Below are 50,773 nucleotides of genomic sequence, written 5' to 3' on the forward strand. Positions count from 1 at the left end.
ATCAGTTCTTTGTAGAAGATTTAGAATTTGCAAAGAAAGGAAGGGGATCTCACTACAAGGCTTTCTTTTCTTTCAAGAAAAAGAATTTATTCTAATAATTAAATGAAAATTCATATTTGTTTTTACTGCAAAAGGAATGCTGCATGATATTCATTTTTTGTATTTGGTCTAGTTTGTATGACTGTACAATTAGTGTATTCCCATTGTCCTAATTGACTACGTGTTTTCTTTAGCCTTTTTTTTTAAAAAAAATTGATACATTTATTTTCTCCTGTTACTTTATCTCCTTATGCTTGGATATGAAATAGTTAGAGTAATAAAGAATATTTATTTGTCCAATTGCTTATGTCTCTTTGGTGATGTTGTTAGGGAAGAATGTAGAAACTAGATTGACAGGTATATGAATGTCTTTGTTGTTGGTGATTGTGAATTAATTTTCTTTCTTTGAAATCAGACAAAGAGGAAGCATGTATAATTGTCAAGTCTTTGTTTTTTGTCCTTAACCTTTATTTCTGATCTTCAGGAACCAAAAATTGTCTAGATTTGTCAAAAGTTGGGTCTAGAGCCGTCCTCTCCAATTGACGAAAGTAGTAGAGGAAGTGCAGTGACTGGATTATGATTTCTTTCAAATGAGCTACCAAAAAACGGATAGATATTTCATTTATACTCTAATCCGGCTGCAATCCTTCATGATAAGAATACTATATCACCTTATATTTTGCTTTTAGACAGGGTATCTTAAATTTAATCTTTAGTCTTCTTGAAACTTTTGCAAATGACGTATGGTCTTCAGAATTACAGGCACAGCAATGCTGTATGTTAATGTAATACCTTTCTGTAGATACTAGATTGGTGCCTAATATCTCCTACATTTTTTTCCATGTGTTCCTTTCTTCAGAATCACAAAATGTTTTATGATAGTATAATTATTTACTGCAGACAATAGATAGAAAATTGGAAGCCTATATCTCCCATGAACCCGTATCTCAGAAATGGTGGGCAATGGCATAATGTTTTAACCTGTCATAGAACACCATGTGCATATGTTGGCTGTTCAATCTTTGCAGGTTTAAGCACAACATGAACAAGAAAAGGATTCAGGCAATTATGCTGTAGAATGGTCATTGACTCATTTTTATTAGTAGTCACTTCTTCCATTCCTAAAACAATCTGCCACATGATAATTTGATCTTTTTGTTATAATCTTGAAATGGGCATTCAGCTACAGATTTTAGATGAATCTATAAATTTTCTCTTCTTTCCTGAACGTTTTGCTTCTAGTGTTCATATGGATTAGTATATTTGGATTTGGGAAATTAGATTGCACATTTAGGCTTTTGCGTTTTCTCCTGTTTTTCCAATTCTGTGAAGAAGATGTCACGCCTTATCCTTTCGAAAATGAATTCTGTAAATTTATGATTTATGTTGATGATGAATCAATATTGGGAGAGACTATGGATGTGCATATTTTCCTTTATTGTGAGGACACGTACCAAATTTTAATAAAGGTGGTATCTTGTTGAAATTAAAAAAGAGTCGAATCACCAAATCATAGTAGGCTAATAGCTTAAAAAATAGCTTCTATGCTTAAAATAAATCATAAAATTATCAATTAGTTTGGTATTTGAAGAACACACTACGAAACAAAAATGGGTATTTGACTTGTTTCTCTTGAAGTTTTAAAATTTGATAAGTTTTTGCATAATCAACTGCTGAAGAAAGATATAAAAAGCTGATAGATTGTTAACGATTTTAAAATGCTATCGACTGAAGTTTCAGACGATGTCTTAAATGCAAATTTTAGATGAAATGCTATCTGAAGAACCCAAGACATTTATCTGCTTCACCCTTAAACAAAATAAGATAGATCATCTTTCAATCATCTCAAGATATAGTCTCCAGACCTCAAACAATTGTATCTTAGACACTATCGATGAGTTTGTGATGATAAAATATCTTTTGACAATTATTATCCTCATTTTATTCCTCATTTAAGATAGTACTCTAGCTAATTTGACAATTATTGATAAAGTTTTTCTGGCCATTGTGAATAGCAGATTATGCAACTTGGTCTATATGATTATAATTTTATAATAAAATGCACCATCACCATTGTAGTAATAATAATAATAATAATAATATGATTAGTATTAGTATTAGCAGCGAGGTTGTGGGTTAATGTGAACTAGCCTGCAACAAACTCGTTTTATGCGACCTTAATTAAGTCAGATTTAAAAGTCTAAATTTATTTAGGTGTTGAATTAAATGTCTCAAACCTTATATTTTGATAGGTATATTTAAGATAACTCATTTTGATTGCTTTAATTAATAAATAACAACATATTTATTACATCACCTGAGAATTTTACTTTACATTCATTTTAATGTTTTTAATATTTATAAATACCATTTCAGAAATCAATAATTCTATATGCAGATAGAAAATTTTGACAAAGTCATTGTACATTTCTTAAAATTGAAGAACGTTTGAATAAATCAAAGAAGTACATTTTTGTTGGTACCTCCCCATTTTATTTTTAGTTATTTTGCTGCATATATAAGGAACGTAACTCCTGTCTAATAAAAAAAAACGAATCTGCTAGAATTAGAGAGAATTAAGAATAAAATAATGGTGAACTAAAAAGCTATACATCATTAATAAATAAATGCATAATTTATAATGGACTAAATAATAAATATATTAAATTCATGAAAATTAAATAATAAATTAAAATAAAAACCCTAATTGTTATATCTTTATGTTTTTCATTAAATTAATTTGTTAGTCTTTAAACTATTTCATAATTTTTAAATAAACTTATATGTTTTAAAAGGTTGTAATTGAGTTATTAAACTTTTAAATTATTTTTAACTAGGTTTCTGAACAATTTTTCCGTCAAAGAATATTCTTAATCTCTATGACAAATTTTAAAAACTCAAAAACCTATTTAAAAATTTTAAAGATTTAAATCTAGCGACAAGATCTCTATATTATTTGAAAATTTTCAAAAGAAAAATATAGACTTTAAAGCTTATTATAAAGATCAGGAATATTCCATCTAACTTTGATGAAATCTTAGCCTAGAGGTTAAATTAAAAATAATTTTTAAATTCATGAATCAAATTACAAACTTTTAAAGTATAGAAGTTTATTTAAAAGTTCAAAATAATTTAGAAAATAATAAATTAATTTAACCTATTTTTTATATATAAATATTTATTTTTATATAATTTAAAATATTAATTTATTCATCTAGAAAAATTAAAATAAAAAATCATGTCATCAATGATTCAAGTCGAGTTTGTTTTTTATTTAGTTTCTCAACAAATTAAAATAATCTTAATAATACTTTTTGTTTAGGTAAGAGATGTATTTCATCAAAGGCAATTTTATTTGAGTAAAAAAAAATTAAGGCAAGGTTAGCTCTCTGAGTGAGTATTTTTTTCATACAGAAAACAAAATTATGATCAACTTAAACCAATCAATAAAACTAATCATATTTAATTAATTTTCAAAATTAACAAATAATTCTTAAATATTTAGATTAATCATTTTAATATTTGTTTCTTTATAATACATTTTACAATTCAACAACACAAACTGCGCAGTATGACTTGGTACATAACAAAACTATTTCCATTACTTTCGGAGTTATTATGAGAACAATAATCTCCATCAAATAACATCAAAGTTCTTCCTCATACAAGTGATTTTGGAGTTTACTTTCTGGTAAGAAATTAATGTTACGTTTCTTCAAACTATTTTCTCATTTTGCGTATAAATGTTAAATGCAGATCATGACCAACTATCCAAAGTTAAAGCTTACAATCCTAATAGGTTCTTTGAATATTGATTTTGTTGATACACAGTTACCATGGATCCCTTCAAAGGACAAGGAGGCATTCAGATGCTGCTAACTGCTGAACAAGAAGCCCAACATATTGTTTCTAATGCAAGAAATTGTAAGACCCCACTTTTTTCATTTAATTTTTTAATAGTCTTCTTGTTGTATATAAACTTATCAGTATTTTCCAATATGAATGAATGAATGTTGTATTCAACTTTTCAGTAAGGACCCAAAGGTTGAAGCAGGCTAAAGAAGAGGCAGAGAGGGAGGCAATTCAATACAGATCTCACATGGAAGATGAGTATCAAAAGTCAATTTCAGAGGTATAAAATGATGTCTGATATAGTCTTCAATTTAAATATGACATTTTCATTTAATTGACAATATATTTCTTTGCTTTGCTATTGTGCTGAATTTCCTTAGACCACTGGGAGCTCTGGATCTAATGTAAAAAGGCTTGAGGAGGAGACAGAGGCTAAGATTAAAAATTTGAAGAAATCAACTTCAAAGGTCTCAACAGAAGTTGTTGACATACTACTCAAGTATGTTACAAATATTAAAACATAATGGCCCAAGGTTAGTATGCTAATTCTTCTTTCAAGTATTTGATTTCACAGAGCTCATTGAGGGGTTGTTCATTTAACTTCCTTCCTATTAGCTCTTTCATTTTATCAAATCAACCATTACCCATAATTTTAAAATTAGTAAAAATGAAACTTTGTCACCTTGTCCTCGTTGATATACAGGTTGGGGTTTTGGTCAATAAATTAAATCTGGAAACAACAAACTTTAACCTTTTTTGGTTGTCTAAGAATCATAACCAAATTCAAGAAGGGTTGTAAGCTGGAAAATTCAGTAACCAATAATGCACAAACATTTCATGTGGATATGTTGAGAAATATTATTTAAGGACAGCGGTTTCTTTCACTTTTGTGTCCAACTTCTTGTAAGTTAAAAACAGAAATCTAGATAAAAATTCAGTGAAATGCAAATGAATTAGTCATAAATAATGACATGATGATCACACAATATCTTTTAGGGATGTCTTGTCTTTCTAATTACTCTCTATAATATTAACTGTATATATATCGTTTATGTTCTTATTGATTCAGTAAATGCTGAAGATGCCAACATAAGGAGTCATCATCACCTTCAATAAAATTAGCAGGCAAAGCTAGAAAGATTCTATGAAGATTATGTTGCATAAAGTCTTGGCTACAAAATTCCTGCCTTCAACGATTATCCCTTGTAGTAGAGTGAACAAAAGCATTTTTTTCCCATCTCATATTTAATATAACTATATTCTTTAGTAATATCTTTATTCTATTAAAAATGTTTTTAAGGAAATATAGACTTTTTTTGCCCTTGATGTGAATGAGTACTCTAATCAAGAAACAATCATCTTGAGTTTGAAGACTTACATTTGTTATAATACAAAGTACAAGACAATGTCTCTTCGTTCTATTGTAACGACAAAAACAATGTTCAAACAAAAAAAAGTGATAACCAACCCAAATAAGAAATTAATTGACAATAGCGTTGGTTCAATTGGAAAAATTAAAATGTATGAATAAAATGTTTTAGGTTGAATTCCACTAGTGGTCTTTCATTACTTGTCATATGTATGGTATATTAGATGAGTAAAAGTTCTTTTCATCATAGTTAACCACTTGTTAAAACAATAACGGGTATATAATTAATCATTTTTACATTTGTCAAATTTACTGGATGAATAAATATTTTCATGTAACCAATAAATTTAAAAGGAACTGATCATATATTTGTTGTTTGAATTCATACTTTATTATATAAATGCTTTTATATCATTACCTTTATTATTAAAACATTTATTATTGTTGATATATTTTTACTATACTTTTTTAATAAAAAATGATTTGTTGATTCATTAATTATTATCCATAAGACAATGATTATCAAAACTACTATATAAATTTGCTTGACAAATAAATTACATACTTATGAGAAGTCTTAAAATTTGATCTATACTAAAATATTTTAAAAGAGTATCATGTTATGATCATTTCAAGGTCACTCAAGTTGAATGTTTATCAATTCTATTATTTTGAGGAAAACGAACAACAAATACCAAATCATGGTAATATTAATCTTACAAACTTTATTCAGCCAATTTATTGAGGGGAGGAAAAAGCTTTAATTGATAAATATTTTCAGCTAACAGTACAAAGAGACAAAGAAACCACATCGTTTATCATTTAGATAATCTTTGAATTTGTTTGGATGTGGGGGGTTTGGTGGGAAAGGATGGGGGGATTGCTATTTAAAAATAAAATAAAATTGAGTTACATATTTGTATATAAATTTCATAAAGGCTGGTTGGAATGTTGCATGGTAATATTTCATTACATTAAAAAAATCGTTCAAATAACAAAATATTAATTCAAAATGAAAATTTGACCTTCCCTTTTTCTCCAAATTTCTTCATCTGAACATATTCATAAAGACTTTCTGTGGAAGTCCCCAAACCCAACATGTGTTCACATTTCTAATTCTTATGATCCTAACAGTTGTGTTCCAACTTTGTTCTTAGATTTTAATCTAATATACTAAAAAGTGAGAGTCATTTGCAGTCTTAGTTCATAGAAGTAATGTTTGAGTATTGGGACAGGTTTGCACATCTTGAAAGAAAAATGTGCTAGGGATGTTGTATGCAAATTTTATTAGGATAGTTTGACATTGTTGGAATTCAATTTTCCGTTGCTATTCCAATATAACTGAATTCAAAATTCCTTGTTAATTATTTTTACTAGTTTATGCTTTATACTGTGAAAGTGTTTCAGTATATTTATAATGACATATTGAAATTTGGAATATGTGTTTATTAAATTGTGATAACTTGTATTATGATTTTTGAGAATTTTGACTACGCATTCGTCTTCCTAGCAAATATTTCAATTGTTGTATTATAATGTTTTACTTTAAAATTTATTTATTTTTTATTTTCCACAAACATCTTCTAAAATTATTAAAAGTATAATAAGTAATATGTTATATAATATTATTAAAATGTATCTTATGATCAATAATTGTATAATCTATATAACAAATATCACCTAATGAGATAAGATTTGATAGTAGTAATATTAGTGGTAATTGTTGTATTTTTTTAGAAAAATTTTGAATAGGATATAACTCTACTTAAATTTTGTTTTATCAATACACTGATCTTCAATTTAATTATTTGTAAAAATAAATGATAAATCAATAATTGATGAGTTAAAAATAAAATAATTAAAGACTAAGTTAACACTATTTTTTTTATTGTTTAAGACTGCCTATATTTAAATATTGCATTGAGTATCTGATTAATTAAAAGTAAATTAAGTAACATTGAATGATAAATTAAGATTTCTTTTGTCACTTATTTACCTAATTAGTATAATTTTAAAAATAAATCTTTAAATTAATATTGTTTGAAAAAAATTTAATCTGATTTTTTTTTTTGCCACATTACTTATAATAATTGCACTATGTATGTGCAATACTCTAATGAAAAAAAAAATTTAAAATAAATAACTTAATAATGAGTATATTATGTGTCACAATTAAAGATAATTTTGTCTTTATTAAAATAAAATTAGTATTGTCTCCTACATAGATAAAATTACTTATAATCGTGACACACAATAAAAATATCAATAATTTTTTTTTTTTCCTTTCTCTTCTTCTTTGTCTCTTCAAAAAAATAAAATATAGCACAAGTGACGTAACAATAAAACTCTTAAATAAAAATTTAGTTTCTAAGTAACATTAATTTAAAAATTTATTTTTAAACATATATTAATTAGATTAAAAAAAAGCTACTTTTTGTTTTCTTACTTTTCTATAGGACCGTAAATACTACATTAGATACTCAATGTATCTAATACAATTGTATTCCTAAATACTTGTATTTAAAATTTTTAATTTAATTAAAAATAATCTCATCTGAATTGATCTTCTTAATTAATGGCATTGAAGTTACTTCTTAATATCTATACTGATTTTAATTGTTTATAATTTTAATGACCTAAATTATCTTTTATTAACTAGTTTTTTAATTACTCAATTTTATTCTTTACTACTTAATTTATCAAATTATATGTAATCCTATTTATAATAAATAAGCACCACTATTTTTTTTTTAGTCTAAAATATACTAAACAAATACTCATTCATATATACATTAATTGCTAAATATTTTATACTCCTATTTATTGTGAGATTAATATTAATAAAATATTTACTTATTAATCATATAAGTAAATTCATATATACATTAATTGCTAAATATTTTATACTCCTATTTATTGTAAGATTAATATTAATAAAATATTTACTTATTAATCATATAAGTAAACATATTCATTCATGTAAATTATCAATGTAACCATTTGTTACTAAGTTATTTGAAATACACTATAAATTTATAACTTATAATTATTTTTAATTAATCAAAATGAATTATTTATTTATTTCTAATTACATGTAAGACATTTTAAAAATAATAAAAACTATTTATTAAATGCATCATTATATTTATGTTACACTTTTTTTTGTCAAAAAATTATAGAAAAATATTAACCTCATGCCTAAAGATTGAAGATAAAACAATTAAAAGTGATAAACTTTTATTAGAAAGAAAATATTTATCACTTTAAAAATATAAAAGTGTAATAATAGTATATTTTTAATTAAAAAAATTACTATTTTCCTTTGCTTAAACTGAACAATAAGATTTAAAATTAACAAAACTAAAAACTATATTAAACGCGAAAAAATTAATGGCAAATTAATATAGTGTTAACTTCACTATCGATTAACTAGACTAAAAATCTATTAGAGTCAGAGAGAAATGATATCATAAATGTATTCCAGTGAGATTATATTTTTAGGTGGGAACTGAAGTGAACTGAACCTTTAACAAAGTCTCTAAAATAGCTCTAAATATAATTATACAGAATACTTTAGAATAATACAAAGGGGGGAAAAACAAATCAAGGCAAATAAAATTTATGTAAATCTGCCTATTTGGTGCAGCCTTGATATGAAAAGATTGATACAAAGGAGGGGTAAGAAATACATCTCAAAATAAGAACTGTTTACTAAGCAGTTCCAAAAGATGAAAAATAAGGAGAACCTGTCAACTTGCTTCACTTACATCACAGTCAGCGAGCAATGTTCTTATGGCACATTGAGCATTTGTGTACACTTACAAGTCCAAAATGATTTGAGAAAGAGGGCTGTGAACAACAGATGAACTAATCTACACTGTGTGCTCGATCTGGTGATACTCAAGATTGCGGAGAACGATTCTGGCAAAGATTTTAGCTTCAAGTGGAGCAGTTGCTGCTGCAGCCGCACCACGCAGTACTCTTGCTGCTCCTGCAGTCTGCAAGAGGCTTGCGTGGTGCACAGCATGTCGTCCACCAGGAATTGTAAACTGCAAGGAAGATCAATACACATAAGAATGTTATAATTCAAACCACATATAGATGAAAATTACGTATTTTGCTACTTTTACCTGGAGAAGAGCAAATGCTGCACAAGCCTTCAGTATAGACGATGGATTTCGTAGCATAGCAACAAATCTTCCAATTTCGGCACCACTGAGGAACAATTATTATAAAATATGGTTAAATATTCTAAACTGAATAAATCATGCTCGGACACTAGAAAAAGAAACAGAAAGAACAGAAGGTAGAACTATAGAGCACAAGATAACCTATTAAACTGAAAAAAGGAAAATAAAGAAACAAATAGAAATCATAACAAAACTGTCCAGTCTCTGGATCTGCAGTAACAAATCTATAATCAATGCATGAGACAAGTTATAAACACAATCCTATCTCAACATACCTAGCCGGCATTACACTGCAAGAGGCACTAGCCACAAAAAAATTTGACCTCCTTGTTTATGCGTAGTAATCATGCTTAAAGCAAGATTTATATAATAATTGTGTGAATACACATTTTGGAATTCCTTCCAGTCTTAATGGTTCATGAATTAGACATGTGGGAGACCTATCAGTCATACATAATGTATTCTGTTCACAGCATGATTGGTCAAAAATTATCCACTATATGCCCACAATAAATATAAAAGCTGAATGAATGGAGATGAAGGAAGAACAGCGTTAAAAACTAAAAACTGTATGCACTATTGCAACAGATAAAATTTTGATGCTGCAAACAAGAATATCAAAGGAGAAGGCAGCTGACAATGGCTTTGTATCATCAGAAAATAAGACTTTAGTATGAGGTAGTAAGTAACGAGTATAAGAAGGAAAAAGAAACCTGCATCTCAGATGTCCTGCTTCTTGAATGCGAGCACCTTCAGTAACTTGTGCTAATGCTGCAGGAGCCGATGATGCAGCAGCAGCCGCAAATGCTTGTGGATCAGAGAACATAAGGACAAAAGCTTCAATGTGTTTCAAAGCCATCCTTCTAGCTCCATCCAAGCTCACACTCTTAGAGACACTTTCAGACATGGTGCCTACTAAAGCAAATTCATCCATTCTGCAAAACACATCACATTGCTCAAATAATATGCATAAAGTCGTATTTTTTATCAAGTTTAATTGGTTTAACAATTTATACACAGTAAAGCCATTTTCATTTTCTAGACATATTCATTCTAATAATGGGAGCTGGGAGCAAAAACAGTAACTTCTCAGTTCTCAGAAGTCAGAACCATATTGATTCAATATTTGGGTAACTAATTGACTGTAAGTACCAAGTACAGAGGAAAAAGTTGACACTCGTGAAGGGAACTAAATAATCACCAATTAACCATGATGCACCTTCTAAGGTAATGTTAAGAAACTTGGGCCTAATTCACTCCAAAAAGCTTAGCTCAAAGGAGGACTGCCCTAACCTTTATAAAGAGTATTCTGGCTCTATTCCTAGTAAGTGAAAGACATCTTAACAGGCAAGATGTATAATTGAATGTTACTAGAGTCAAAATTAGCACTAGAGAAAAATTGACCTGACTATTTATTCATATACTAGCATTTCACCTGCATAATTGCATGAACACTTTGATAACAAGAGATTCAAATACTGTCAAAAAATAACAGTTCCCTACCAATATAAATGATCTCAATCCTTACCAGTCAATCTTCAGTTTTGGGGAATAGAGAGCATATCATCAACTCCAAATGAACATACTGTAAGAATAAGCTTGGAGATTGAATCTAATTCATGCCCAAAAGCTATCTGAGGAGGGAGAACTATCAAAGTTTTATAAGTACTTTCTTGGGAGATGCAGGACATATTAGCTCCCCCCCCCCCCCGCGCCTCTCTCTCTCTCCCCTCTGTCTCAACAGAGGACTGGACATCAACTCAACATCAAAATTAAATAGGCTCTGATGCCATAATAGAAATGGACATGACCTAATTCAATCCCAAAAGTTAGCTCAAGGGAGGAAAATTGTTCTAGTCTTAAGGAATATTTTGAACATATTCCAAGACGATGTAGACCATCTTAATAGCCTTCAATGAAAAGTAGAATCATATGAAGCAACTAGGTCCTCAACATTTGGTTCTCATAACAAAATGCAAGGTTCTCCACATCAATTCATACCTTGTCTCAGGCTTTCATGAATGAGGACCATACATGTCCATCATTGTTAAAGTGGAAAAAAAAAACAAAGAAATAGACTGACAGAAAAAATATCAACATTGTTTGCGTAACCTATATTTGACTATTCATACAATAGAGTTCATAAATCCATAATCAAACCCTGTTTTCTTGTCAAGACACAGGATATAGACCGCACAAAAAGTCATCAGTGGAACTTTAATCTATACAATAAATGACAACCAAATAAAAGAAGATGAGCATTGTAAGAAACAAAACAGAAAGGGTGATGGGGACACAGTAGGTTTAATCAAATTAATTACCTCCCGTCAAACATGTAAGCCAATGCCAATGCAGCCATGAACCGTGCCATTTTTGATACTGATGAAGAACAGAGATCTACAAGTGCAGATACTCCACCTTCCTCTACAATTCGTAGAGCATTACCAGGGTTGAAAGCAAGATTCCATAGTGCTCCTGCAGCAGTTTCATGAACATCCTGAAAGTGGAACATGGCTTGAATTAATTAGGATTTTACATGTATAAACAAATAAAGATGTTAAAACGACATACTGACAAAAATTATTTAAAACATTTCTGAGATGATAAATACTTATGGAGAAATTATGAAGGTGCCAGAACTCACATATACTGGAATACACATATTCAACAAGAGGCTAAATATGAAAGCTTAAACAAGACCAGACATTTATGGAAGCCCACAATGCATTAAAAAATGCACCAGCTACCAAGGAGATTGAGGCTTTTTGGCATAATGGTTATACTTATATATAGATGTATGAAACCAAAATTATTAGTTATTTTATTCTTTCTGTAACCAGATTCATGTGGTAATGGGTTCAGTACATATGGTGAGAATTTCCAAATCTACAATTATTTAGAGATGTAATATAAATCATTCATGTGTCTTCACCTAACAGCTTAAGCTTATGGAATTGTTGGTTTATGACAAGGTATTAGAAAACCAAACATCATATAGTCTAAAGTTTGATTCTTGTCACCCACATTCTTCTAATAAAAAATTGGATTGCCACACAGGATAGATTAGCCTGTGCATTATCCACACTCCAAACCTAGAGGACTCTTGCGTGAGGGTGTCTATTAGAGATGTAACATAAAAACTATTCATATGTCTTCACCTAACAACTTAAGCTTTTTGACATTGTTGATTCATGACACCATTAACTCAAGGTAAACTTTTCATCATAGCAGCTAGCAGCAAATATAGGCTATTCTATTGAACACCTGCTTGATCCATCCAGGCCCACTAAGGTATGATATGCATTCAATCAACCAGTTGATAAAGAATGTTGTGCACTATGAATTAATATGAAATACTATCAACAGCCCTAAAAGAGAAGAAGGCTTAAGGAACACACCAATGTAAGTGCAAACAGCTATTCCAAGGCAACTGAAAAGATTGTAAATAATAACAAGACCAGCAATGAACTAATTGATCCACCAAAATGGGATACTTTGTTTGGCATTGTTATGCAGTAGTCTAGTATTCATTAATAAACATATCCATAAACATTGAACATGAAGGGAATAAGTTACCTCTGCTTCTGATCGTGCCAGTGCAATCAGAGGTGCAACACCTCCTTCTCGTCCAATGGCAATGCTAAGTAAACAAAAACCAACATTAATGAATATTAGTACAATCTAGAGTGGAAAGTAAGGGAATTATGGCATGAGTACTTGTATGATCAAATTCAAATCCACATATCAGTCAAAGGAAAGTAAAACAAAATGTTAAAAATCTTACATTACAAGCAAGAATGATTTAGAAGACATCAATAAGGGTTAAAAAAAGCAAAGGGCATATTGAAGTATTGAACTAGATCTTATTAGAGAAACTGAACAATAGACCAGAACAGGTTTTCTAATCATTTTCCATTTTCAACGAAGTCATTTAGTTGGAAACTATCTATGATGCTGTTAAGAGGGTGAAAAGAAGCATAGCTGAAAACTGCAAGTAAACTCACTACGGACAACTGGATATATAATAATCTAATAATGAATACACAAGTCTAACTTCTCTAATTACAAGATATAAACTAACAAATATACAGTGATCTTGGCAACTACATTAAGTACCAAGACTAACAGCTTTATGGCGGGTTTTTGGCAGGGCCAGGGTGGGAGACCCCTAAACAGAACATTGAAATTCCATTCCAATATAGCAAATTATCAGTCTCCTTCCAATTAACACATATTCCATATGTACACCTTGTTTATAACCCTCTAATTTTTTTCCTTCATTCTTCAGATCTAGCTGAGTCATCATTTTCCCACATACCTACTATAAAAGGAAACAATTAGCTATATATAGCTTTGGCCAAGTAGTAAGTGCTCAATCCAACAAGTGGTATAAGAATCAAGGTCATGACATCAATTCCTAGAAAGACACAACTGTCAGAGGCAAGTTCTAGATGGGAGGGGGGTGGGTAACTTTGGGTAGTATTCTGCATTGACAAGGCCAAGTTTGGTGGAAGTCTGATTAATTATAGTATAATAAAAAGTGCAATTAAATAGAAAAAAGTTGCACCTTGATTATTGGTTATAACTTTTAGCCTACTGATTAGTGCTCTATCCAAGTCCGACAAACCTAATCTCCAGCCAGAATTTTCTTTCCTAAAGAGGTTAGTTAACTCGTACTTTCTTTCCCATCAGCAGTTGAATTACATTTCCATTTCAAACGATAAGTCAGCCTCAAATTGAAACTTTAATCAACTGAGTTTAGCACTTACAAGAGAAAATGTACCAATTGCAATTGCACAAGAGCCCAACATTCCAAAAGGACCCAGCAGAACAATCACCCTCCCCTCCTAGCAAATTAACTGAATAAAGACATTGTTTCCATGGTTACACATCCCCATTCATACAGTTGCGCCATGTAGTGCCACAACAGAATAATTATCACCACTAAAAAGCTTTGCAACACTGAGAAACTAAGCTTTTTCACTGCATATAGTATAGTCATGTCAAAATGTCCATGTTGTGCCCAGTTTCCGTGTTTCATAATGAAAGTAAGTTTGAAGATTTCAAAACATCAGGTTTATAAATTTAAGAAAAAGAGAGAGAGATTAGTCAGAAAGGAAGTAAATGAATATAGAAAGAGGACCCACAAAAAATCCTTTACTACCAAAAATAGGGGATAAAAAAAGAAAGGTAATATAAAAGCAAAAGATCAATACAATAAACTCACCTAAAAATTTGATAAATACTACAATCTGAATTCTGAAATTATGTAATCAATCAGTCATAAAAAGAAATAACATTTTCCAGTCAACAAATGGTCTACACCAATACTCCATACATGACAAGAGTTTTAAGTTTTAAGAATCAAGATTCAGAGACCAATATCATTGGGACAAATTATAAATGGAACTCTTAAAAGTACCTATTGGCTTCAGAGACTGACAATCCCCACAAAGCACCAGCAGCCCTCTCTTGAAGTCCAGCAGAGGCATTAGAACAAGATTGGGCAAGAGCAACCTATATAAACCACAATGTCAAAACATTAAAAAAAAAAAAAAGCAAAAATTTTCAGTATCCTACAAAATCAATGGAATGATAAAAGGATTTGTAAGATCCATAAAAAGATTGTATTTCTTCAGAAAAAAGAAAAAATAATTTTATTCATCTCAATATCTACTATGCATTAAATGTCAAATTAAACAGAAAAAGGTTGCGAAACATCAATCCATAATCTCTCCAAAAATATTATCATCCAAAAGCATGATTGCAATAGTCTATTAACATTTGTCAGAAATCATCTATAAGAAAGCATTTTAAAAAGCATTGTTTCACATTTATGATCAAAACTTGTTCCCTAAAAATTGATTAACTTCAATTTTCCTTCAACATATGGATAATCAAATTAAATTATGACACTCACAGATTCCCCATTCAAAAATTCAGATCACCAAGTAACCACATTGATCCAGAACTAATTCTGAAATCTGACATAAACTATAATTGGGTAAATTATGAAAAATCAAATCCCCTTTTCCAATGTTCTGGTAAATTCATTGCATTACCAGATAAAACTAAAAAAGGTTGTTTTTAAAAAGATACGTGCATCCCACATTGAGTATAATAGAAAGCTCGATATGGTACTTAAGCCATGAGACTCCCCCACTTAATGAACTAATCTTTTCAGTTGGACTCTCCTCATGCACTTATGTCATAACAAGAGCAGGTTTCTTCCTTTTTCCTTCCTGGATTTACAATACATTTCTTATACTCCCCTGTACCTTTTTCCTTTTATTTAACAATTTATTTTTTTATTTAAAAAAAGTTTGCTAAACAGGGTAAGAAACATACCAAGGCCTGAACTCCACCAGCTGCTGCAATGGCCTCTCGATTTCTATCGTCAAATGACAAATTCCAGAGTGCACCAGCAGCTTCTTGCCTGTAAAAATATGATTTGAAGTTAACTCAACATAGGAGTGATTGCAATTTTTGTCAAGGTAAAAGATCATATGTCAGAGAAGAAGCATTAAAGGTAAACCTATCATGAACCTACTATTCCAAAGCTAAGTTGTTAAGTAAAGGCATGAGTGAGTGGTTTTATATTTTGGGTTTTGCTAGGGCAATGGTTAAGAAATCAAAAATGGAAAGATTTTATTGGAAATTATGTTGGACTGCATTGGTAATCACAGGGGCAGGTGCATTAATAGCATTTGCCTTATATTTTTTAAAACATCTCTCACATACACCCTCAATCTCATGCAAGAGCCCTTCAGGACTGAAGCATGAATAATGCATACAAGCCTCCTTACCATGCACTTAATTTCAGTTTAATGAGGAGAATTGAGAGGCAAGGACTCAACTCCAGACCACTTGATCAGACACTTTTATACCATGTCATGATTCAATAATCCCTAAGGACTCATTTCGTAAACAGGATAGGGCAAGAGATCAATAAAAGATTAGGAAGAATATGTGCCTGAGAAGCTCTTATCCTATCTAATACTTGATGCAAACCAAATAATCCAGCTGATAGTGACTGTGACATAACTTGTATGCAAATAGCAAAACTACAGTACCTATAACCAGGTTGGATCGAATGTTCAGCATGGATCAGGTAAAAAATTTTCATACCCAATTCGTTCATGTCAAATCTCAGTTTAATAACATTTTTAAACATGCCTGACCCAAATCCACATTTTTCCTTTCTTAATTTTTTTTCCTATATTTTCAATGGCTGTTTTTAAAATAAATAAATAAATATTTTTTGTGAATCTAATGACCTGACCAGAAACAGCTCAGATTTGATCAAGTTTGTTTGTATTGGGATAAAATTTGTCAAACTCAACCTCACCTTATTTGATAGGTCCGAACCTATTAAGAATAATAATGAGATGTATTGAATCATATGGGACTCAAAACCTATTAAGAATGAAAGTGATTAGCAGCTTTGAAAATGAAGCCCACACTCAGACAGTCAATCCAACCCAATAGAGAGAGGAAAAGAGAGTTACCATTAGTGATAAAAAAATTACATTAGAAGTCAACATGTGTCACAATCCTAGACAGATTTATTATTGGTATAGACAAGTAATTGAAAAATTATAAAACAACAATCATATTTAGGAGAGGGGAGACAAAGGTCATGTAAAGATAAGTTCAGCCTACAGCCCTCATTTTTATAAGGTAAGCTACAAGGTGAAAGATGATTAAAATAAAACTTTCACAACACACTCTATCAACCATGTGATCGTTGGAGCTTCAAACAATCATTATCGGAGTCATTGTGAGCCATATTCAAACCAGAGCTAATTTTCATTATTCTTAATACCTTCCCAAAGGTTTTTCATTGTTGAAGTTAATTTTGTTGATTACAGCTTCCAAATGATGATTGTGGTGAATTTATAGAAGTAGTGGATTTTGGGTTTTGTTATGCATTTTCCATTCTATTTGTGTCTTCCTACTCCTGCCGTAAGTATCTCATGCTGTGCTTAAATCAATCTGTGACTGTGCATCCGTTCTTCCAGTAGTCTAGCCAGTTTCCAAGGGTAAATCTGGCCAACAATGTTGTTTTCCTCTATTCGTGCATCACTCCAGCCATCTATACCTGCCATGTTGCCTCAAGCAATGCCCATTTTCTTCAATCATATTGTGGTTCAAGTCATTGTTTGTTAAGCCCATACAAAAGTTACAAGTTTAAAGGTTAATATTTCTTTCATTTAAGTGAATTTATTTGTAGCAAGCTTAAGCAAGAAAGTTGAGAGTATACTTTATTAGTTCAGGTGTTAAGTCAGTGTTTTATATCACAATTATTCAGTATCTCATCAGCAAAACATATTTTCTGTGTTTCCTCTCTCTGTCTTTCTTCTATTCATCCAATCCCTAAATTTTTGACAAAGCAATATGTAAGTGTAAGAACACATAAAGAACCAGTTAAAGATTACCTGACACCCTCATGGGGAGAACGTGTAAGCTGAACAAGAGCCTCAAGGGCACCTGCTTCTTGTCCAACAGCAGCATTGTTACTGTTGCTATCTCCATGAGCAGCTAAATTAGCCAATGCACGAGCAGCCTAATGTTTGACAGTAGTTATGTTAATTATCCCACAATGGAAACAATATGCTTACATTCCTCAATGGAAAGGAAAGGTATTAAAAAAAGCACACAACTGAAGAATCAATTTAAGTTAAAAAAAAATGCACATGCATCTTTACTTAATGTAACCTTGAGACATAACAATCCGTAGGAAGCAATATAAAGCACACCTCTTAGCTAGGCTGGATCATCAATAGCATTGTCTATATTTGCAAAATCTCAACTATGACATGTAATGCGTCCCATATGTGGCACATGACCATTGACCAGAATAAGCCACAATGTACACTACATCTCCGTCAAAGCTTAAATGACATATTCAAATTATTCTTTTCCTTTCAATATATTTTAAAAAACTATTTACCTTCGTGAGGAGCAACCAAATGGTCCCAAAATTAGCATAAAAAGAACATACATACATTATCTTGAAAATCACATGTAGAAATAGCTGATTCATGGTTCTTGTTCCACTTTTCTGTCTACACTATCTATCCATTATAGGAAATACAGGATAGACAATATAAGTCCAAAAATTCAATAAAGGAATCAAGAAATGGGCTAAAATAATATATGCAAGTAAACCAGCTTTTAATGTGATAGCACATCAATGTCAAAGGGATTTAGGCATAGCTAACCATCCAATTTCCAAGTTAAGGACTAGCAGGTAAAAATTCAAATAACCCTATCAATCACAGTGTCTCACAGACCCCACCCCTGGGAACAAGCAAAAAGGAAATAACAATAATCAACCATGAATGCAAATTACACAATCATTAAAGCATTCTAAAACAACTACTATGAGTTCCAATATTCAATTGGCAGGTATTATCTACAAAGTGGCTTCAAAGATTTTAGTAACTAAATATATGATGATACACATAATAAATAGTAGTACTACCTGCTCTTGCACTCCCTCAAATTTGCAGTTACGAGCAAGCATCACCAGAGCATGTACACCTCCTGCCAGTGCAACCTCTGTACTACACTTGTCATCAGCTGCCAAATTAGCCAATGCACCTGCTGCACGTTCCTGAAAATAAAAACAAAGTAGTCAACCAACTGCTGCATGCATTGTAAAACAGCAACTTCCATTACTGGATATAAGAAGCAATATAATAAAGGGTATTTAACATGCTCATAAGCATAAAATCAGATAAACTTACTAAAACTCCATCTCCACTAGAGGACCACTTGAATATAAGATCCACTAAAGCTTGTATTCCCCCAGCTTCAGCAATGGCACCCTAAGAGGAAGCCTCTTGAGTTTTATCTTTAAACTTTAAGCATTAAATTTCAAAATTTAAAATAAGATACAAGATCCAACCTTGTGCTCTTCTCCAACAGAGAGATTCCACAATCCTCCAGCAGCTTCTTCAGCCACCAGCTTGTTCATTGACCTAGCCAAACCAGCAAGAATCTCAATCCCACCCTCTTCTGCAACAGCTTTGGCCACATTGGCATTGACGGACAAATTTGCAATGGCCTACAAATTTAGAAAATTTGGAGGATAGATACACATTGGTTTGTCAGATTTTCCTTTGGTCAGATTACTGAGTGTAACATTAAAAAGCATCCAATGGTGGGCACAATGGTTATGCATGCAATCGGCATTGGATATCAAGAGCAAACAACAACAACAACAACCAAGCCTTATCTCATTAGGTGAGGTTGACTACTATTGGATATCAAGAGCACCTTAACAAAATATAGAACCATTTTTTTACAACAGTACAAGTAAAAATGACTAGAAAAAACACAGTAGAATCCTATATACACAAATGGGAAGACAGGGTACCTTAGCCGCCTCAGACTGAAGCCCTTCCCTCCAAGATTTTGCTAGGCCAAGTAGCAGGCGAATGCCACCATCTCGCATAACTGCCTCAGCCCTTCCACAATCTATGCTAGCATTTTCATCATCAATTACAACAAAAGTTGCAAGACCTGTGGCTGCCCTCTCTTGAACATCCTCTTGAGAACTCTGCATTAGACTAAGCAAAAGCGCTCCACCTTGTTCAACCCAGAAATTATCAAGACCTTGTTGAGGACTCTCAGCGGAACGCAAAAGCGTATGGGATAGCATCCACTCAAGCCAGGGAATAATTTCATTAAGGTCCTTATCATTATTCTTGGAAGTCCTCCAGTCCAAAAACACATTCTTTCCTCTCTTTGTATTATCAAAAAATAAAGAAGCTAGTCCTTTAAAAATATCAGTAAAAAGGGAAATTAATAACTTGTTTTTATATTTACTAGCGGAGAAGCTAGTGTCTTCTTCAAGGATAGGACAATTCAAAGCAATTAAAACCCTCAAATGCTGTGATAAGGATAACAATCTGGAAACAGCAGATGGACCAATATCAGTTCTGGAAACATCTAATCCAAGCAGGTTTGGAAGCTTATGCCAAAGATGGGAAACCACATTCCACTTCGTACTTGATGTTCCTGCAACAGAAAGGAATCGAACCGATAACACGTTTCCCAATGCAAGCTCGTCAACATTCAGGCAGTCAATAAACCCAATATCAGTCAAATTTGGACAATGCTTAGCCAAGGCATTAATAGCATCAGCATTTACATCCCTGATGCCCGAGAGCCTAAGTTTATTTAATCTAGAACAGCAATGAGCTATGGCTTTAATAGCATCACTACTGATTCTCTCACAGAAATCTGGTCCAAGCTGAAGACTCTCAAGTAACTCATGCCGAGCCGCAATCACCGAAAGAGTTGCATCAGTAATTTTCCTGCAATAGTCGCCACTTATTTCTTGTAAGTTCCTTGCTCGAAGATGAATTATTGCATCAGCAGACTCTGCCCCACGAAACCTAAGCTTCTGAAGATGCACACACCTAGGAGCAAGTGATGATGCCATGCTGGCATCAAACCTGTGGGAACGAAGATCCAGAGCATTCCACAAACACGGGGAGCTACCAAGAAACCTCCATGTCCTACAAGTTGACGATAAGCTAGCTCGATCTCGATAACTCAGACAAGACAATAGCTGAATTACTGTATCATCAGGTAAGCTTCTCCAATCAACAACCCCTTGTTGTTCTGAATCCAAAACTTCGTCTTGAATTTCAGGGAAACTAGGCAGCACCACATTCCCTTTGCTTCTCCTTGCCACCTTCCTCCTCACTCTACGATTCATATCTCAACAAAATCACTGCAAAACCAACTCCAACACCTTCAAACTCAAAAACCCGAATCTCAAAACCACTGAAACAATTCACCAAGACAAGAACCTCAAATACACAAATCCAAAAACCATTGAAAAATAGAATACCACCCTCCAAAATACAAGCACCCTTCCACCCAAGAAAACCCTAGTCCACAACCAAACTTAACAAATTAAAACAAAAAAATAAACAGAGCTGAAAACCCACAACACAAAGCAACCCAACCCCAGATATGGAAAACCAGATAAAACCCAGAATTTATATTCAGGTAAAAACACAAAAAAAAAGAATTAAAAAATGCTTTTTTTTTCTCCTTTCATTCAAACCTGTGAACTCAATATATGAGGTCTCTGTTGGAAACACAAATCAGATGCATTTAAGAGAATTTGCAACGAAACCCACGAAAGAAAAAAGGAGTGAAGAATGAAGTTGGTTGAATGGGGTGTGGAGAAAGAGAATTGAGAAGGAAACCCAGACCCTGAAAAGGGTTGGGCTATGTAAAAGACCCAACAAGTTGAAGAGAAAGAAGAAGGTGATTGAGGAATGAGGGTTAGAATGAAAGGTTAGAAAGGAATGAATACAAAGAGAAAGAGAATTACAGCATTGGGGGAAAGACGAAGAATGATGGGATGGGAAGGAGAACAACGACGCTGTGAAACTACAGCTCATAAAATCAGCATCCTTTATATTAATTATTTCATTACGTAAATGTTTTAGACTTGAGAGCTTTATATATATTTATATATCATATGCTTCACCATTAATATAAGGTTAAATAGACCACATTAAAACAGGCACGTTGAATCTAATAAAAGAGGTTAGTCCCTTGCAAAGGATAGATTATAATTTGAATATTTATTAAAAATATATTTTTAATGTGTATTTAAATATATAAAATAAAAGTATAAATATATTATAATGTTTAATAAAAATATTATTATTTTTTTATTATATGCTTCAATACGCATTAAAAATATATATTTTTAATTAACTAACAGAGGTTGAGTCTAACGATAAAAATTAAATTTTTATAAAGCATATCAAACTATAGCCACTTATATTTAGTGTTTGATTATATCTTCGGCAAAATTACTTTATATGAAATATACATGTAAACAACTTTAAAAAAATGAGAGATATACTTTAAAAGTAAAGTATGAAATTATAACTATTGACTTAGAAAATGTGAAATATATTTAAGCATGTAGACATATATGTTATTAAATTAACCATTATAAAAACCTATTAAGACATATTTTTACGGATTTATATTTTTTAAGTAAAAGATATATAAAATAAAAAGATTGAAATTTATCTATAATCCATAATCAAATGTCGCTAATCAGTATTAATTAATCATTTAAAAATAAATAATTTGAGTAATATTTTTATAATTAACGTTCATTAATCAGAGATGAATCACAATTATTATTGATAAAAATATATTTATTAAGTAAAAAATAAATAATAACCTTTTACGGAATATTTATTTAGTTTATTATCAATTAAACAACAAATAGTAATTATTCACAATAAATATCAAACTAATCGATCACTTTAACAATTTTTACAGTCAAAATAATAATAATAATTCAAATTATAATTATTCCAACAATTTATATCAACACAAAGGTTAACAATATACTTTTATTACATCTTTTAAGTACGTCAGATATAATTGATTGAGATTTTAGAAAAATTAAAAAATTATGAACAATACTTTCTAAATAGAGATTTCAAAACATCACTTCATATTTTTTTTAAATAACTAATTTTAAAAATGTGTTAAAAATATATTATTAATTGATCAATTAGATGCAAATGATAACATTGACCATAAAATCTTAAATGTTGACAACTCAACTATGTGTTGATGATTTATTTGGTAACTACTCATTCGATATTAATTAGTGACCATTATATATTAATAATCATCGTTAGCAAAATAAAATCAAACCATTGACTACTCAAAAAATTGCTAACTATTCAAGTGATAATCATTTACAATAACTTGAAATCATCAAGAAATATAGTTTCCTCTTGATTTGCAAGCAACTTACTTGTGTGGAAAAGTCCCCATATATCAACAATCATAAACCTATGCTGATTAAAAAAAATCATAGACCTAGTTTTTGTGAAAAGTTTAAAAGTTCCTATACATGATTAGTCAATATATATCTATAAAGGCAAACTTATAAAGAACAATTCTCAAACCTTTATTTCATTCCATAGTTACCTAATTGTTAGTTCTCTTTAATATAGGTGCGCGGTACACAATCCATAACTATATAAAGTATATGGTACACTATAAGTATACTTAGTTGGAATGTTATTTGGACTTATAGTACACTATTTGGGTTTGTTTTATTAATATTTTGTTATCGATTATCCGACCCAGCATGAAGTGCAAGAGGCTAAAAACCTTTCAAACCTTGTGGTAAAGCTGTCTAACATAGTTAACCCCAATTCAAACAAGCATGCAAATTAAACCTCAAACCTAATTGGGTTAGTGGCAATCTGAAACTTAAATTCTTATTGCTTTAGTGTTTGAATTACATTTATTCTACTGAAAAACTTTCGAACCATAATTTCACTTTTTAAAAATATCTATACCTATTTATTCTTGGAGGCTAATAATATATAGTTTCTGTACTGATAAGAAAATTTTTAATTCTGTCAATTAATGCTTCCATTCTGCCTAAAGGTTACATGTGCGATACAAGATTTAACAATTCAAGTAATCTCACAAGGTTGAACAACAATTTTTGGTTTGACATGGATCAACCATCAAAATTCTGAATGCCAAGAGATTTTAGTGCACAGCGAGCAACTGAGCAAGCAGCCTTATAAAGAGTCCATTCAACTTCGAATCATTGCAATTCAAAAACTGATTTTCATTCATGCGCTGGTGAGACCACAACGTTTAGAAACCAAAATCACTACCTATAGTTGCCAAATCCAACTACCCAAGGCTACCACCTTAATTAGATAATTTTATGCAAAGAGACACACAATAAATAAGGTGTGTCATAGGTCACTGAAAAAACATAGTTGCACGGGAATATAACTCTTCACAAAGTCGATGGAACAAAACATACTTCGAATAATTTCTTGGATATAGTACATAACATTTTGTTTACATTATTATTGAATGTAAGTGATATAAGATTGCTTCTTGTTACAATAGAAAAAGACTTTGCAAACTAAAAGAGAATAAAAACAAAAGTTATCCCTAACTAAAAGGAGTCAATCATACTAATTCATCTACAGTCTACACCAACTTGTAGTAACAGTTGTTTTCAGAGAGGAGAACCTCATAGCCTTTGCCACACGGACACCTAAAAGCAAGGCTTAGGCACTTTTCTGCCCACTCTACGTTAACAGCTTCCTCACAATCTTCTCCTCCCAATTCATCCTGCCAAAAAGTATTCATTAAGCATAGCAAAACATCTATTAGCTCAAGTTGCAATAAAACCACATATCAGAAAATCATAACAAATGATTATTTTATAAGCATATATAATATCATTTTCTCTAAAATAATAATAATTTATTAATAATAATATATTAAATGCTTCAATTTTTAATAAAAATTAATATTTACTAATTTTGAAATATTTGATCTTTAGACATTCATTAAAAAATTGTTATCCAAGGAGTCAAAGTGAACATTTTCCCTTAAAAAAATGGTATAATGTATACATCAAAGATATACATACCTGAGATGGGACTTTGTCATCCTCTCGCACTGCACACTCTTCTCCCTCTTCTTCCTCTTTGATAACTTCATCCCACCACTGCCTCATCTCTTTCAAACGATCCTTCATCCTTCTGAGCCTCTACAAGCACACCCCACAAAAAAAGAAACAAACCCATCATTCCAAACGCAAAAAAGATTCAAACTTTACCAAGAACAACGCGCGGTTCAATCTGATACCATGTATTCAGGAGCGGTGGCAGTTTCTTCAGAGGCGGAAGAACGAGAGAAAGCTTTATCCGAAGAAGGAGACAGATCGGAAACGCTTCGCCGAAGGGTTGGAGGCAGCGGCGGCAAACCGGAACCCCTCGGCTGCGGCGGAGGAGGAGGAGGAGGAGTGTAGGGGTCGGAGACGCATCGGCGAAGAACGGGGAAAGAGGGTGTCTTGCTGACGAGGGAATTAAGGTTGAGGGGAATGGGAATGGCGGAGAAGCCATGGAGGATAAGGTCTTCTTGGTCGCAGAAGAGTTTCTTGGCGCTGGGTTGGCCGGAGGAAGAGGAGGACGGCGGTGATCGACGTTTCATAGAGTTGTTGACGGTGGTGCAGGGTGGGTGACGGTGGTGGGAGGGGTTGTTGAGGTGCATCATGGAGAAGAGGTCGGTGGGTTCGAGCACTGAATGATCATTGTGTTGTTGTTGTTCTTGATGATCATACATTGATGATGTTGTGTTTGGAATGATGGGTTGTTTCTGTTTCTGAGGGGTTGTTATTGTTGTTGGTGTTGGGGAATGATCGTTGTATTGGTGACTCTGAACATGTACTTCACCCATTCTTTCAGCTTTTCTTTGTTTTTCTTTTCCCCTCAGAAATTTGGGTTTGGAGATTGTGATTGTCAGTGCCAAAGTTGAAGGGAGAAAGCTTTGCTTATATATGTCAGTTTCAGAGTCTTTAACGCCTATTGGCGGGTTCGTAATAAGATTGTTTTTGTGGAGCTTTTTAGCCTTTTGGCAACGAAGTGTTTGAAAGAAATTTAGTTTTAGATTAAAAACGGAAATGTCTTTTCATTATTATATTATGTTTGGAATATATAATAATCAAGTATAATTTTATTTCATCTGTGTGTTTGATAGTTGATACCTTATAATTAATTAAGAAGATATAATAAGAGTCAATTTATTATTTTTTTCATGTTAAATAAATAGGTTAAGAGCAGTGAAAATAGAGTGTTAGAATAAGTTTTACCAATTTTAAATTATTTAAGCTTCAAACTTAACATATATTTAAAGAATTCCATTTTAGCATTTGGTCCTATTGTTTTAAAAATCTAATATAAAACTTATGTTAAATACTTTTTTTTCACCTAAACAATTCTTTTGTAAGCTTTACTCTTCAAATGCACTCAGGTCTGGATTAAGTTATTGATAATCAACAAAATGTAGACTTTGCTGCATGAGAATAGACAATCAAAGATATGAAGAAGCTAAAAATTGAAGACAAAGAAGCGAATATGGAGAGAAGAGAAAACAAAGATGCTAAGGCGAGAAATGTGATGGAAGAAAGAAAGGGAGTGACGAGGGAAGAAATAAAGTGGTAACAAAGTAGAACATAAGCAATTAGAACGGAAGAAGAAAGAAGAGGGAAAAAAATATTTCCCCAAAGAAACAGACATACTAAAGAGATAAGCAACTTACTACAAGAAGAATTGTATATGCATAATAATTAGGTTAACTAATTTTCTCTTCATATTTTTTAATATTACAAGAGAACAAGTAAACTATATATATATTATAAAATTCTATTATTGTTTTTAAGTAATATCATGGGTAGATGATTATATTATATTAATAAAATTATTATTCATGTTTCTCGTGATTATTTTAAAAATTAAATTTGCAAAAACTCAAATAAAATTTTTAAAAATTATATGATTTTTATATCTTTTAATAAATTTTAAATAATAATTAAGAATGTATTAATGAGTATACTTTTTGTATTTCTTTTTTTATTAAGTATGTATTTTTAGAAATGCTAATAATATATTCTTATTAAAATTTATTAAAATTATAAAAATATATGTTTTTTTTTTTACTTTTTTACATTTATTTTAATATTTTTATATTTTTTAACTAATAATTAAAAATATATTAAAAAATAAGTTAAAAGACAGAAACATCCCTGTTGTTGTAATTGGACAGAATTAGGGGTAGATTCAAGTCCGCCCACACATTTGTCCGTACATTACAAAATTTGAAACCTAAAAGTTGATTAAAAAATTCATAAACAAAAAATACCAATTAATTAAGTGAAATAAAATTCCATTATTTTCGACCAACCAAAAATCGATTTTGCTAAGCTCATAATAGTTAAATATCTAAAAAATAACAACTTTTTTATTAAAAAAATATATATTATATTAAAAAATAATAATATATATAATTAAAATTTTATTATTAATAATTATTTTTTATTAGTACTGTTGTTTCTTCAATTGAACGTCCTTGTTATCTATATTCTGACTATTCTTCAATCTTCATTCAATCTTTCTCTTTCCGATTCTCACAAACATTTATGGACGTAGCAGTGACTGCACCCAATCCAAAATCTATAAATCTCTAGTCATTTTGTTTTTTTCCAATTTGACTTCAATTTTCTTCTTCTAAACTATGGGCTTCTGGTCATCGGCGCTTCGATCAAAACGCCTCGTCTCGCCGGCGGAGAAGGCAGCGCGCGACAACTCCGACCGAGGACTCTCCCGACGCCTTGGCGTCATCGATCTTCTCCTCCTCGGGATCGGCGCCTCCATCGGTGCCGGCATCTTCGTCGTCACCGGCACTGTCGCCCGCGACGCCGGACCTGGTATACCTCAACTTTATTTCAAAAGCGTTGTTGAAATTTATTTATTTAAATTATTATTGCTGTTTGTTGAAAATATGTTAAAGAAAGGAGTGATTTACTAGTTATTAAAGTTTAGTTTCAGAAATTATTAAATAACGTTCATTTTAATCTCTGACTTGAGTATCAGTTTAGTTAGTTAGTGAAATTATAAAATATGAATTAAAATGACCAATATTTTAATTTTAGAGAATAAAATGATGGTATCTTTTATTTTTTTTGGACTAAATTGATTGGTGATGGTAATTTCAGCACCAAATCTTACTTGTAAGAATTTTATGTTATTTTATTAGGGGAGGTGGAGAATTGAACCTAAACACACCTTCAAACATGAATGCAATATGACACTGACAAGAGGATGGGAAAAATTTTGAACATTACAAGAAAGGGCATAACGTATGAAATTAATATCAAATTAAGAAACAAAATATTGTATTAAAATGGAACAGAATTATCCCAATTTCAAAAGTTTGAATTAGCTGTTGCTGGCACGTAATATACTATCTGCTCTACTACTCTAGGGTTTGACATGTGATGGATATTTTCCAGTTACTATTCCAAACTTGGTAGCTCATTCTTGGTTTGTGTCTGTGATGCAGGAGTAACAATAAGTTTTGTGCTTGCTGGAGCATCGTGTGTTATAAACGCACTCTGTTATGCTGAGCTGGCTTCTCGATTTCCTGCTGTTGTTGGAGGAGCATACTTATATTCGTATACAGCTTTTAATGAACTAACAGCTTTTCTTGTTTTTGGTCAATTAATGCTTGACTATCATATTGGGGCAGCTAGTATAGCAAGAAGCTTAGCAAGCTATCTAATAAATATTCTTGAACTTTTCCCTGTTTTCAAAGATAATATTCCAAAATGGATTGGACATGGCGAAAATGTCGGAGATGTGCTCTCCATCAATATCTTAGCTCCAATTCTCCTCATTCTTCTCACTCTAATTCTCTGTCAAGGTGTTCAAGAATCATCAATTGTGAATTCTTTAATGACAGTGACCAAGGTTCCTTTCCATCGTACCGGTTACCACATGCTTAATATTAAGCATTGCGTTAATGCTAGATTTTATCTGAGACAGGATCACCAGTTATTCTAATGTTTGTTGCAGGTAATCATTGTTATTGTCGTCATTTTTGCTGGAGCTTTTGAGGTTGATGTTTCCAACTGGTCTCCCTTTGCTCCCAATGGTTTAAAAGCCATATTTACAGGAGCTACTGTAGTCTTCTTTGCATATGTTGGATTTGATGCAGTTGCCAATTCTGCTGAAGAATCTAAGAGACCGCAGGTATGTCATGTTCAGATTGCTCCCATGGTTTATTAATTTGCCTCTCATATATGTTATCTATTTGGATTTATGTATCTTTTGTCTGATGCCATAGTCTGTTGTGGGTACTTTGCCATTAATTATGTTGGAAGTAAATAGTGACTATTCATGTCTAGTTGTAGTTAGTAGCATAGTTATTGATTCAATTTTTTTAAAACTTATACATCTGTTTATCTCACAGTAATATTCATCTGCTGTGGCTAATTTACATTCATGCTTCAGTTCTAAGCTTTTTTCCTCTCTCTATTCTCACAAATTAGTTCACCATATTTTTCTTTTTATCTTTCTTGTTTCTGACATTTCAGAGGGATTTGCCCATAGGCATAATCGGAAGCCTCTTAGTATGTATTGTATTGTACATCGGAGTATGCTTAGTGCTTACTGGAATGGTTCCGTACATGTTTCTAGGAGAAGAAGCTCCTCTGGCTGAAGCTTTTACGTCTAAGGGATTAAAATTTGTTTCTGTTCTGATTAGCATTGGTGCTGTTGCTGGACTTACAACAACACTCCTTGTTGGTCTTTACGTTCAGGTGAATTACTTCTCAATTAGGACATGATTGATGTGCCTTGTGACATGTGCTAATGTACATGTGTGATGTTTCTGATGAGCAGTCCCGATTATATCTTGGGCTTGGCAGGGATGGTTTACTACCCTCAATATTTGCTAAAGTTCACTCCAAACGCCACACCCCTATTCATTCTCAGGTCTGGGTTGGCTTTGTTGCCAGTGTTTTGGCTGGGCTATTGAATGTGCATGTGCTCTCTCACATTCTTTCTGTTGGTACACTGGTAAGAGTTGATTTCTATTTTCATGGTACTGGAGTTCCCAACAAAATGTATCTGTCTATTTTGTATGAAAATAGTATGTCTGATATAGATTGGCATGAAACATGTTCGCAACTTATGAAAAGGTGGGAGATTTCTTGCTCAGTGGGTGTTGGATACATTAATCCAATTGTAATATTACAATGGTTTTTAACAGGGTTCAGATAATGTGAATTGTACTTTCCATTTAGGGAATAATACCGTATCATGTGACATGACAAAAGTATACTTTATGATTGATAGTGTTATTCACTTATTTCAGACTGGCTATTCAGTTGTCTCAGCATGCGTTGTTGTACTTCGCTGGAAAGATAAGACAAACAGTCAAGTTTCATTTTCAGCTAAGCGGGAAGGTGTCATTTGCCTCGTTGTTGTTGCTGTTTGTGGATTTGCTGCTGGGCTCTCGTACCGTTATGATGGTTCGCCTATTTTTCTGAGTCTAGCTATAGTTATTGCACTTGGTGCTTCTGCTGCTCTTGTTTTCCGCCAGGTGAGTGTTATTTTATATTTTATTAATTGCATGTTGACTAGGCTACGTCAAAATGCTTTACTTAATAAATATGTTAGTAATAATGTATATCTATGGATAATGGTTGTATCATGAACATGTTAAAAATTTCAATTTGGTTCTTGGTTGGACAAGGTATAAATACCAATTGAAGTGACTGTAAGAGAGTTTTAATTGAATGTTGTCATAGAGGAGGAAAAGTAATCTGAAATTTTTTGTTGCCCTCTTTTCCTGGATCATACAACAAATGAAGAACACAATGAGGGTTGTATGTGTCAAATACACGAAACGGAAAAGCAATCTCAAGGTCAACGACTCTGCTTCTCGGACTTCATCACAGATCGTATTAAAACTTGTGAAATTGACAAGCTTGCTGCATTTTGATATTAATTTCTTTCACTAATCCCATTCTGTTCTATCATTTTTTTTTTCAGGCTTATGGAGATGCACAGGGGTTCTCTTGCCCTGGGGTCCCTCTTCTGCCAAATATCTGCATCTTTTTTAACATGTTCTTATTTGCCCAGGTATGCTCCATTTCTCCTTTTTGAAAACTTGGCCAAAATAATACTTTCTTTGAAAACGTTATAGTTGATTATTTATACACCAAAACTAGTTAATAATTATGAACTTCTATTTACAGCTACATCAGGAAGCATGGGTGAGATTTGTGGTTCTTTGTGCTATTATGGTCGGAGTTTATGCACTATATGGCCAGTATCATGCTAACGCCAGCGCAGAAGAGAATCCTGTTTATCACGTGGCACCGGAGGATGACGTTTAATGAGTTATGTCTTCAATATCACAATGCGGTTTTTTACCCGAATGGTGAAATGCATGTATATCAGCTTTTGGTTCTGTTAGGATAGTAATGTCCACTATATATGGATAACTATATGGCTACACTTGTACTAGATTGTATATGCAGAGTCAGCTAGCATGTGTGTATGATTTATCTCTTGTTTGCAAATCAATGAAAGAAGAAAATTCGTTGTGTATCATGTGCAAATGTTAAGTTGATACTTTTTTTTTTTTTAAGGTCAAGTTTTGACAAAATAAAAAAAAAGAAAGAGAAGGTTAAGTTAATACTTCTGGATATGTTCAGGCCTATGATTGTGTAGTCTTTCAAACCATTAAGGGAGTCAGCTATCTGTTGATTATAACATTAATTTGCATTTATATATTATATTTTAATAAGTTCTGATATGTACTCCAAACTACAAAATTTCAATTCATTTCAAAATTATAAATATGTACAGGATTAGATTTTCACACATAAATTTAGAACTTTGACAGGATTAAAATGTAACTCCGTTGTCACATAATTGAAAACTTTTACTTCTCACATAACCTGCCTTGTAAAGTAATTGAACTGAGTTCTGAGAAACAAACAAGCCTAAATATCAATTATAATCGTTAATACTTAATATATCATTCCGACGTAGCCTTATCTTCCCTAAATTCCAAGTAAAAAGGGGAGGGGAGGAGAGAGAATTTCCTAAACTTGATTGTTTCGGGGTAAAAAATCGATAATTTTTTTCCCTTGATGTTAATTACGAGTAAATTTTTTTCTTCTGAGTTAAACAAGGATCACCAAACAAGAACTAACTTTTGAATGATTTACATAACTGAAGGAAAACATTGCATGTAAAATGACTCGTATTTAAAAAACTTTGACCTTATTAACTTAACCATTATCAGAGTCAAGCCAATACTTACTTAAGCCTAAAACAAATTTTATGATGAAACTCTTAAAATTAATAAAAAAAAATGCTATCATAATTATATGAAGTTTATCTTTCGATTTTTTTAATGTAAATTTATTTATTAAATTATTGTAATTAATCTTGTTTAACCACTATTTCATAAAAATAAAAGTCAATTCGTTTATTTTTTGAGACATTATTAATCTTTAGTGAGATTGTATTAACTTTAGTTTGAAAACTTTCTAATGGACATGCTTGGTGATCTTTCCTAAATAGATATCAGATGTTAAGGGCAATTTTTACTTCTACTATCTACTATTTTTAATTTTAACGCAAGCGTTTTACCAATAAATATAAAGACAAAAGAAAAAGTTTAGTGATGTGAAAGTACAAATGAAGGGAAGGAAAGAAAAAATAAAGTTAATTAATATAACGAGTAAAGGACATATGAAGTCTTTTTTATGAGAAAAGAGGAAGTCGTGATAGGATAAGGAAATTTTATGCGAAAAAATGATTGACTCTTCTTAATATTATTTATTAAGTAATTATCAACTTCTTTTTATGAAAAAAAAATATTACTGTAGACTAAAAATATTTTTGAAGAACTCAAACCAATGAATGAGTTCACTCATTTTATTAATAATTCTACCGGTGAATCTTGGCTTTTCCATCCAAGCAACACGCAATATGCTAATCTTCTAAGTGTTGTTTGGAATAAATGGTTTTTCCATCTCTCCCCTTTGCTGTACTTCCTCTTTCTCCCATACAGGTCCTAAATGGCAGATAAACCATATGCAAGTCAAATGGTTACTAATTTAATCCTGCAAATTAAAACAAATTAATGCAAGACCAAACTGCTTGCAAATCCTAATAGAGCCCAGAAGGGAACCCTTAAACCTAACAGCCTCCGCACCTAATTGAATCCAATCTGCTATTGATAATCGTGTAAGCCATGCAAAGCAACACACTTTCATTGCCAAATCTATCTCCTTGCTGAGCAAGAGTAAATATTCTAAACTAAATTAAAGACAATGAACGCTATAGCTCTAACACAGCCCCTCATATAAGATTAACTCTACATTTGCACCTTAAGTATAAACAATGCACAAGTCCATTAATAGCACTTGATCATAGAAACTTCAATAAGATGTCAGAGACCAACTTTCCAAAAAGCATAAGTTGTTAACTGAAGGCACACGATTGGTTTTATCTCTATCTAGATAATAAGGAAATCAACAGTTCAAAAGAGCGACAACTACATGATTGTAATCAGTTAGCTGGAGAGAGACTGCTCAAAAGTTACAATATTAGGCCCCTTACTCAAGAAACTAATCTCAAAAGACACGTTTATGTATCTATCCATCTATCTATACACTTCTAGTAATACCTTGCATCACTGCAGAGACAAGAAAAATCAAATGGGGAATTTTAACTTGAGAAGGAAACAGTGGCACCAAAAGAAATATATGAAAATAAAAAGTGAAAGGCCTGCTGCTAAAAAATAATAGAATTTGAACTTTGTCAGTTACACAACAGGCATAAATAGAAAATCAAATCTCCTAAAATGAAGAAATTTCAATGAAACATAATATTGAGACCTTTGGTGAACTCCATATTCACCGGGTTAGAAACCATTGGAGTACAGTAGTTAACAAATCACCTAATCTTGTTTCCAATGGTCTTTTGCTCTTTTGATCTATCAGTAGATCCCATTTTCTGAAGCCTGATTTGAGCTTTGAACTTGGCTATAAATTCACTAGCTTTCTTATCCACCTCAGAATCCAGTTCTGAATCATTGACATATGCAGGCACCTCATCTTCATCTGAGCTCACCCGATTATTCTCAAGCTCGATATCTGAGTCTTGCTTAGACAAATTCTTGGATGGTTCTAGTTTATCTCCCTTACGATGATTGGAAAATTTAATCTCAGGCTTAGGGCTATAAGAATCCAGAGTTTTCTTACTGACTCCTTTCAGTAGAATGTTTGGTTCTCCATTTTTCATTTTATCTTTTCTCAATCCCAAATCAACATTATTAGACTTCTTTTCAACCTTTTCATCAAGTTGTTTGCTAGATGTTTCTCCTATTCTCATTGTCCCTGATGTCAGTTCACTGGCTTTTCTTGTTCTAACCGATTTTCCCCTTGATGGAGCTTTTGCTAGCCTTGCAGGCTTTTCTGAGTCTGACTGCAAAACATGCAACCTTGACTCTTTATTGCCAGAGGGATCCTCAACTCCAATCTCATTTAAACCCCTCAACTCATCATTCAGACTACTCTTTAAGTCATCCTGGAACATGGATCCAATACTATATCCACGAGCCTGAAATGATTGCAATGAAGCTTCCCTATTCTTTCTAGCCAAAGGTGATGGTGAACTTGAAGAAGATCCGTGCGAGCTCTTCTTTTCCCCTAAATCTTCCTTCAGCGAGTTCACATTCTCTGACAAAACAGAGTCTAAGGAAGAACATATACTCGACTGAGATGAAAAAGATCCCATAGACTGGAAAGACCGTGAGCTGAGTGACTCAAATTGAGTTTCATCAACTGGAATTGTCCTGAAGGGCGAAGAATGAGAAACGCCAGCATATTTTCCTTTTGATTCCATTATTCCATTTCTTGAAGATGACACCTGAGAAATCTTCTTTCCCAAATCCACCTCTTGGAAATCCATATTTTCTGAAGCAGGCTCATAAGAAGTTTTCTTTTGTTCCACATCATCCTCCTGGAAATTCACATTTTCAGATTCATGCACGTAAGAAGTTTTCCTGTGTCCCATATCTTCCTCCTGGAAATTCATATTTTCTGAAGTTTGCATGTGGGAAGTTTTCTTTGGCCCCATATCTTCCTCTTGGAAGTCCATATCAGACGAAATTGAATCCAAGGAAGAATACATTCTCATGTGGGAAGAGAAAGATCCCAAAAACTGGAAAGACTTTGAACCAAGTGATTCAAACTGAGTTTCATCAACTGACATTGGCCTGAAATGTGAGGGAAAAGAAGCAGCAGCAAATTTTCCTTTACTTGCGATCCTTCTATTTCTTGATGAAGAACCCTGGAAACTCTTCTTTCCCAAATCTATCTCTTGAAAACTTGTATTTTCAGAAGCAGGCACATAGGAAGTCTTCCTTGATCCCATATCTTCTTCTTGGAAATTCATATTATCTGTAACAGGCACATAGGAAGTCTTCTGTCCCACATCTTCTTGAATATTAATTTTCTCTGAAGCAGCCACATAGGAAGCTTCCTTTGGTCTTATTTCTTCCTCATGAAAGTTCATATTATCTGATGAAATTGAATCCAACGAAGAATACATATTGGTTTGGGAAGAGAAAGATGTTGACTGTAAAGACCTCGAACTGAGTGCTTCAAGTTTAGCTTCATCAACTGAAAGAGGCCTAAAATGTGAAGGACGGGTAACATTGCCATGTCTATTCCCCCTTTCCATCCTTCTATTCCTTGAACGCCAGGGAATTGGGGAAGCCGATCCACCAGCAGCAGCAGGATTCATTTTGTTCTCCAAATTGGAATGACCCAAATCCCCAAAGTCCCTACCTCTGCTCTTATCTGAGCCCCTAGAAGAACCCCTTGAACCAGAACTGGAATCACTCTCATTGGTGTATTTAGCACTATCCACTTCTCTTGCAACCGATCTTAAACTGCGAACCGGTAGTCCTAGAGGCTTATAATCAACAACCTCGCCACATTCACCAGTGGAGTAATTTGGTTGAGCTACAACCACCACTGGCTCACTTTGATAGTACTCAGAATTCCAAGCTTGAACCACATTGGTTCTATTTCCATCACTACTAACTGAGGAATAACCAAAATTACCTTCAGAACTTGGCAATTGGGGTTTGTACTGTTCATCAAAAACACCAACAGTACCTCCATTGGACTCTCCCTCAAAGTACTGAGGATTCCAACAATGCACCATCCTCTTCTCATCAAATCCACATGGATTTTCACACCCATCACCAAAAATAGTGGAAGCAGGAAACATTTTGGACACATAATTAGGTGAAGCATCAGAACTAGAGTGAGTTTCTACGTGTGATTCAAGTTCTACATTTCTTCTACTAAACAAACCATAGGCCACAGCAATGCCAATGAAGAGAAGGTGAAGAAGCTCCCAGAACTTGTTGAGTATTGTTTGGCTCACAAAGTCAGGAGCTTGTGAAGGAAAAAGTGGAAGAACAATGACAAACAGTGCCAAGAACAAAGATTTTAAGAGGAAACCAGAACAAGACTTACCTTGGTTGATGGGTTTTGGTTGGATCCGTGAGCTGAACTCAGAAAGTGGGAAATGGGGTTTGGTGTAAGGGCTTGAATCTGCCATTGATGAGTAGTGGTGTGTCTCTCCACTCCTCAGATTTGTGAATGGGTTTTGTGTGAGATGGGAAATGCAATGAAGAAAGGAAGACTTTGAGGACAAGGAAAAGTGCATCCTAGGACAAACATGGAAGATAAAATATTTAAGGTAATTGTAATTGCCCAACAACATTCGGAAGTGTTATTTTCAATCACTACCTTTTTTAATTACAGAGTTACCCTTACCTTGATTTTTTTCACTTTCTTTATTTAGGAATTTTTTTGAGGTTTGGGAAAGGTTGGGCCATCTCAAGCCCAACCCAAGTATATTATGCTTGAATGTGTAGACCCATTATCTCAGAAAGTTGACACTATTTTTACTGTAAAAGTTGGAACTCCTATTAAATTGCGTGTGTTGAAGATCAAACATATATGCTTTAAATTGTGTTACTGCTACATTGACTTAAATTGTGTTGAAGAACTTTGGGAGAACAGGGAATTAGGTGATAAATGGGCATTTATTTGGTGTGGGATGTTGATGGGGCAGTATTTGAAGTGAGCAAACCAAAGATGGACATCATTATCTTGTGAGCCGCTCATGCCCGAAGTGATTATAGTAGCAATTGCACGCAACAATTTCTAGCCTGATGACCATGCACACCATGCTACATGTAAATGCTTTTATTAAATATCCTGAAGTAGTAAATTCGACCTGCCTAATAATGGTAAATTTTTTATTAGAAAGATATTAATCACACTTTTATAACTTTAATATAATAAATATGTTTTTCTACGATAAACATTTATTATTTTTAAGTGTTTAAATTTAACTCTAAATATTGAGTTAATAAAATATTTTTAAAAGAATATTAATATAAGTCTATAGTGTTGAGTTAAAATATTTAAAATAATAAATATAAAAGATTTATTACTTTTAAATGCTTAAATTAATGTTTACATATCTAAAAGTTATGTCGGTCATTATATTCTTTTTAATTTTTAATAAAATTTAATTAATAATTAAAAATGTAAATTAAAAAATTTACCAAAAGCATTTTTTCTAAAAGTTATAATTTTTTCTATGTATAAATTTGGAGGATCTGAATTGTCTCCAATTTGTGTGGAAATAGGACATACAATTTTTTTTCTTAAGCGAAATAGAATTTACAAAAAAAAATGACACAAATTGTGCTAATATGAATATGTTTCAAAAAGGGTAGTAGTAGTTGATATATATACCCTTTCTTTTCCAATATTTACATGCACATAAAGTGAAAGAACAAGTAAATACAAGCTCAGCTTCATTACTGACTACACTCAAAAACTACAAGCTAGTCCTCAAAACCTCTTCACTCAATAAAACTATCCCAAATTTAAAAATAACCCAGTAAAAGTTCAATGGAACCAATAAGGAACCCTCAAAGGAAACTTAATAGAAGCTTCAAGCTTCAAATTCATGGAATTCACAATTTACTACTCTATTTTCATTCCTTCTCATCATGGATGAATGCCAGAATATACTCATCATTTTTCTCTCTGAATGTATCTCGCAGGAAAAAAGTAGAGGCTCTCCATTGAACCTCTCTTCTCCATACAAATACTTCTTAACTTCACCATTGAACAAATCAACTTTGGCAAAGTTTGAGACTCTAGGTCAAGGCTCGTCTTTCGTCTCTCATTACTTAACTTTTGTAAGACCGACATGCTACATGGCAGTAGATTCGTTTAAGCAAACTTAAATTCGCTTAAGCAAATTTTTTTAATAATTTGCATCATTTTTGTTTAATTTGCTTAAACAAAAAAAAATGAATGTCTAATATTTGTGCAAACTAGAGAGAATCTATATATGAATGTCTAATTTTTGTGTAACTAAATAGGATCCAAATCCGAATTTAAAATACCATTGACTGACAAATATTAGAAACTGGTTCAAAGGTCTTACCTTGGCACTGTCAACAATGCATAAATAAACAAAATAAATTTAAATTTCTGCCTAACACTACTTTTGATTTGCTAAGGTAATTACATCACATCAGCAATCTACAAAACAAGGATATTTTTCTTACATTAAAACAAGTTCACAACTGTAAACTCTTGACCAAAACACTGTAAAAAGGAAACCGAACAGAGAGATAGAAAACTAAGTCAATGATTGGTATCTTGCACATCATAGTACAATTCCAGTAAAAACTATTTGTCGGGTAGAGTTTGAATTTGGCAAAGTGATTGTCATCATGTTGTTATATTAAATAAAAATCTATAATTTTAACCATATAATTATATATAAATAAACCCTACTGAATTTAAACAAAATCATTATGACCATACATATTTCATTATAAGAAAGGATAAATTCACACTAATAGGCTCTCTCCCTCACTCATGAATGGAGCCCCATACTAAAATCTTAATAAACATGAATAAACAGTTAAAAGGGACGGTCGCTCAATGATCCAAAAAATGCAATCTTGGGCTTCTGGCATGTTATTTTTTACTGAGATTTTTTAATACTTCCTTTTTAAAACTTCAACTTCCAAAATCACGTGATATAACCATTAGTGTTGGTGTTAGTGGGTAGCCACACCCTTCTTTGCATCCTCGCAGTAATGATCATAAACTAATTTTAATACAAAGTCAAACACTAAAAAGATCTGACGCAATATATTATTAAATCTGAGTTAGTGCATTTGCAGTTGGAGAAAACAATTTCTAATTGAGAGATCCCATCATTCCTTCAAGAAAATCCCTTAATTAGAAAGGCAAATTAAATTGTTCATAGATAGGTAAAACTATTATTCCTTCATGGTAATCTGAAGGAAAGATTATTATTTCTTATTTACATATCTGTATTGCTGTGGAATACATGCAAAGGTAGACAAAAATCTCTAATTGATAAATCATAATCCTTCCTTCATGTTAAACCCTTGTCCCACCTTTTCCTTAGGAAATGGTATCCCAATATATTGAGAACATCACATTAGGATTCTCTTCCCTCTCCTTTTTAAAGTCAAAACTAATAAATGCTTGTTCTATTCAGCATATAAAACCATACCCCACTGGGAACATATCTACCCTCCACAAATCCTAAAGTTGACTAGAACGTATGCCAGACACAAAAAAATAGAACAATTCTTCACTGAAGAGATAACCAAACTCATATCCTTGAGTCCAAATTAACCACAAATCAGTGTTCCATTTGAAATTTTTTTGGTTCTTTTTATCCACATTCCATGCATATCTGTCTAGTAACTAAAATGTCTTGACACCATTCTCATTAATATCAAATTGCCCTTCAATTATGGGCGAGGAATTGAACCTTCAAACGGCCATGGGTTGACCGGCACCCGCCGCCGGATGTTTGCACCCATCAAATTGCGATTACTCGGCGGCTGCGCCGAGTGAACGGTGGCAGAGGAGGAGGATGCGGCTGAGACAGCACGCTCACAAGAAGGGCATATCGTAAGAGTGGTAGGAGGGTTCATATGCATGTAAAGGTGGGGGGATAATTTCAATGCCCTTAGCTCTTGGACTTCCTTTTGCAACCTTCTATTTTCTTCAGTTAAATTCTCACAACATCTCTTTAAGTATTCACAATCCACTTCTGTCTGCTTCAACTTGGTCCTGTGTTAATTGAACTAAAATCATTAGATTAGAGTTCATTATCTTTTGTGATCAAACTATAATGTCTATAGAACTTACAACAACACGAATACCCCAAATAACAACAGAATCACACATCAACCATTGTATACCATTTGCCACATCGCATGAAAAATCCATATGTCAAACTTTGACTTGCAAATTCGTCACTGCTTAATTATATTTGTGTTCCTATCCATGTCTTCCATATTTTACACCCCCGTTCATTTTTATTACTTTTCGTCAGATAACTATCAATAACGTCAGATTTTTGTCACATAATTGGGTCATTGTTCACTCTGGACAGTCAAAACCATCATTTATTGTTTACGTTATGTTAAGGTTGCTTTGATTGCATTCAACAGTTCGAAAGTTAGAATCATAATTAACACTGACAAGGAACCACAAAACCACCCTACATGTACATGTCATTCAAGAACTCATACATACCTTGTACCTCCAATTAAAGAATAATACTTAAAAAAATAACAAACATAAAAATGCTATTTTTTAATATCGGGTCAGTTTTTAACTGAGAGACAAGCTAAGGCAGGAGACAATTAATTCCAATCCCTCATTTAAAACTTTAACACCTGAAATTTGTGAAACCGAAAATAACTGGTTTTCTCTACACCAATAATATAGTAATTTAAAAACTATCCACTACTATGACAATTTTCAAATATTTTATAGTTTATGTTTAACACACTTCAGTTAGGCTTCAACATATCATAAAACATGTGCCAATTCAGGTAACACCAGGAACGTTACAACCCAAGAAAAAGACCATATGATATGAAGTCAACAAATAATTTAAATACTATATTAATAATTTTTTTATTAAAAAAAAATCCTTGACCTCACCTTGCTCTTCTGTTCTGAAACCACACTTCAACTTGTCTAGGCTTCAAATTCAACTCTTCTGCCAGAGCTTGCTTTCGTTTCTAATATCGAAAATAACAAATATATATAATTATGAAATCCCAAAATTACCCTTACACATGCAATTATTTCACACAAATACAGTGCTCACCGGATTCAGCGTATTATGCTCCTTGAACGTTTCTTCCAACACCATGGATTGTTCCTTCGTCAGACGCAGCTTCTTCCGCCCTGCGTCGCCGCCACCGCCGTCTTCATCGTCACTCCCCCGCGAGCACGACGTTCTCTCGGCGGCGGCGGCAGCATTGTCGTCGTCTCTCTCGCTCCGCTTGCCACCGCTGACGCTCGACACCGCGCTGTTCGGCGAGGAAACGCCGTTGTCGTCGTCGCAATCCGCCGCCATCGACGGCGCTGAATTGACATCAATTCCTCGGATCATGTCGGAGCTCCGATCTGCCACATGAAGTTGCATGTGAGTTTTACAACTGGAGTGGCATTCTGTGTAATTAAAGAGGATGGCGGAGGGTATTTCTGTACAAATGGTGTTTGCACTTGTTTGGATTTAGAAATGAAAAATGTGTATAGAGAAATTACTTAAAATTTCATGAATATTACACGTTTTTTAGAATAATAAATTTAAAATGATAAATTTTTAATTGGGTATAACCGATTGAACATGTGTACACAAGAAGTAAGAAGATGATGAGATGCAAAGGGTAGAAAAGCTGGATCTGAATTGGGCTATTGATTGCATGATTTAGGTATTCAACAAAGGATTCAACTTTCAAAGGAAAAGGGATACGGGTTTGACATGAAAGAAAAATAATTAAAGTTAAAGAAAGAAATGTTGATTTTTTGTTTCCATTTTCATTATTTTAGTTGTTTGAAAAAATGGAGGGTGAAGAGATAAGGAAAATTGGTGATAAGAAAATAGGAACAAGAAGAAATTGAGAGAATATCTAGAGAGCAGATAATAGAAATGATTGAAGGAACAAGAACCTCGCACCTGGTAACTGAAACAAATCAGCCCAGGAAGTCCTGTTATGATTTGTGGGAACCGTTTGTTGAGGGTTCTGCATGTGATTGACCTTCAAAGGAGGAGGTTGATTCACTCCCAAACTCAAACTCAAACTCAACCCCAACATGTCATCCTTTTCGCCCATTTCTCTTTTCCTCTATCTGAGAAGAACCAACCACCAATGTGTGTTGTGTGTTTGCTTCTCCTCTTAACAACTTTCCCGGGTTTGGACACAGCAAAATGGCTAGTCTTTGGTGGCAGTGTGAGTAACAGCCTTTGGCTTTTTGGCAGTGTGGGGAAACTGATGGATGGAACTAAATATATATATATAGAGAGAGAGAGAGAAAAATATAGTGCATGGATACAGAGTTAATAATGACTTGGGTCAGAGTGACAAATTGGCTCAATCATGACTTAAATGGCTATTCTAGGCATTTTAATATAATACATATGTATAGTATATATGCGTTTGGATTCTTCAAGTCCAAGTTAGGTTACATTTTAACTATGGTTAGTTTCATGGCTGCAACTTTAACCAATGTAGATAATCAGTGTTAGAGATTATAGTAACTGATTAGGCGAGGGCTTAATTAGCTTTAACTAGTTCTGTTGATGAAAACAGCTGCTTTTTCGCTTAGAATTTTGACCAGAAAGAGGAAGAGTTTGATGAAGTCCATTTGTTTCACGTGATATGCTTGGAATCATCATCACCTCATCATGGAGACTATGAGTGATTCCACGTTTGAATTATAATTAAGATATGCAACTTTATTTTTAAAATATAATGTATTTAAATAAATTTATTTTCATTAAAATTTTATAGCACAGTTAACTAGTATGATTAATAAATTAACTTTTTATTAATTTTAATTTTTAAGATTGAATTTGACATCTAAACATTTTTTTACTGGAAAAATACATTATTATTTATAGAAATATAATATTATATTTATAAATCGTTGTTATTATTTGTTTCTTAAATTCAGACTTAAAATTTAAAGATGATAAATAATAAATATATTAAAAATTATATTTTTATATTTTTAATTGTTTAACAAATATTTTAATGTTATTAAATAAGTGCTAACAATAAATTTTAAACTAGCTCTAATAATTAATTAATTTCTATAAAAAAAATATAAAATTAGAAGCTGTGCTCATTGAGTTGGTAATAAGATAGACATAGATTTACAATTTTTAATGAATTATAAATCATAAAAAATATTAACGTGATAATTAAATTTGAGAATTTAAATATTTTATTATAATAAAATATAATCATATAATTTAATATAATAAAAAAATTATTTTTATATATTTAAATTCATTTTTAAAATAAAATAATAAATCTGCTGATAAAAAGTTGTTGCTAATAATTACTTATTTTATATATAAAAATACAAACTGTAGTACTTAGGAATAGACAGAATGAATCATGCAAAGATGGGGCTCATACCGGATTTTGTGAGTGGTGTGGGGCCCGTTTGACATGGATTTTGAAAAGCATGCTAACCCCAAATCACGAGGCAAAACAGTACACTTCAACCACACCACTGGCAGCGGCGCGTGGATTTCATTCACTGTAGTGGATTTTCAAGGGCCACAAGAATATCATTCTTTTCAGTTATTTTATAGATACAGACAAATTATACACTGATTTTTATTTTATTTTTTTAAGAGGAAAAGCAACACTGATTTTTACATAAGATAATGCATACAATAAAAAAATAGAAAAATATAATTTGAAATAAATTAAGTGTATACAAAATTATTTTATTATTTAAATTGCAAATTACTATATTAACCAAAATTATTAATTTTTATAGTAATCAATTTAAAATAATATCTATGATATATTTTAACTTATTAAAACTATAACATTTTTTTACATTAATAATGAATTAAAATTATACTTATAAAATACTCTACAAAAATTTCAATATAAACAATACATTTTTTTCTTTCTCATGCCTTAAATATTCACAAATTATATTAAATTTTAACTAATTGGAAAATAAATAAAAATCTTTTAATATATTTTAATCAAATTTGAATTAAAATCTTTCCCTTTAAGAAACTTAACTCATCGTCAATACTTGAACTAATAAGCATTGACATGTAAGAATAATTCTAATTACGCACGAGCGTAACTAATGAAAAACTGAAACATATGAAAATCATAATAAAAATGAAATTTATGTTAACTTATATTAAAATATCATCTTAAAATTTTGTAATATTAATCTTTAAATTCAATTTGAAACATCTAAAAATTTATTTTTATTAAAAATATATTTATACTTTTGTACTTATATATAATAGATACTTTTTATAAAAAATGTTTTTGTTTATTTTTATTCAAAATTAAAAGCCAATTAATGTTGATATTCTTCATATTATTTTATTAATCATATTAAAAACATATTTAGACTATAATTTATAAATTTTAGTACATTCCAATGAAATTTTTTTAATTTTTTTGAAAATTATAATTGGATTCAAAATCACATCAAACACTACTCAACTCTACTATCATTAAACACGTGGACTTGTATATCAGAATCAAAGTTTATCACTTTGTAAATATTTATGTAATATTATTTAGTTTAGTTTGTGATTTTAAATTTAAGTTACAGCCAATATACAATGTTAAATATTTGTAAAAAAAAATACTGTTTATGATAATTTTATTTAACTGATATATATATATATATATTTATAATTTAAATTAAAAAATTCTAAATTAAAATTTACAAAAACAACACAAAGTGATAATTTAATCGAAATTTTTTTATAAAAATTTTATCCAAATTTTTGTATTGATTAACTATCAACTAAATTATTATTATTATTATTTACCATTTTAAAATAACCATTTGTCGAGAAAAAAAAACCCTTTCATGATGCATGGTTAAACGTGTATCAATCACTTTTCGGCTGTTTTTTTTAGTTTAATTATTTTTCAGTTAAATTATTACACATTTACAAATTTTATTCAAATATACTATTAGCTTACAATATGTTTTCAAACCATTTAATAAATTTAACATCTTATATATTTTTTTTAAACGATTTTTCTAACCGTATAATACGAACATACTAAAAATTTATATATAATCAATTTTATTAAAAATCAAAAACTTTCATATAATTTAATTTATATATTTTAAACATGATAATTTTAGTAAAATTTATTATTTATGAATTTTTTACTGCATGTCATTTTGTAAGGGTTAATTTGTTTATTTATCAAATAATACAGTAATATGTTTTTTTTGTATGCAAACAATGTATTAAAATTTAACACCTTTAAACTTTATAACTTTTTTCCACCTTATGAATCCTTCTTTTTTTTAATTCACTTTTTATACATTCAAAATTCAAAGTAACAAATGTAATGTTTTACAATCCATATCAATGTTTAAAAAAAAACGTAATGATTCCTCTAACTGCTGTTTTCGATGTTGTCGAAAATAAAAACATGTCTACCCGGTTACCAGTAGTGATCAATTGACATCGTTCACAATTCAATGCTGTTCATAAATTGCAATTATCCCATTGTAACCTAATTTCTTAGTTTTTCGATGGGTTGAAGTATCTGTTACCAACGAATATAAATTCAACGAAGCCAACTTATCATACATACAAGTCAAAATTTCAAAACCAACGCTCAATCGAGTTAAACTTGTCATCAGTAATGGGGCAGATTATACCTATGATTAATAAAGGAAAGCACCGTTTAATTGTTTGATTAAAGTCAATACAAATTATTTTTCATAAATAGGGTCGGTGATAACGATTTGATTGATTAATACGAGTAGTAACATGCAAAAGATTTGCATTAATTGAGCTTGATGTAAAAATATTAATCATAGTTTATATATATTTGGACGGTACTAATTATATATAAATAGTTAGTTTTTTAATTATAGGATCATTTAAAAAACTACGTGATTTTTTAAAAAATTATTATACAATTTAAATATTTTATTCTCTAACTCTCGTATAAAAGTAATTTTTTTGCTATAAATACATTTTATATAATATAACATGTGCTTTTTAAATTTTAGTATAGTCCAATTTTACTCCTTTCATAAGTTGAGTGTGATTTAATTATGTTTGAACAATTGAATTGCTGGCTTATGCGATTGATTTTTGTATCAGTTTAAAAATATGATTAGATAATAATAATACACCTCTGTGTTTATTATAAACAAATTAAGCAGTGAGAGACTTTATTTATCGAAATTGAAAAGGGAAAATAGTGTTGGAAAGAGGAAAAGGATGGGGAGAAGTTGAAGATAAGGAAAAGGACAAGGAAAATAAAGATGAACCTTTGGTAATAATATAAAATAAGGTCTGTAGAATGAAAAGAAAGGGCGTGCCGAGAAGCACGAGAATTGACACTTCCAAAAGATCCATGAAAGATTTGGTGGGTGACACTTGAAATTAGAGTGTGAGGACCCCAGGACCAGGGGGGAACACTCACATAAAGTTCATGCAAAGTCCCCATCATTGCCGTTTCATCATCCATGATGTGATTGTAAGCCACTCCAAATTCAACTCCATAAATAATTTGATTCAAATCCATATAAGAAAGATAGGAGGAGAGAAAATTAAGGATGAAAGCGATGTAAGCACAAGATTATAGTCCCATAAGGGGAAATATGTAATACAGATAAATCAAGTAAATATACTCATAGATCCTCTCCATTTTGCAAGTGAATATGAACTTGTGGCTGGTCGCTTCATTAATTCAATAATATTATATTTTCACAACTAGTTAAAGAAGAGAAAAAAGGGTGAGCTTTCTTTAACTTTTGTGCACCTCTTGCGCAGTGATTGACATTGTTTTGTTGAGTTACAATGTGTATCATTTGATTCAGTTTAATGAAGTGATGTTTACTTATTTGGAAAATGACAGCATATAACTTTTGTCCCCCATATTTCACCTTTTTTCAATACTAATTTGTAAATTTTTGTGAAACCAACTGTGGGACAGTAATTTCCTTTTGGTTATTGATGTGCTTCGTAATTTCATTTTTAATGTTATTGAATATTAAACTTAGGTAAAGTTGAGTTGATATGACTAATATTAAATCATTAAATATAATTAAGACATGTTATATTTTAAATTTGAAACATGTGTCACAATAATAGAAATTGAGTTCTAACTATTTACCGAACATGTACTTACCCTCTAAAATTATATGGTTGAAAAAACTTGAGTCTTAAGGTCAATTTCACAAAAGGCAACCTAATTTTCTTTTTCGTGAAAACTTTGGTGAAATTTTGTTATAATAAAAATATTAAAAATTTCGTAATTTTATTTTGGGCAACATTTATTATAATAAATTATTAAAAAAAATGTGGATGAAATAATATATTTATTTGACGACAAATAAAATAGGGATGGTTAGGATTTTTAAAAATGGTTGAGAAGTGAAGATGGAAGGGGGCATCCATAAAAGGGACGGGGGACAGAGGGAAGGGAGTCACGTGGGGAACACATTGGAATTCACGTGCAGAGGCATGTCATGTTGTGCCACGTGGTCCCATGATTGCACCCGTGCGTGTCACTTTGTGTCTTCTTAACCAGACACGCAATCTCTCAACAATCATTGGATACCCTCTTCATCTCTTCCCTTTCTTTCACACGCTCCTTCTTTCCTCGTGCTTTTCACTCCTCTTTCTACCCCTTCTTTTAACTGCACAAATTAATAAATTCATAAATAATATTCTTTTATTGCAAAATATAATTATTAACTTCACTTTTTAATATCAAATTTAAGGAACTAATAAAAATATTATTTTAAAACATTTAAACTCAACCGTCTGCATTAAAGTATAATCTTATTACAATGCATTTAGTTCTTTTTATAAGACTCTTGGACATGTATTAAAAAAATTAAGAGACTGGATTAATATTTTTTTTTTTTAATTTCTCGTTGTTAATTTTAATTACAAAACTATCACATTATTTTTGTAACATTTAATGTTTAAAAATATTTATATAATAAACATTCAAAATAATTTCTTTCCCCTTTTTATTGTTTCTATACAATTTTTATAAAATATAAAGCAACCTAAAATTAAGGTGGTGAAATTTATAATTAAAAATAAAAAACAGAAAATAATTTTTAAACCAAATAAGCTTGCATAATAATTTTTTGTATGATAATTTTTTATTAAAAACTATAAATTTTAATATAATTTAATTTAGAAATGTCATTAAAAATTATAATGTTAATATAAATTTATAATTTATTATTTTATTATATGAAATGTTGAAAAAAAAAACATTTTAATAGACCCATTATACACGTAATTGTTAAATTTGACATTAATTTCTACAACTCTCAGTGTGTGTTCATATTTGATTGTTTTTATAGATAACGAAAATTTTAAAATACTATTTATTTTTATTTAGTAAATTTCAAAAAATTAACTTATAATTTAAAAAAAGTATTTAAGATAAATGAAATTTTGGAATTTATGATTAAAATGTTCTTACTTATTGGTTAGTTTACTTTTTTTTTTTCATTTTATCTTTTATTACTGATTATTTTAAACACAACAAAAAATATCTTACATGATTTAATATATTTTTTATAACTTTATCTATAAAAAATTGTTATTTATACGATTTAAACATAATAAAATAATTTTAAATTAACTCTCAATTATCACATTTAAATGTAAATTTTATATTGTTTAGACTATTATTACAATAATTTATTTATTTTTTAGTTAATTCAAACCCATACATATACTTTTATATTCATTATTTATAATATTATTTATTATTTTATTCTTTATCCAAAAATAAAATTTATTTTTTAATATAAATTTCTATTTTTTATCCACTGACATGATCTATTATAAAATACTAATAAAAATTAGGTATAAATTTATGTAACATGGTGTACAATTCATTTTTCAATTAAAAAGTTGTTACATTATTTTAATAATTTTTAAATATTTTATAAAATAAGTATCAAGTTATATATAATATTATTTTAAGAGTATAAAATGCATTTATAATTTAGTATTTTTAAGTAATATGATATTTTTAAACAGTAGCTTTTCAACTTATAGTAATTAAACAAAATTATAATTTAAGAAAAAAAAATCTTTAAACATGAAAGGTTGGTTATTTATACACATGTTTATTTATAATTTTTTTCTTTCAATTTAAATGTTAATTTAGACAAACCTCTTCCTTTTTACATTTATCATTAACATTGAGTATACCTTTACTACTATGTCTCTTATTTCATCATGGACTGTTGAGTTTGATCTCAAATTTTTTTCCCTTTCACACACCACTTTCTTATCTTCTTTATTGATCATCGAATTAACAACATAGTGTAAGAGAAGGAGATTGGTGTGACAAAAATGACAGTGCCATGAGAAAAAAGCAAAATATCAATACAAAAAGGTAAAAATTGTGGTTCCAATGAGAGAAAAGATGGAGGTGTTATGAAAAGTGAAATCATTGGGCACATTTAAATGTTTCTTCTAGTTTTCCTCTAAGGTGGTTCATAGAGAAGTGATATAGGATGGGGAATGTGCTAAGTATTTCAGGGGAAATGTTTCCTTTTGAACAATTACACATGTCCATTCAATGAGATGTAACTAAAGCACAACATGGAAGAACATTGCCATCAACAATAATGTTAACATGCATAAAGGCTCTCATGACTAATAGAAGAGCAATTCCACAAAGTTAGAGATAGTAAACGTGACATTGCCACTTTAAGGAAATGTGAAAAGGAAGAAAGTTAAGTGAAGGTTCAAATGTACGAGCTCGATAGTGTGTGTTAGAGAAGCTAAGGAATGATAATAAATAATGTGAAGAAAAGGATGTGGAGGAGAAAATTGAAATAAAATCTTTATAAAAAAAATAATGAATAGTGTATAAATAATACCGGTAGTAAATTACGAATAAAATTAAAGTAAGTAAAAAATGAATTAAAAAATATCAATTCACAAAATATCAATTGCGTATAACTCTGACTATCATATGATCTAAAAATTTAAATCCACGTTTGAATAATCACTTAATTCAATTATTAATTTAATCTAATAACTTAATTGAATAAAGTTACGAATTAAATCAAATAATCATTTAACCTAATTCGCATTAATTATCAAATTAGAGTATCAATCGAGTCCTAATTTGAAATTTAACAACAGAAAAGTCAATCACAATCGCAATAAATAATTTTGATATTAGAGAAAAAAAAAAGAACAAACTCTAAGCAAATAGTGCAGAACTCAAGTCGAAACTACAGCGTTTGGATTATGCGAATTGAACGAGAGGTTTAGCCTTCAATTGAAACACTTAACCTACGCAAGAATGAGAAAAAAATGAGAGGGTTCGAGAGAAAGTAAAAACAAGGATTCTTATTTTGGCCTAGTCTCAAAAGCTTAAAGTGTCTAATCACTCTCTAATTCATAACCTTATTAGTCTATTTATAGGTTCTCATTAGGGTAAATTAAGTGGCTAAAATGTGGGCCTCAATACTATCTAAAAGTCCAAATATAATTATTAAATAACAAGGGTCCAAATGTAATTTCGCAACAATATTCAGCAACTCTGCCTCAAATTCAAAAAATTATAAAAAATAGAAAACAACTCCAAATTCAGTGATCCATATATACATTTTGAAGTTATGGATGTGTAGAATCTAATACAACTAGAATCATCCAAAATTGATATCTGTAGAAAAAATTATGGTCAAAAGAGTAGTTAG

General features: G+C 31.2%; 6 protein-coding genes across 17 annotated transcripts; 2 read left to right on the forward strand and 4 right to left on the reverse strand.

The window, feature by feature from the left end:
* The first annotated feature begins 3,875 nt into the window (after positions 1 to 3,875).
* On the forward strand, positions 3,876 to 4,415 carry LOC113862518 (V-type proton ATPase subunit G 1-like). Its single transcript, XM_027495600.1, has 3 exons — positions 3,876 to 3,963; positions 4,071 to 4,171; positions 4,272 to 4,415. The coding sequence occupies exons 1-3, from the start codon at positions 3,876 to 3,878 to the stop codon at positions 4,413 to 4,415; spliced, it is 333 nt and encodes a 110-aa protein (XP_027351401.1).
* A 4,253-nt stretch (positions 4,416 to 8,668) lies between these two features.
* LOC113860851 (protein ARABIDILLO 1) lies at positions 8,669 to 21,918 on the reverse strand. 10 transcript variants are annotated; one of them, XM_027493376.1, is made up of 13 exons: positions 21,539 to 21,909; positions 19,835 to 21,199; positions 19,364 to 19,522; positions 19,203 to 19,283; positions 18,938 to 19,069; positions 17,889 to 18,016; positions 15,799 to 15,886; positions 14,873 to 14,967; positions 13,027 to 13,090; positions 11,772 to 11,947; positions 10,164 to 10,385; positions 9,391 to 9,475; positions 8,669 to 9,309 (listed from the first exon to the last, which is right to left on the reverse strand). In XM_027493376.1, the coding sequence occupies exons 2-13, from the start codon at positions 21,182 to 21,184 to the stop codon at positions 9,133 to 9,135; spliced, it is 2,757 nt and encodes a 918-aa protein (XP_027349177.1). In that variant the 5' UTR covers positions 21,185 to 21,199; positions 21,539 to 21,909; the 3' UTR covers positions 8,669 to 9,132. The 10 variants fall into 10 exon arrangements, 8 of the variants coding, with proteins under 8 accessions (XP_027349177.1, XP_027349180.1, XP_027349176.1 ...); XM_027493379.1 differs by having other exon boundaries at positions 8,729 to 9,309; positions 21,812 to 21,865; XM_027493375.1 differs by having other exon boundaries at positions 8,730 to 9,309; positions 19,835 to 21,252; positions 21,539 to 21,887.
* A 2,565-nt stretch (positions 21,919 to 24,483) lies between these two features.
* On the reverse strand, positions 24,484 to 25,740 carry LOC113862519 (mitochondrial fission regulator 1). Its single transcript, XM_027495601.1, has 3 exons — positions 25,150 to 25,740; positions 24,932 to 25,051; positions 24,484 to 24,627 (listed from the first exon to the last, which is right to left on the reverse strand). The coding sequence occupies exons 1-3, from the start codon at positions 25,738 to 25,740 to the stop codon at positions 24,484 to 24,486; spliced, it is 855 nt and encodes a 284-aa protein (XP_027351402.1).
* Positions 25,741 to 27,392: 1,652 nt separating this feature from the next.
* LOC113862636 (cationic amino acid transporter 9, chloroplastic) lies at positions 27,393 to 31,564 on the forward strand. 3 transcript variants are annotated; one of them, XM_027495725.1, is made up of 9 exons: positions 27,393 to 27,766; positions 28,402 to 28,808; positions 28,914 to 29,090; positions 29,435 to 29,659; positions 29,742 to 29,918; positions 30,217 to 30,444; positions 30,716 to 30,769; positions 30,897 to 30,986; positions 31,103 to 31,405. In XM_027495725.1, the coding sequence occupies exons 1-9, from the start codon at positions 27,574 to 27,576 to the stop codon at positions 31,241 to 31,243; spliced, it is 1,692 nt and encodes a 563-aa protein (XP_027351526.1). In that variant the 5' UTR covers positions 27,393 to 27,573; the 3' UTR covers positions 31,244 to 31,405. The 3 variants fall into 3 exon arrangements, with proteins under 3 accessions (XP_027351526.1, XP_027351527.1, XP_027351528.1); XM_027495726.1 differs by lacking the exon at positions 30,716 to 30,769 and having other exon boundaries at positions 31,103 to 31,564; XM_027495727.1 differs by lacking the exon at positions 30,716 to 30,769 and having other exon boundaries at positions 30,217 to 30,450.
* A 2,257-nt stretch (positions 31,565 to 33,821) lies between these two features.
* LOC113862520 lies at positions 33,822 to 36,503 on the reverse strand. Its single transcript, XM_027495602.1, has one exon. It carries the CDS (start codon positions 36,501 to 36,503, stop codon positions 33,822 to 33,824), a length of 2,682 nt encoding a protein of 893 aa, XP_027351403.1.
* Positions 36,504 to 39,542: 3,039 nt separating this feature from the next.
* Positions 39,543 to 42,221, reverse strand: LOC113863046 (homeobox-leucine zipper protein HAT3-like). Its single transcript, XM_027496428.1, has 4 exons — positions 42,003 to 42,221; positions 41,148 to 41,449; positions 40,979 to 41,058; positions 39,543 to 40,096 (listed from the first exon to the last, which is right to left on the reverse strand). The coding sequence occupies exons 1-4, from the start codon at positions 42,157 to 42,159 to the stop codon at positions 39,772 to 39,774; spliced, it is 864 nt and encodes a 287-aa protein (XP_027352229.1). The 5' UTR covers positions 42,160 to 42,221; the 3' UTR covers positions 39,543 to 39,771.
* Between the last annotated feature and the right edge of the window lie 8,552 nt (positions 42,222 to 50,773).

This window comes from Abrus precatorius, unplaced genomic scaffold (assembly GCF_003935025.1).
Source record: "Abrus precatorius isolate BTA unplaced genomic scaffold, Abrus_2018 Scaffold3, whole genome shotgun sequence".
Taxonomy (NCBI): Eukaryota; Viridiplantae; Streptophyta; class Magnoliopsida; order Fabales; family Fabaceae; genus Abrus; species Abrus precatorius.

Excerpts from the sequence above, each read along its gene's own strand:
- LOC113862636 (XM_027495725.1), top strand. The coding sequence starts at position 27,574 with ATGGGCTTCTGGTCATCGGCGCTTCGATCAAAACGCCTCGTCTCGCCG. Across the intron at positions 27,767-28,401 it reads CGCCCGCGACGCCGGACCTG|GAGTAACAATAAGTTTTGTG; the intron begins GTATACCTCAAC and ends TCTGTGATGCAG. Across the intron at positions 30,445-30,715 it reads CTGCTCTTGTTTTCCGCCAG|AACACAATGAGGGTTGTATG; the intron begins GTGAGTGTTATT and ends CAACAAATGAAG.
- LOC113862519 (XM_027495601.1), bottom strand. The coding sequence starts at position 25,740 with ATGGGTGAAGTACATGTTCAGAGTCACCAATACAACGATCATTCCCCA. Across the intron at positions 25,052-25,149 it reads CCACCGCTCCTGAATACATG|AGGCTCAGAAGGATGAAGGA; the intron begins GTATCAGATTGA and ends GTGTGCTTGTAG. Across the intron at positions 24,628-24,931 it reads ATGACAAAGTCCCATCTCAG|GATGAATTGGGAGGAGAAGA; the intron begins GTATGTATATCT and ends ACTTTTTGGCAG.
- LOC113862518 (XM_027495600.1), top strand. The coding sequence starts at position 3,876 with ATGGATCCCTTCAAAGGACAAGGAGGCATTCAGATGCTGCTAACTGCT. Across the intron at positions 3,964-4,070 it reads TGTTTCTAATGCAAGAAATT|TAAGGACCCAAAGGTTGAAG; the intron begins GTAAGACCCCAC and ends TCAACTTTTCAG. Across the intron at positions 4,172-4,271 it reads ATCAAAAGTCAATTTCAGAG|ACCACTGGGAGCTCTGGATC; the intron begins GTATAAAATGAT and ends GAATTTCCTTAG.
- LOC113860851 (XM_027493376.1), bottom strand. The coding sequence starts at position 21,184 with ATGAATCGTAGAGTGAGGAGGAAGGTGGCAAGGAGAAGCAAAGGGAAT. Across the intron at positions 15,887-17,888 it reads TCTCCCCATGAGGGTGTCAG|GCAAGAAGCTGCTGGTGCAC; the intron begins GTAATCTTTAAC and ends ATATTTTTACAG. Across the intron at positions 10,386-11,771 it reads GCTTACATGTTTGACGGGAG|AATGGATGAATTTGCTTTAG; the intron begins GTAATTAATTTG and ends TGTGTTTTGCAG.
- LOC113863046 (XM_027496428.1), bottom strand. The coding sequence starts at position 42,159 with ATGGGCGAAAAGGATGACATGTTGGGGTTGAGTTTGAGTTTGAGTTTG. Across the intron at positions 41,450-42,002 it reads TGATTTGTTTCAGTTACCAG|ATCGGAGCTCCGACATGATC; the intron begins GTGCGAGGTTCT and ends TTCATGTGGCAG. Across the intron at positions 41,059-41,147 it reads AGCATAATACGCTGAATCCG|AAACGAAAGCAAGCTCTGGC; the intron begins GTGAGCACTGTA and ends TTTCGATATTAG.
- LOC113862520 (XM_027495602.1), bottom strand. The coding sequence starts at position 36,503 with ATGGCAGATTCAAGCCCTTACACCAAACCCCATTTCCCACTTTCTGAG.